Source organism: Mya arenaria, chromosome 6, assembly GCF_026914265.1.
Source record: "Mya arenaria isolate MELC-2E11 chromosome 6, ASM2691426v1".
Classification (NCBI taxonomy): Eukaryota; Metazoa; Mollusca; class Bivalvia; order Myida; family Myidae; genus Mya; species Mya arenaria.
The window spans coordinates 44,352,432-44,421,902 of NC_069127.1; the positions used below are offsets into that span (position 1 = coordinate 44,352,432).

Genomic DNA, 69,471 nt, shown 5'->3' on the forward strand with positions numbered 1-69,471 from the left:
TTGAAAAAAATGCATTAATTTATATGAACCATTTAAAACAAAGACATTTCCTAAATCCAATATAAAATAATTGAATATTGATGCAGAGTTCAGTTAGAATATAATATAACTTTTTTGCAGTTGTTGCAATGAAACTTGCACCAGTGTGTTTTCTGTGGAGATAAAGAGATAGTGTCCAGCAATGAAGACCCAACTCAAGATCTGACCTTGTAAGGCCAATATGAAATAACTGTGTGGGAAAATGGGAAAAACCTGCAGTCAGGAATGCACGGAAATCATCAAAAGAACAGTGTTAAATTAATCTTGAATAATTTGATATTTATTTTGTTTGACATATTTATTCATGGTGCAGTGAAAACATTCTTTTTTCTCATGGTTATTTAAATTTAAAATTGATAGGAGGGAACATCACTATGTAGTTTCATGTTCATAGTCAGATCAAAACCCATGTACATGCCCAAATGAGCATTCAAAAATATCAAAATGGTACTTGTTGTATGTAGTGTAAGTTAATTAACATAATAAACAAAATTATTTAATCAATTTCAATTTATTATGCCCCTTTCAAAGAAGAGGAGTATGTTGCTTTGCACATGTTGGCCGCTACGTCCGTCTGTCTGACAGTAGACCAAAGCTTTTCCGGGTGATAACTCTACAATTCCTAGACCTATTGTCAAACTTGACATGAAAGTTTGGTTTAACCAGTAGATGACCCCTTTTGATTTTAGGGGTAATATGGTCAAAGGTCACAGTGACCTTGAACAGGAAGGTGTCAAACCATACATCTGACTGATAAGTTGACAATGCCTGCACCTATGGCCCTCAAACTCAACATGGAAGCTAAGTCTGCCTATTAGAAGATCCTATTGATTTAAGGGGTCATTGGGTCAAAAGTCAAGGTCACAGTGACCTTGAATGCTAAAAGGTTGTACTAATAATGACTGGACAAAGCCTGCACCCATGGCCCTTGAACAACTTGACTTTGGGGTTGGGCCTGACCAGTAGGTGAGCCCTATTGATTTGTCACAGACCATTGAACGCAAAAAGCTTGCCTGTGTGACAACTCGACAAAGTCTGCACCCATGGCCTTCAAACTTGAAATTTAGGTTTGGGGTGACCAGCAGAAGACCCCTTTGGATTTGGAGGTCAAGGTCACATCTCCAATATTGGTCATTAAAACTATGTCATTTACTTATTCCCTGCTGCTAAGAGGATACATGTTTATCAGCAAATATCAGCCATCATCTGAATATGAGTGAAAACTGTACCAACTACCCTCATACTTTGAATAGCATAATCTTAAAACTGCCTCAAAGGCATCTTTTGTCAATGAAAAACCAGCTGTCATTTCGGTCCATGCATATTTCATTCAATTGTCTAGATATTCTTGACAACATGGCGCTAATTAATGCTGCAGGTTTGAAATTTAAGACATTAGTTTTTTTTCTTCAGCACCATGCAGATTTATTAACACTTTTATAATAAAAACAAACTAGAAAACAAATTTTAAAGATATTAGTTTTTTTCATGGTATGATGCCACAGCACCATGCAGATTTGTTTTCACTTTTATATCAAAGAAAGTAACTCGAGCACAAATTTTGTAAATATGTGGACTCTGTTGATAGAAGTTCTGGGAGGCATTTTTAGGCTTGAAAGAGCATCATTTTATAGTTATATTTTTATTATGTCCCTTGAATCTTGGGTATAGTTTGTATTGTATTTGCATTTTAAAGACATTGGCTTCAACAGATCCTAATGAAATGAAGGAATGTAATTGCTTACTGAAACTGTTATAAGCGACTTCATAAATTGAAGCAATTTTAACATAATGAATATGCATTTAACTAATTTAAAGCAGTTCAAAATTAGGAAATTTGAATTAAGAATCTTGTAGGCCATTGGATACATGATTAAGTAGGGCCAATATATTTGTGCTTATTATAATCACATTTATCCTTCTTCATCTACCTTAAAGAGTGTTCATCATTTGTATGAAATCATTTGATCACGTTTCATTTGAAAGAACTTTGCGGTAGTGTTTGCTTGCTTCAGTTACGTCACCGACAGTCTTGCAGCGCTTTCAGTGCTTTGATTCAACAGCTAATCGGAACGTTTAACATTTAAATATAAAAATTCTACAACTATAACTGAAAATCAGTCTGACTGAATATATACGCACACAAAAAAATTCAAAAAGTTGCCACGCGACCCCCGTGTACCCAATTAAACCATATGGTTATCAATAAACAATGGTATGTTCATTATTATTAATTTTCACACCAGGGGTTGAACGGATAGGGTTGATTAACGAGACACATGCCGACACACAATGGCATGTGTTTCTACAGATAATAATCTCATCACACAACAAATAACTCTGCAATAAATTTAAAGTCGTCTGTTTATTTAAATTATGTTTTTAGTAGTTCATCAAGATATTCGATTTAAGTATTCTATGTATACGGAATAAGAAACAATTTTTCAATAAAATGATTTAAGTTTAAATAATATATATGTTCCTTTACGTGTCTACAAATGAATTTACGTTTAAAATCAACTTTAATGAGTTCAGTTTTATAAAAATCACTTAAATTGGGTATTGCACCATAGCATCTCTATTTCATTTTTTGTAAAATACTTTCATTTGTTTGTTTTTTTGTTTTGTTTTTTAACAACGAAAGTTTCAGCATAAAGTTTTAATGTTAACATTTTTATTATGTCACGTATATTGTTTGTTATCTCGAACATTCCTTTTGAATTCAGTATAACAAAAAAAAACGGATTTAAATGCTTTTAAAATATTTGTAGCGGTATTTAAAATTAAGAATACGGTACGGTATATCAATAAAAATGAATACATGAATAAGAATTGAAAGCAAAATAATAAAGTAGCTCTATAAATATTTCCGTGAATAATTATTTTTCTTGAAAAACATTTAAACCCTTAATGCTTAAATGGATGAGCAAAAAATAAATTAAAACAGTGCCGAATTATCTTGGTATCCAGTCGGATGGTGCCGAATTAACTTAGTGCTGAAAATGTATGTATGCCGAATTCGTTTGGTGCCGAATTGTCCGGAAACCATTTTAGAGTATAAGAAACTGATTTTCCTTTGTAAAAGAAAAAAATATTACCCCAACAACAGTACTTTTTAAAAATAGCTTAAGTCTGGGATGGAAAATTTATGCCACCACAAACTTTTCAGATAAAGATATAAATAATTGGACATTTGTAAGACTCTTCATTTGAAATACATTTACTATAAACCTAAAAAGTACTAAAAACAAACTCTGCATACAGTTTTATGTTTATTTATGACTATTATTTATTTTTGTTTCATCACGCTTTTCAAATGTTTTTATTTGGTTGATCCTTTTTTCTTTCATTCTTTGATATTTCACAATTGTATTTTTTTGTTATACTAAAAATGTGTTACTTAGTTATCTATAATTGATTACCAACTTTTTGCCAGAAAATTGAAAGAAATGTTGTTATCAAATTTTTCCTTTTCTATTCATTTTTTTAAAAAAAATAAAATATTTTAATAATGATCTATGAAATTCAAGAATCCATACATAATGGAAATTTCTATAACGGCTTCAAATGTGTCGGCTTTTCAAATCTATAGTGAAGTTTAGAAGTATTTTGTACTTAAGGGTATTAATTATTAATGTTTATATGTATGGTTATCCAACTCACTTCTACGTATGTTTATTATTTGTATGTAATGTCATACGGGTTAAATAAAAGTAACACAGAAAAAAAAGTGCAGCAAAAGGAGTCAGTTAAAAAAACAGAAAGTGTTGTTACGTTCTCCACAGACAGAAACAATTCACATGATTAGGAAAAGAAATGAACAGAGCAAAAGGACGTTTATACCAAAACAGACGGAAAAGCCAAAAATGTGCAACCGATGTGGGGGCAGCAAGACTGCATAGCCAACAACAATTTCCTGCAGTCGGAACGATGTGTCGTGGTTGCGGTAAACCGGACCATTGGGTAAAATGTTGCAGGTCAGGCAAAAAAGAAACGAGTACACGAAGTCCTACATTCGTATCGTTCTGGGGCCAAGGCGCTGAACGATGGCGACGGATCGTGCTATGGTCATCCCGGGGAGGCTTCCTACAAGGACAATGACGAAGAGGAGGAGCGGTAGTTTCTTGGGGTCGTGGCTGGCCAAGACGATGAACAATGGACAATTACTTTGAAGGTACATGTAAGACAAGAGCGTATCACTTTTAAAATAGATACAGGTGCTGATGTCACTGTAATTTCAGATTACGTTCACAAACTAATAGGCAGTCCTCCTCTGACTAAAAGTCACACAAAAACTATTTAAAGAAATTGAATGTCCTGGTGTCATTTGAGTCTGAATCAGTAGAATAGAGTAACAAAATATCTGTTGAGACCATCTTTGTAGTAAAGGGTTTAGAAAGATGTTTACTCGGTCGACCTGCAATTTGAAACTTGTGTTTGGTAAAAATAAACACAGACCAAGTCATTTGCTTTGTCTCGGTTAAATACAAATATCCAACTCCATTCAATGGTTTAGGTATGTTAAACGGAAACTATAAAAGTTCCTTAAAAGAAGGATCTAGGCCGTTTGTATTGTCAGTGCCGCGCAGAATACCAATTCTGTTACTACCGAAAGTTAAAAAAGAACTTGGAAAAATGGGAAAAGATCATATTTAAGGTTGATCAGCCGACTGATGTGTGCACGGGAATGGTCGTCGTGCCAAAGCCAAACGACAAAATAAGGATTTGCGTAGATTACTCAAAACTAAATAGCATTAAGAGAGGGAATTTTTCTCTGCCAGTTATAGATCAAAGTTTGGGTAGTCTTACCGGTGCTAAATATTTCAGTTAGGTCGATGCAAATTTAGGATTTTTCTAAGTAAAATTGCTGAAGAAAGCAAATTGTTGACTACATTAATTACTCAAATAGGAAGATTTGCCTAAAACAGGCTACCGATGGGCTTATCAAGTTCTTATGAGTATTTCCAAAAAAGAATGTCTGAAATAATATGGGGCCTAACTGATGATGTTTTAGTCTTTGGGCGTTCAGAAAAAGAGCATGGTGCTAAGCTAGATGATGTTCTTAGCGGCGGTTGCACAATGCAAATGAAAGTTTTATCGTGCAACATGGAACATATCGAAAACATTGAACAACATTCTGCAATTTATGAACTGGTCCCTTAGATGGAGCAATATCTTGAGTTGTATCAAATATAGACTAATGATAACAGTTCTCATTATGTTACAAGATCCGGCAGGATATCTAAACGACCTGACATACTGGATTTGTCACTGATAGCCATAAGAGAGACGGTGGTGTCGATAGCTTTATTTAGTGCTTAATCTGCTGAAATGTGTAATTTGATATCTTAATATCTTGTTTACAGCAGTGCTGTATGAAGGAATGTTTGTCCTTCTGCAGGAAGAGTGTTCTAACCGAAATAAGTGGTATATAACAGTAAAAAGATGATGTCTTATTTAAAAAAAAGAAAGAAATTAAATATTTGGCTTTAGAAGAGGGGTGTTGTATACATTGTTAAACATAGCCGTTGTAACTTGATATCACATGATAAGCTATGATACATTGCCCGTGCATGCTGCGGGGCTTTTGCCCAGATATTCCTGTAGCTGCCTGAATGTAGTTCACTATATACTATGTAAATAAACTGTACAGTACATGAATTTACATAGACTGTTTCTTATTGAACCCACAAACTAATACACTTTAGGATTTCCGTACCGGTACGGATATTTCCGTTGGCCCGGAAATGGTCCGGGCCGGTTGGTCTTTTATACCCAACCGTTTAGTTAGCCTAAGGTACAGTACGGATTGTAGTATTGCCAGATAAACGACAGTGCGGATTTCAGCAGGTGCTTGGATGGTCTATTTACGTCATAGATAATTGTGTAAATAGAAAATTTGCCTTTGCAGCAAAGTACAGTATTAGGTTGACAATGTTTTAAGGTTGACAATGTTTATCATAAATTTCTCTTGTCAAAATGAACTCAATTTTGATTGTGTTTATATAAAATAATAATGTAAGTAGTTGCCACATTTTCCCATGATTATTTTATGAAATAATTAGGGTAAATCAAACAATTAAGAAATAAAGGAAGATCTACACTGTACTCTATCTTTGATTTAGATTTAGCTAATACACTATAATTTAGTATTTTAGTACTCCATATAAACAGCCGCTTCTGAGTCTTTAAAATAACGGTTTTTGAATAGGCGAAAGTTCCCTATACTCGCATAGTATTTTAGAAGGTGTAAACAAAGGTCCATTGTTTTGATTTTAATACAATCTATCAATCCTTTATTTATGTTCATCATGAAAAGCATCCAACTTTGACACTGAAATTTAAGACATACATTACATTTTGAAGTATTTTGACTGTAAATCATATGACTGTAGCGATCATTGCTTTGGAACACGTTCAAAAGCATTGTAGTTTATCAAATGACCATATATCTCTATGCTGGTGGTCATAGCTGGGGGACACGTTTTAAAGCACTAGTTTATCAAATGACCATATATCTTTATACTGGTGATCAATGCTCGGGGACACGTTCTAAAGCACTGTAGTTAATCAAATGACCATATATCTTTATACTGGTGATCATAGCTGGGGGACACGTTCTAAAGCACTGTAGTTTATCAAATGATCATATATCCTTATACTGGTAGTCATAGCTGGGGGACACGTTCTAAAGCACTGTAGTTTATCAAATGATCATATATCCGTATACTGGTAGTCATAGCTGGGGGACACGTTCTAAAGCACTGTAGTTTATCAAATGACCATATATCTCTATACTGGTAGTAATAGCTTGGGGACACGTAATTTGTTAAGTGTTAAATCATAAGGAGTGTTAAAACAAAAATAGCAAAAGCTGGAACCCTTTAGCAAAATAATGTTGAAGACCACAATTTCAATTGTGTATTCAAAATTAATTACAGCTGATGTGTTGTTTGATTGGTTGATTGACAATGTATCATGTGATATAATGAATGTTTCCTTAAGGGGCCAACATATCCACCATTTTTGTTTAAGTCCCGGTGGCTGTGTTGACTAGCGGGCTGTTTTTTTACTGTTAACTTGGTTTTTCCTGGCGTGGGTTTGAACCCCACAAAAACCAAAATAAATTTTTATGCACTGGATTTTTTTCTGCATTATTCATAACATAAAAAAATGATAAAAATAGTTTTTTTCAGATGCATTAGGCCACAACAAATTGATCATTTGTTCTACGGATTTTGCCAAAAAAAAGTAGAAGCGAGCGAATGAAAAAAAAAAAAAATACTTTTTTTTAAATTTAAGGCAAATCAGAGGCGAGCGAAGAGCGAAAAATAAAAAAATAAATAAAAAAGTTTATTTCTTACCAAATTTATCATACAATTATGTCAAGAAATGCTTTTCAATTACAAACAAAGGTTCTCAGTTATAAATGAAAAGGTTTTGATTGTATCACATGAAAATCTGTCTCAATATTTAACAAATGGCAATGAGATCCAGTGCTTTACTATTAACTTAAATTTAAATGTGGATATATTGTAAAGACAACATTCCTCATAGTAACGTGCAATTATTCGAGGACCAAAAAGAAAACTATTGTATTCATTTCGTAACTTACTATCACAAAAAAATATTTTAGACTAGTAAGAGTAATTCATCATTTGAGCATTTCCAAATATTGGGTCAGGTCTAAAATTGAACCTCTTGAAGCACATGATAAATCCACCGCATTCACCCGGCACTGCGGGGCCACAAAGGTTAAAACACGGTTCATTTACACGGCTATCCTCGGACCTGAGGGGAGGGGGTGGGGGGGGGGGCGTGGTTTCAATTGACTGGTGCATAAATACAGAATGTTTCTAAAACATTTACAAGTCCTACTATTTTTATCTGTTTTAAACAATTATGATTATATGAAAACTGAGACATTTAAGAATTTAAAAAAATAACTCACGAAAACATGTTCAATGGTTGTACCGTAAGTCGTGTGTTCGTGTTTTTTAATATAAGGTTTGCACTCAAAATCCGATTTAGTTATTATTTAACACTAAATTTTGAGTACAAAACAATAAATTACTTAAAACACACATAAATAATTATTGCCTTCGACGCTGTGAATCTCTTGTTGTTTACTGAAGACTATAATCCATTGACTATGACACTGATTTTCACTTAAAACGTGTATTTTACATTACAAATACTGAAACATTCGGAACTCCTCGGCCATTTTTTCAAAAACAACCTCGGATGTATGCCGGTACATCTGTTGAAGTAGTCCGTATTTTTTTGAATAAAAGCATTAATTAAATGTAGTGTTTAAGAGTTGTATTCATTGCTCTCAGTTTAAATTGATTGCCAGTGAAGTGTATTATTGCAAACATAATTACGATTCCCAAGAGTTAAGTCATAAATTTTAACTACTAAATAAGATTACTACGCGATCTATTTGCAGCGGACTTAAACGTACCACTTTTTAAGTATGTAAACCGTCCATATACATCCGAGGTTGTTTTTGAAAAAATGGCCGAGGAGCTCCGAATGATACTGAAAGTAACCTGAAACTTAATACCGGAAATGAATTACAACGGTGCGTCCTGCAAAATATTCCCGACAAAAAAAGACTGTCAACAAATATCGGCTATTTTGCGGTTACCCGGACCTTATTTTGTCCTGACACGAGGAAAGTTTGCTCGCGAAGAATGTAAAGCATGGAATTACCTTCAAAAAGGCGAGGTCGACGTTGCAGGTTTAAATTCTAAGTAAAAGAATTTCAGAAAATAGAGGAAATTTAGAAGTCAACAAAAAATATAAATATGCGCGGCCAAATAGTATGTGCGGGCGCAAAAAAAAAGTTTTTTTTTTATTATTATTTTTTCGTTTTTCGAATTTTAGGTGCGGCAAATCCGACGAACAAATGATCAATTTGTTGTGGCCTTACCGGGAAAACTAATATTTGGTCCAAAAACAAAAGCGAGTCACTTTTAAGTACTGCATTCAGTTTACTTGGTATATGCCTTCCAGATGCGTAGTCAGGCTTTACTGAATGTTACGCACGAAAGGGGAGGGTGTTGAAGGAGGAATATCCCTGTAGCCGTAGGGGGGCTCCCCAAGGAAAATAAATGAAATATAGAACTAACATGTTGGGCACTGATGTGTATTTGGAGGGATTTATAGGTTCGGGGCCGCCGACCTTGCAGTAACCAAGTGATTGATTTAGGCTCAGTAAGCTATCCAACACAGAGAAAAAATGCTTACTATAGCTGATCTTCCCTTTATTCTGATATCAATATTTAGCTTAGCCCTTGAATTTGATGCCATTTATTGCCATATTTATTTTTTCATTTTTCAAATTGATGTTACACACATGCGTAAGTGCATAACGCTGGCTACGCCCCAGCCTTCAATGCTTCATATGAGTAGTTATGGCGGTGACAGCTGATGTGAAGTTCTAAATCTTAAGCAATGCAGTTTATCAGCTGATCACCTGGAATCATGACTTGAAATTGGATGTTCACCTGGATACACTTGAGGAGCAAAGAGATGTTAAGTTTGGAAAATTATGAAAAAAAAAGTTGTTTGATTTGAAGTCTACAGATAAAACTCAGGATCTATACAAGTGTAAGAAATGTGGTTAGAATCAGTAAAGACTTAAAAGAAAGTCTTCACTGGATGTGTTAAGAAATAGGTAACTTTTGGTTTAGTGAAAACATACAAATGGAATTAGAGAAAAAAGGTCACATTGGATTAAGAAAGTGATCTACAAGAATCTATAGGTTTATGTGAAGAAAACTACTAGATCAACAATTGGATTCACCTGAGGAGTTACAAGAACATTGGATTAAGAAGATATACAAACATAGGTTGGATTATGTGAACCAACTACTAGTTAAACGGAATTGGATTCACCTGAGGAATTACAAGAAACTATATGATAAAGGTCTTTTTTACTGTGCTTTGAAAAAAGTTCATCTGAAATGGGCCAAAGTTGAAGAGAAGATTGAAATAATATGAAAGAATTGTGTGGATTTTAGATGACATGATTGAGTCTGTGACAAAAACACTTCCATTGTTGGTAGTTTTCTATGCTTGGTGAAATTGAGAAATAATTTTTCATACAAGTACTTATCTGCATGGAAAAATCAACATAAGCGGACTTATGTGAACTGTGCCACAAATTAATTCTCCTGAAAGTACACAGTAACTATTATACACTTTTGTTTGCAAATCACGCTAGAATATATAGATCAAGGGTCTGAAGCATTGATTGATCTTGGCTTTTGTTCACGCTTAAACCACCAAGTGAATTTCCTTTCAAGTCTGACAGCTATGGCCTGTCATTTAACTTCATGCATCATTTTGCTAACATCATCTGCAATTTGACCTGTTGTTTAACTAATCACATAGAACTTTCTACCAAAAAAGTGGGCTCATTTCCACACAAACCATCCATGTTCAGTTTGCATTGATCTCCCCTTCACCAGGGCTTTAAAGTATGCTTGCACCAACTGCATGGTTACAAAGCGAAATCTTAAAGAGTTGATCATGACTACCTGGGTTATCTTTTAAGAGTTGATAATTACTACCTGGGATATCTGTGAAGAGGTGATCATGACTACCTGGGATAACTTTTAAAGGTCATCATGAATATCTGGGATATCTTTTAATAGTTGGTGATCATGAATATCTGGGATATTTTTAAAGAATTGATCATGACTACCTAGGATATCTTTGAAGAGGTGATCATGAATACCTGAGATATTTTTGAAGAGGTGATCATGAATATCTGGGATATTTTTAAAGAGTTGATCATGACTACCTAGGATATCTTTGAAGAGGTGATCATGAATACCTGAGATATCTTTGAAGAGTTGATCATGACTGCCTGGGATATCTTTGAAGAGGTGATCATGACTACCTGGGATAGATATCTTTGAAGAGGTGATCATGAATAACTGGGATATCTTTGAAGAGGTGATCATGAATACCTGGGATATCTTTTAAGAGGTGACCATGCATACCTGGGATAACTTGAAAGAGTTTATCGTGACTACCTTTACCTGGGATATCTTTGAAGAGTTCATCATGACTACCTGAAGGTGGTATAAACTAACCATCTGCTTTTTGCAAAATGGAACTAGATATTTCACCAACAAGCACTTTCATGAAGTTTGGTGGAAATTGGATGAGAAATGTTCAAGTTAGAGAGCGGACAACATTGTGGAGCCGCCCGCCCGCCCGCCCAATTTTGACAAATTCAGGGGGCCATAACTCTGGAGTGCCTAGAGCGATTTGGCTGGTTATCGAACTTGACCTAGATATTTCACCAACAAACACTTTCATGAAGTTTGGTGGAAATTGGATGAGAAATGTTCAAGTTAGAGAGCGGACAACATTGTGGAGCCGCCCGCCCGCCCGCCGGCCATGGGTGTTCCCATAATACGGCCATCGTAAGATGGGCGTATAAAAATGATTTTAATCATGCCTTAATACATGTAACAGATACTTTTGCAAGCTTTCTGTTGACCTTATAAGGATTGTAGTAATCACTTCATACAAGAAATCAACATTTTTAAATACTTTATTTGAAATCATAATATGAAAATAAAATAAATCCATTCAAACAAGTGCTGACACAGCAATTTGACAAATATTCTGGACAGGGTTTACTTTACACGTAAAGCCAATTGTTCAATGTTCTGTTTGCATATATAAAAGCCCATATTAGGGAGAAACATTTACAGATGTGCATCATGATGAACCCACTGGTTCAATGAACTTTTAAAAGTTTGAAGGCAAAAGCTATTACATTTGAGATGAACAGTTACCTTAAATGGAGCTTTAAGCAAAAATCTTAGCAATACACAATCGAATATAAAAGTAAGGTAAAAAAAGTTCTTAGTTTCAGCTAACTTCTCTAAAATAAATAGGGTTGGTCAGTATGCTTTTTTTCTAAAAAAAACAAGAGGCCCATGAGTGCCTATGCTCTAGTGGCATGGCTCATGTGGTTATTTTTGATCCAGAGCATGTATGTATGAGTAATAGCCAACAAACATATTGTTCACGTTTTGTGTTTGGGCTAGCTTAAAACGTTGCACATTTAACATCTGAGAACAGAAAGTGTTGTAAGCAGATTAGTTGCATGAACTACTAGTATTCTAATATGTGCCAAGTAAAGGTCATCTGAGGAGAATAAAATTTGCTACAAAACTGTACTATTGGTCAAAATTTCATTTTTGTAGCTTTAAAAGGACAAAATGGATGGTGGCCCCGGCCCAGGGCATATAATTTCAACTGTTTTGCTAGACGGTCTACATATAATTGCTCCACAACAAATATCAAAGATATGAGCCTTGTGGTTTGAAACAAGAAGATTTTGAAAATATTTCTTAAAAACTTGTGACCCCTGGGGGCAGTGCCAGTTTTGACCCTAGGGGCATAATTTGAACAACCATGGTAGCAGACCACTAAAATAATCCTTATTCAAAATAACAAGGGTCTGCATAGTTGTTTCAGACCAAGATTTTCAAACATTTCCCAGTTTAGTATACCAAACCGGTGAACCCAGTGGCGTCACCAATAATGACCCCAGGGGCCTAATTTGAACAATTTTTCACATGAATTTGTGACTTTACATGTAAACTTGTCTAAAAATAGACTTCGCTCATGTAGACTTGGCTAAAAATAGCATTTTTTTTTACTTTTGAGGCCCATAATCTAGGCATGCATGGGCAGATCTGGTTTTCGAAAGGAACCAAGCTCTAATTGATATCTTAATACTGTACAAGTTTCATCTATATACAATTAAAACTGAAGACTGTACCATGTTCACAAGCAATTGTTTATAGTCGCACAGACATTCAAGGCCCATAATCTAGGCATGCATGGGCAGATCTGACTGGTTTTCGTAAGGAACCGAGCTCTATTGGATATCTAAATACTGTTTTATTGAGATACAATCATAACTAAAGACTGTATGGTGTTCACAAGCAATTGTTTACAGGCGCTAGGAAGCACATACTACGTACACATCACCATCACATCAGATATTCTGATCTTTGGCCAGTAAAGCTAAAATTAAAACCGTGATTATGTACCAAAACTACCTATATCAGGGTATATCACTATTGTATTCTTTTTAGGATATACAAGAGCTGTCATGGGGCAGTGCCCTCAACTATATGCTGCTTTGTCTTAGAAATGAATACAATAATGATAAAGGTTATATGCAATAAAGAGACAAAATAAAAATTAAGCATGAAATGCTGCAATGCAAAAAAACAACAAGTTTTCAATGATTGACAGACAAACCTAATTAATTAAGCCTTTGTTGTGCGATTAAGTTTCAATAGTTTTTTTGTTTTAGTGACCTTGATCCTATGGGCCCCGAAAGCAATTCTATGATACTTTGTATACTAAGTTTGTGGATGTATTTGATGCTGCCCTCCTCCTGGCCTGCCAACACAATGACACAGTCATGTCATTTTTATAACCAGGTTTCACTTTACAGGTTAACAAGAGCTGTCGTAAAACAGTGCGCTCTACTACGCCTCATGGAATTGGACGTAAATACAATAATAGTATGATATGTGCCTGTAAAAAGCAATAAAACAATCAAATAAAAAAAGTGAATAAGAATCACAATGTGACAAAACAAGGTTTGATTTGGTTAAGATTATAAAAATGTGCCGGTCAAAATAAAAAAATAACAAGACGCCAACGCGGCAACGCCGCATAAAGCTTGATTTTTTATTTGACAATGCAATTTTGCAAACCTAGGATTTGAGCTAATGACCTAGTATTTTTAACCAAAAAGACCCATATTTATATTTATCGGAGATATCATTCATACAAATAACCTGATCAACAGAAACTATTCCATTTGTGTGAGGAAAAACGAACATTTTATAAATACATCAGCTTTTCCAATAAGATCTGTCCCAGAGACCTAGTTTTTGACCCTAGATGACACACTTTATCATCTAAGATTTCATGTACACAAATATTTTTAAAGTTAATTAAAATTTAAATTTTTGAAAAATATGGTTAGATCTGAAATTCATGATTGGGATGTGTGTTAATAAAGTAACAATTGAATTTAGTTATTAACTGATATGGATAGCTTTGGTAAGCATAGATTTTTTTTATGACATCAGGAAAGTATTTCCTAAGATTTGACCTAGTGACCTAGTTTTTGATCTGAGGTGACCTATATTCACAAATGATTAAGACAACATGTAGACAAATATTCAAACCAAGTTTAAAAAAGATTTGACTAAAATTAATGATTTTTTTATGACTGTGGAATTCTTTCTTCTAAGATTTGACCTTGTGACCTAGGTTTTGACCGGGGATGACCCATATTATAGAACTTTTAAGATATTATGCAGACAAATATTCTGACCAAGTTTCATAAAGATTTGACAAAAATTGTTCAATTTATGATGTGGAATGATTTTCCTAAGATTTGACCTAGTGACCTAGAATTTGACCCGGGATGACCCATATTAAAAAACTTTCAAGATAGTATGCAGACAAATATTCTGACCAAGTTTCATAAAGATATGAAAAAAATGTTAAATTTATGACATGGAAATATTTTCTCTAAGATGTGACCTAGTGACCTAGAATTTGACCAAGGATGACCCATATTCATACATCTTCAAGATAACATGCCGACAAATAGTCTGACCAAGTTTGATTACCATTGGATAAAAACTCTTGATTTTATTACATAAAATGAAAACTTTAACGCAGAATTGTTAACGATAGTATAGCCCACCTATTCTTCGAATAGTCGAGCTAAAAATGCACAAATAATAATTTGCAATGCTAATAAGCTCTTGCTCAATTTCATCATGTCCCTTTCACATATGAGTTGGACTGATATATCAATCACTAAATATTAATGGTCCTAGGTCAAAGAATTCAAGGGTCATTGTGCAGAATAACCACTGTTTGCCATTACCTTCACCTTCGACCAAAAAACTCCGAAAACAATACTTGTCATGTTCTGGTCAAATATAACCTACCATTAATGTTTCATGGTGTGAAGTCAACCTACAAAATGTATTTTCAAGTTATTCAAAAATATAAATGTGTCTGTTTGAAATATAAATGTGTCTGTTTGAAAACATATGCTAAAACATATGCCCATTTGTTTTTACAATAGTGGCATAATACATATAAAACATCTTTAAGGTCAATAAATCAATGACACAATGCAGCACAAAAGAGGTCTTTTATATCACAGATTCTCTGCAAGCCAAGGTAGGGTAATTCCATCCAAAGAGCATGCAAACTGACAACAGCCTGTTGAAGAGATTTTCCTGAGGAACAATGCTGGGTATTCATTTCCTTCCTTCTGTCAGAGTAGAGACGTTTCAAACTGACAGCCTGCAATTTGAATGTACATATTTGAAAACTGTTTATATTCACAGTGACTTTTTATAATTTTTTTTACATAAAGTGATGTTACATAAAATGTTGCCCATATACAATAAAATGATTAAACAGACTATCTATCATAAACAATAAGTCTACAAGTACGGTATAAGGCCTTAAAGGGACTGTACACCAGATTGGCACTAAAAAAAGTTTTTTTTCTGTAACATATCTCAGGACAATTATTTAATAGAATGTGTTACCCTTTTATGTCATAATTGTAAAAAAAGTACAAACATGTAAAAAAAAACGTGTCACCAAAATTGAAGTCCAGTGTTGTATCAACTGTGCTACGAAGGCTTACTTCAATCAAGTGGTATATTAAAGCTATATACCTTACTTGGTAATATCATGTGATAACATCGACTAGCCAATCACGCATAAGAAATTAATTCTACTAGGTAGACATACCCAGTAATCTTTTTGAATGGAAAAATATGAAATAACTGCTAAACTTAATAAACTTGCAATTTGATCATCTGGTGCACACTGTTGCTTTAACAGCAATTAAAAAAAACACATTCATGAAACAAATTATATCATTTACTTTGCCTGTATATAATTATTTAAAACTATATTTAATTTGTTTTTAATTATGTTTCGTTTTAAATACAGAAATGCTTATGCTGAGGACTTGGAAAGTTTTATTCTTACACATGGAAGTGGTGCAGAATGTATCCATTAATAGGCAGATGTAATTCTGTAGATGTTTTCATGGCTGCTACTGATATCATGGACTCAACGGCATGGTCAACTGTTGGTCCAGGCAGCGATATATCTGCCATCTCTGTGGAAGGCTCTGGATGAAGGGCTGCAAAGGTCCATGACCAACTCCTAATAGCAAAATGAATTATTATTCAGAGTATGAAATGCTCTATTTATTGAACATGTAAATGTACATGGGTATATCATTTTTGTTCTCACTCATCAACTCAATACTCTTTAAATCATTGTTTATATTTCAATCCTGTAATTGTGTATAGACCTGTACTTGTTCATAGACATTTCCTTTAGGCCTGGCGGAAACAATAAATGTCTAATCATACAAAATTACAAACACAAAGCACAGTTTTACCAGTTGGCGTTTCAACACAGTTTGTTCTTCAACATTCCAGAAGCAAGCACGTGTAGACAGACACCAAGCACACACTTTAGGGTGATAGTGGTGGTGGTCATTTTGTGCTATTGTTCATCTAATAGCTTGTTAACTGCTACAGGTCTTTTTAGGCCAAATCTAAAAAAAATGAACATCTGTCAATTGACCTACAGTGCATGAGAAAGTCACCTTTATAGAGATATATGGTAAGAGAATTTAATTAAAAAACAGAGCTTTTAAGGTAAAGTCCAGTCAAAATCTCTAATATAAATGTGTATGGTCAGTGGAATAAGAACACAGCTGAAGACAATATACTTCCTGTCATATCAACCAGTGTTAAGTATAGATATGTACCGGGGTATATACAGTAATCTGTTAAACTACAGTGCTTTAGAACGTGTCCCAAAGCTACGATAACCAGTATAGAGATATATGGTCATTTGATAAACTACAGTGCTTTAAAACGTGTCACCCAGCTATGACTACCTGTATAAATATATATGGTGATTTGATAAACTACAATGCTTTAGAACGTGTCACCCAGCTATGATCACCAGAATAAAGATATATGGTCATTTGATAAACTACAGTGCTTTAGAACGTGTCCCCCAGCTACGACTACCTGTATAAAGATATATGGTCATTTGATAAACTACAGTGCTTTAGAACGTGTCCCCCAGCTATGACTACCAGTATAAAGATATATGGTCATTTGATAAACTACAGTGCTTTAGAACGTGTCCCCCAGCTATTACTACCTGTATAACGATATATGGTCATTTGATAAACTACAGTGCTTTAGAACGTGTCCCCCAGCTATGACTACCTGTATAAAGATATATGGTCATTTGATAAACTACAGTGCTTTAGAACGTGTCCCAAAGCTATTACTACCAGTATAAAGATATATGGTCATTTGATAAACTACAGTGCTTTAGAACGTACCCGAGCTATGACTACCAGTATAAAGATATATGGTCATTTGATAAACTACAGTGCTTTAGAACGTGTCCCCCAGCTATGACTACCAGTATAAAGATATATGGTCATTTGATAAACTACAGTGCTTTAGAACGTGTCCCCCAGCTATGACTACCTGTATAAAGATATATGGTGATTTGATAAACTACAGTGCTTTAGAACGTGTCACCCAGCTATGACTACCTGTATAAAGATATATGGTGATTTGATAAACTACAGTGCTTTAGAACGTGTCCCCCAGCTATTACTACCAGTATAACGATATATGGTGATTTGATAAACTACAGTGCTTTAGAACGTGTCCTCGAGCTATGACTACCTGTATAAAGATATATGGTGATTTAATAAACTACAGTGCTTTAGAACGTGTCCCAAACCTATGACTACCTGTATAAAGATATATGGTCATTTGATAAACTACAGTGCTTTAGAACGTGTCCCAAAGCTATGACTACCTGTATAAAGATATATGGTCATTTGATAAACTACAGTGCTTTAGAACGTGTCCCAAAGCTATGACTACCAGTATAAAGATATATGGTCTTTTGATAAACTACAGTGCTTTAGAACGTGTCCCCCAGCTATGACTACCTGTATAAAGATATATGGTCATTTGATAAAATACAGTGCTTTAGAACATATCCCCGAGCTATGACTACCTGTTAACAGATATATGGTCATTTGATAAACTACAGTGCTTTAGAACGTGTCCCAAAGCTATGACTACCAGTATGGAGATATATGGTCATTTTATAAACTACAGTGCTTTAGAACGTGTCCCACAGCCATGACTACCAGTATAAAGATATATGGTCATTTGATAAACTACAGTGCTTTAGAACGTGTCCCAAAGCTATTACTACCAGTATAAAGATATATGGTCATTTGATAAACTACAGTGCTTTAGAACGTGTCCCCAAGCTATGACTACCTGTATAAAGATATATGGTCATTTGATAATCTACAGTGCTTTAGAATGTGTCCCCCACCTATGATCACCAGTATAAAGATATATGGTCATTTGATAAACTACAGTGCTTTAGAACGTGTCCTCGAGCTATGACTACCTGTATAAAGATATTTGGTCATTTGATAAACTACAGTGCTTTAGCACGTGCCCCAAAGCTATTACTACCTGTATAAAGATATATGGTCATTTGATAAACTACAGTGCTTTAGAACATGTCCTCGAGCTATGACTACCTGTTAAAAGATATATGGTCATTTGATAAACTACAGTGCTTTAGAACGTGTCCCAAAGCTATTACTACCTGTATAAAGATATATGGTCATTTGATAAACTACAGTGCTTTAGAACGTGTCCCCCAGCTATGACTACCAGTATAAAGATATATGGTCATTTGATAAACTACAGTGCTTTAGAACGTGTCCCACAGCTATGAATACCTGTATAAAGATATATGGTCATTTGATAAACTACAGTGCTTTAGAAAGTGTCCCAAAGCTATGACTACCAGTATGGAGATATATGGTCATTTGATAAACTACAGTGCTTTAGAACGTGTCCCAAAGCTATGACTACCAGTATGGAGATATATGGTCATTTGATAAACTACAGTGCTTTAGAACGTGTCCCCAAGCTATGACTACCTGTATAAAGATATATGGTCATTTGATAAACTACAGTGCTTTAGAACGTGTCCCCCAGCTATGACTACCTGTATAAAGATATATGGTCATTTGATAAACTACAGTGCTTTAGAACCTGTCCCAAAGCTATTACTACCAGTATAAAAATATATGGCCATTTGATAAACTACAGTGCTTTAGAACATGTCCCCAAAATATGACTACCTGTATAAAGATATATGGTCATTTGATAATCTACAGTGCTTTAGAACGTGTCCCCCACCTATGATCACCAGTATAAAGATATATTGTCATTTGATAAACTACAGTGCTTTAGAACGTGTCCCAAAGCTATTACTACCAGTATAACGATATATGGTCATTTGATAAACTACAGTGCTTTAGAACGTGTCCCCCAGCTATGACTACCTGTATTAAGATATATGGTCATTTGATAAACTACAGTGCTTTAGAATGTGTCCCAATGCTATTACTACCAGTATAAAGATATATGGTCATTTGATAAACTACAATGCTTTAGAACGTGTCCCCGAGCTATGACAACCTGTATAAAGATATATGGTCCTTTGATAAACTACAGTGCTTTAGAACGTGTCCCCGAGCTATGACTACCTGTATAAAGATATATGGTCATTTGATAAACTACAGTGCTTTAAAATGTGTCCCAAAGGTATTATTTCCTGTATAAAGATATATGGTCATTTGATAAACTACAGTGCTTTAGAACGTGTCCCAAAGCTTTTACTACCAGTATAAAGATATATGGTCATTTGATAAACTACAGTGCTTTAGAACGTGTCCCCAAGCTATGACTACCTGTATAAAGATATATGGTCATTTGATAAACTACAGTGCTTTAGAACGTGTCCCCAAGCTATGACTACCTGTATAAAGATATATGGTCATTTGATAAACTACAGTGCTTTAGAATGTGTCCCCCAGCTATGACTACCTGTATAAAGATATATGGTCATTTGATAAACTACAGTGCTTTAGAACCTGTCCCAAAGCTTTTACTACCAGTATAAAGATATATGGTCATTTGATAAACTACAGTGCTTTAGAACGTGTCCCCAAAATATGACTACCTGTATAAAGATATATGGTCATTTGATAATCTACAGTGCTTTAGAACGTGTCCCCCACCTATGATCACCAGTATAAAGATATATTGTCATTTGATAAACTACAGTGCTTTAGAACGTGTCCCAAAGCTATTACTACCAGTATAACGATATATGGTCATTTGATAAACTACAGTGCTTTAGAACGTGTCCTCAAGCTATGACTACCTGTATTAAGATATATGGTCATTTGATAAACTACAGTGCTTTAGAACGTGTCCCAATGCTATTACTACCAGTATAAAGATATATGGTCATTTGATAAACTACAGTGTTTAAGAACGTGTCCCCGAGCTATGACTACCTGTATAAAGATATATGGTCATTTGATAAACTACAGTGCTTTAGAACGTGTCCCCGAGCTATGACTACCAGTATAAAGATATATGGTCATTTGATAAACTACAATGCTTTAGAACGTGTCCCCCAGCTATGACTACCAGTATAAAGATATATGGTCATTTGATAAACTACAGTGCTTTAGAACGTGTCCCAAAGCTATTACTACCTGTATAAAGATATATGGTCATTTGATAAACTACAGTGCTTTAGAACGTGTCCCCGAGCTATGACTACCTGTTAAAAGATATATGGTCATTTGATAAACTACAGTGCTTTAGAACGTGTCCCAAAGCTATGACTACCTGTTAAAAGATATATGGTCATTAGATAAACTACAGTGCTTTAGAACGTGTCCCAAAGCTATGACTACCTGTTAAAAGATATATGGTCATTAGATAAACTACAGTGCTTTAGAACGTGTCCCCCAGCTATGACTACCAGTATAAAGATATATGGTCATTTGATAAACTACAGTGCTTTAGAACGTGTCCCAAAGCTATGAATACCTGTATAAAGATATATGGTCATTTGATAAACTACAGTGCTTTAGAAAGTGTCCCAAAGCTATGACTACCAGTATGGAGATATATGGTCATTTGATAAACTACAGTGCTTTAGAATGTGTCCCAAAGCTATTACTACCTGTATAAAGATAAATGGTCATTTGATAAACTACAGTGCTTTAGAACGTGTCCCAAAGCTATTACTACCAGTATAAAGATATATGGTCATTTGATAAACTACAGTGCTTTAGAACGTGTCCCCAAGCTATGACTACCTGTATAAAGATATATGGTCATTTGATAATCTACAGTGCTTTAGAATGTGTCCCCCACCTATGATCACCAGTATAAAGATATATTGTCATTTGATAAACTACAGTGCTTTAGAACGTGTCCCAAAGCTATTACTACCAGTATAACAATATATGGTCATTTGATAAACTACAGTGCTTTAGAACGTGTCCTCGAGCTATGACTACCTGTTTAAAGATATATGGTCATTTGATAAACTACAGTGCTTTAGAACGTGTCCCAATGCGATTACTACCAGTATAAAGATATATGGTCATTTGATAAACTACAGTGCTTTAGAACGTGTCCCCGAGCTATGACTACCTGTATAAAGATATATGGTCATTTGATAAACTACAGTGCTTTAGAACGTGTCCCCGAGCTATGACTACCTGTATAAAGATATATGGTCATTTGATAAACTACAGTGCTTTAGAACGTGTCCCAATGCTATTACTACCAGTATAAAGATATACATGTATGGTCATTTGATAAACTTCAGTGCTTTAGAACCTGTCCCCGAGCTATGACTACCTGTATAAAGATATATGGTCATTTGATAAACTACAGTGCTTTAGAACGTGTCCCAATGCTATTACTACCAGTATAAAGATATACATGTATGGTCATTTGATAAACTACAGTGCTTTAGAACGTGTCCCAATGCTATTACTACCAGTATAAAGATATACATGTATGGTCATTTGATAAACTACAGTGCTTTAGAACGTGTCCCAAAGCTATTACTACCTGTATAAAGATATATGGTCATTTGATAAACTACAATGCTTTAGAACGTGTCCCCGAGCTATGACTACCCGTAAAAGATATATGGTCATTTGATAAACTACAGTGCTTTAGAATGTGTCCCCCAGCTATGACTATCTGTATAAAAGATATATGGTTATTTCATAAACTACAGTGCTCTATAACGTGTCCCCGACCTTTGATCACCAGTATAAAGATATATGGTCATTTGATAAACTACAGTGCTGTAGAACATGAGGCCCAGCTAGGACTACCATTATAAAGCCAATTGTCATTTGTTTAACTTGTTTAGGTTAGTTTAGGTTAAATGTCACTACATTTTGTTAAGGTCAAAATTCAGCTCATTCCCACCAAATCACTGTGAAATGGATGTGCTTTGCTGAAAAAAATGATTTGCAAGCATCAATAGTTAAATAATGCATAAAATTTGGAAATATTTAATACCGTCTTCCCAAAATTCTTCGTACTAGAGTCAGGCACAAATTATCTTGCATTTCCAGCTCCTGGATTTTCCTTAAAGCCTCTTCCAAGGTTTTACAAACCAGCATTTTTGTTCGCTGTGGTGTACAGTACTCGAATGTGTTTTACACAGATATCAATGACCATTGTGTAAACACGCACATGCCTAAATCCGCACTGTCGTTTATCAAAATCCATACTGTATTTAATTTTTACGATTATGGTTATAGATAATGGGTTTCTTTACTTTCGTTTTAATAAGTTTCCAGAATGAATAAAAAATGTAGTAAGGAAGGTATTGCACAATGTTTTGTAAACATATCAATACTTCCAGAACTGTTTTCAGGTCTAGGTCTACAGTAGTAGGGTCTTTGACATTAATGAAATATAGATATATGAGGTGGTCAATACTAAACTGCTGACCGATTAGCTGACCATATAGAAATAGAAGAGAGTTGCTGACCAATTGCTGACCATATAGACAAAGAAGGAAAACACATGACAATTTTATTTTTGATATTTAAGATTTTTCAAGACATATTATGTTAAATTTATTTTATATACTCCTTATAGTGTAAGAATAATTTAATCAATCCTTGGCAACGCTTTCACATATTGTAACACCATAGGATGTATATCCTGGTTTGCCTGGTTACACAGCGATACTAGTCCAAAAAAAAAAGAAAAAAAGAGAACAATAACAACAACAGTTGGACACATATATACATGTATAACACACTTTTCTTTATCTTATTTTATTTCTTATTTTTTATTATTGAATATCGCTGTTGTATTATAAACAAGAAAAAAAAAAAATTCACTCAAAGGAGAAAGAAAAAAAGAAAAAGAAAACAGAAAAAAAATCCAGGCAAACGCACTGAGGCATAGTCCTCAGTGCAAACCAGCATATACCGCCCCCATCTCTGGTGGGGGTGGTTTAGGAAACTAACTAGTGAGAAATCTGTCATTTAAAAAAAAAATCTCACTAGCTAGTTGTTATAATGCCAAGGATACGTTGTATATATAAACACTTACTATTGTAAAGAATTTTAAAATTTAGACATCTTTTTTAAAATGTAGGCTGAGCCTAAAATGTTTGTATATGATGTATTTGAAGTGTTTGATTTTAATGCGTATGTGATAGATTCTTAAGATATTATTTAAATATTGGATTATTAACCAGAGATTTATACATACTGTGTAGGAATATTTATATATACAGTCCAAAGCACCCACGCTACGATTAAAGACGAGATGTTTTAAATGTTATTAAATCTGTAGAAACACTGTAAAACGTAGCGTGCTCGCCAAATGGGTATAACCCGATGGCGAGGGTAAATAAGCTCCCCCCCCCCCGCCGTATTTTTCATTATTTTTCTGTAATTAGTGTGATTCCATTTGTAAATTTAAAGGATTTTGTCTAGTGCAGTTTTGCGTCAGTCAACTTCACGGTTTACTGCATAGTGCTGACCAATGTAACGTATAGGAAAACTTGGTATTGAAAAGTTACTGACCAATTTCTTAGCTGACCAATGTAACATACATGTATATGGAAACCCGATATTAAAAAGTTACTGACCAAATTCTTAGCTGACCAATGTAACATATAAGGGAAATGGGCTATGATACATTGTTAATTTTTGACTAAATACTTAATAAGCTTGTTATGTAAGCAATATGTCATTGACAAGTACTTTTACCTTTAACCCGATTTATGTCCTGATATTTGTTGATAAATGAAAAAGTAATACGAGTTACGGACTTGTATCAGATCGATTTTGTTATTATAACATTGAAACTTATAGTTGTCTTTTTAACTTATTTTATATGCCGCTAACTATGACTCAATGATAGTGAGGAATTCTTAAATCTTAGCTGACCAATGTAACGTATAGGAAAACTCGATATTGAAAAGTTACTGACCAATTTCTTAGCTGACCAATGTAACATATAAGGAAACCCGATATTGGAAAGTTACTGACCAATTTCTTAGCTGACCAATGTAACGTATAGGAAAACTCAATATTAAAAAGTTACTGACCAATTTCACACAAAGACCATTGGGTAACATCCATGGAACATAACAACAAGATATATCTCATCGATAGCTTAGGAAACAACCGGCCGAATGAAAGAATTGTCCCAGATGGGCTTAAAAAACAATTATCACAAATTTATGGAGCAACGGAAGATTGTATTAATGTCGTCGTACCTACTGTTCAAAAACAAGACAATGCAGTAGACTGTTGATTATATGCCATTGCACACGCTTCATCTTTCTGTTTCCAAAAAAAAGCCTTGTTTTGATTTAATATTTAATTCGCTAAAGCTCAGAGAACATTTACTGTTCTGTTTAGAAAATCAAGAGATGTCCGAATTCCCAATAACAACAAAAACGATCAGTGGAAGGCGGAAAAAACAAAAAAAAATCATTTTAATAGAAAATTATTGTGTGTGTAATTTACCTGCATGCTTAGGTCAAGTACAATGTAACAAGTGTTCCCAATGGTTTCATAAACATTGCGTAAAAGCACCAGTCGATATATCACATATAGATGTTGAATTCATATGCCCAAATTGTTCAATCAATCAATCAATCAATCAATCAATCAATCAATCAATCAATCAATCAGTCCTTGTTTAACTGAAGCTTTCATTATTCATTCATCAAGCACACTGTAACATATGCTTCGTTCACTTATTCGCTAGCACACTCATTCAATCAATCACTCACTATCAATAACTCTTTCACTCACACAATCACTCAAGCAATCAATCAATCAATCAATCAATCAATCAATCAATCACTACTCACTAGCTCATTCACTCAAAAAAAATGGGCCATGGTAAGAGCGCCTCCACGTGGTGTGGCCTGGATGTAGACAGTTTTCTTTCTATCTTTTACTGATAAAAAGACATATATCTGCAACGAAACGCTCTTGGAATAACAAAAAAGAATATTCGTCAATTCAATTAATTATTTCATATAACATTAAAACATTTAAAACACTGAAAACAAACATAACAAACAGAAACACTTAAAAAATAAAAATCCTTCTTTGTTTATATGGTCAGCAATTCGTCAGCAAATCTCTTCTATTCCTATATGGTCAGCTAATCGGTCAGCAGTTTAGCACGACCCATATGAGGTTGATATTAAACGACACGTAGATTTAACTGGGACTAGTGGGAGGATACTTTAAATTGTAATACACATTCGAAATGGCCGAAGCACCTGATTGGCACCAGGATGTGCCGCCCGTAACTCTGGCCGTTCTCGGGCGAGTCTCCGTCGGAAAAACGACTCTTGTACGGTTGTTGTCGGGGGGAGAGTTCGACCCAGCTATAGCACCTACAAGAGAGTTGACGGTCGAGCAATATTCCCGAAATTCCAAAATCGTTATATGTGATTTACCCGGCTATGGGTCAGTGTCCCAACCTGTGGAAATGTTTATTGAACAGGATTTTACAATTTATGATGGATTCATTTTTGTTTGCCGAGATAAACTTGACGATGACGATCATCAAGTTCTGAAGAATTTGCCAAGATCAAAAAGACTGAATGTTGTTAGATGTGTATCTGACAGTGACAGTGACAAGGATCTGGACTCATTGTTGGGAGCCACGTTTGAAGACTTCGCTTTATATCGCAAGGACCAGATTTTTCTTGTTGACAGCCGACATCAGGACCTCTATGGATTTCCACAATTAGTCTCCCATCTTGACAATGGAGCAAACTTCAAACGGGCGTCACCGAGGTATGAGTACTTTTTCGCAAGCCGAAAATGTATGACGTCTTGTCTGAGTAGAAATTAAGTTCATATACAATGTAAACAACCAGATTCTTTTGACGATTTTTGTTTAGGGGAACATAATGAATGTCCTCTAATAGTGTGAAATTTATTTCGTTATTTATTAAAAAAAAATCCAATTTTTTTAGTGAACATGTTAATAAAAGGTCAGTTTGTTACAGAATCCTGGTTTTCAAAAAAGAAAAAAATAGAAATTATGCTACCTACCTACCCTAGTTTTTTGAGATGTTAGCCAGACGTGTGAACCTTTGGCAATGACAGAGAGGCAGATTTAGGTCTCAAAAGCCGTAGAATTTCTTATTCCTTTATTTTTTCAGTCAAAAACAATGATGGAAACAATGTTAACAAAAACTTGATATTCTTTATTATTTTTAGATTTTCGGAAAATATGCATAAAATATGTCATGATTAAGAGTCTTGTCAAATGTCAGTGTTATTTATTGAGAAACAGAAGGAATATTACCTCTGACTTGTAAAAACTAGTTTATATTAAGAAGAGCTGCTGATAAATCAAATCAGACTGCCAATACAGGGCAGAGTGAGCAGACCACTGCAGAATTGTGTATGTTAATTTTCCAGCCAAAATGTCGTAAAAATGTATACACTGTAGATAATTAATAATATCTTGGAAATGTTGTTTTCGTTAATATTTTATAATGCCTTTGAGATTTACAAAGATGCTGATTGGTAGGATGCCAATTCACAAAGAATGCTGAAAAGTAGGATGCCAATTAACAAAGAATGCTAATTAGTAGGATGCCAATTAACACAGTGGTCTATTGTACTGGTAACTAAGCAACGATCTCGGCCGAAGTGCTAAGTGATTGGCAAGTTGTTTACTGCACCATCGATGTTCTTTAAAGTGACAGATTAATGGGATATTTTAGGATGGTTGATAGAATTTTGAGGTTTTTAAAAGAAACTTAAAGGCCAATTTGATATGATTTCAAGTTTTTTTAAGAGCTTTCAAAAGCGGTAGATTTTGACGGGAAAGCTGTATGGCGATAGAGGGGTCTCAAAAGTGGTATATTTTACCTACCACCATGATGTATGTGTTAGCTGAAAGAACATTTTGCCGGCCTTATATCATCCAGTGAGGGATTATTGATTTTTACCACTCAACAAAAGAGAACATATTTCATTTTCATAGAGCAACATGTTAATTTTACACAGAAAATAGAAATGACTTTTGAAATAATTACATTTTTCTAAAATGGGAGAATCGTTGGTACGGTACACTGTCATTTCAGTTGATTTTACAGAGAATGTTTCGCATACATGTGAGTTTATTCTAAAAATAACCATACATTAATATAAATATGATTAAACTGATCGGGGGCCTAACTTTCGCTCTGTGATTAAGTTTCATTCAACAATATTCAGTTTTTCTCAAGTTATTTAAGAAAACCTCCATATCCAGGCAAAAAGGTGTCCCTAACCAGTATAGACAGCGAGCGACGTTAACGGAACAGGCCATGCCGCTGACACGCAGCAATTCAGATAGGTGTGTATTATCTAGTAGTGAAATAACTTGAGGCCAAAAAAATAAATATCTGTGTTTCCGGTTACATGGTGAAAGAAAATTGGGTCGGTCTGCGATATTCTATTGCATCGGATCAACTATCTTGTATCGAAGTTTTTTTAATTCACAAAGTCAGGAAAAAATAGCATTGTTAAATTTCCTTCGACTACCGTATTTCCCCGCCTACATTGCCAATGAAATCTGGTGTTTTTTGTATAGACTTGTTTATAAGACGGGTCGATTTTTAAAGTAAGTCCAGCACTTCAATTTCTCCAAAACTCATTTTAAACTGTGATATTGTTAAAGCCAAACAGTCAATTATCAACTAAATTTGTTAATTTGATTGAAGAAAATCGCCGATTTTCTTGTCAACTGTGAGCTCACTAATGTGGAGGTAGGTTAATAATAGAACAAGGTAACGCGCTTACGGATCTATTTTACGTAACTTATTTTGCGTACAATCAAAGGTTCATTCGTATTTGTAGTGAAATCAGACATTTTGGTCATGATTTGAAGGTTCTCAGATGACAACTATTGATTATTATCTTTTCGATCGTATGGTATTTTCTAACCAGCCTAGACGAAAGTGAGGGAGTAAAATAGGATTGTACGGTATCCGACTGACCGATTTAAATACAAACCATTGCCACACGCCTTTGATCTAATCACCCTGGTACTCTGACCTTACGAATTGTACCGTTTGATCTGCAGTCTATGCATTCCAAAACATGTGTTAATAAGTTAACTTTCACAGGTGTTTGTCTGGATTTCAGTTGATGGGACTTAAATTAGGCAAAATAAATAACCATTGATAATTGCGGATAAATAAATGTAACGATTAATGAAATATGTATTGAAACCTCGCATGCGCAGTTAGCCTGCATGATATACGCTAAGCCTAATTGTAAGAAGCCTGCATGGTATATGCCAAGCCTAATTGTAAGAAAAAAGTGAGTTAAATTTCTGACATGGATAATAACACCGCGAACTATATGGGACCGCGCACCCCGGTTAATCTTGCAGCGTCGGGAAACAGGCCAGTATATACACCCCAGTATAGTAGGGGTGACCGAGCCCGAGCCACTTGGTCTAAGGAGCACCTGCAGTTGACCATTTATTTGGGGAATTAGCTGGCACAAATGCGAGTCGCTGTTATAAGTTCAGATCACGTTTTAATCTTTGGATTTGATTAACAACTCAAGTCCAATTAAGATGTTAAAAGTTGGTTCTTTATTAATTCCACATTTAATTTTAATAGTTAACAAAATAAATCCTAAGACTAAATTAACAAGAAACATCCAATAGTCCATGTGATAAATCAAGTTATGAAAGTAAGTGAAATAATTATTATATATATTACAATAAAAGTAGTTCAAAGATATTTCCTTAGTAAAAGAAGAAGTACAAAGTTCCTAGTTAATCTTCTCTCTATATTAAAATGATAAAAGTACAGACTATATATACTAACTAAAAATTAGAAGTTACCAATGAGAATTAAGTGATCAAAAGATAATGAAGATGTGAGGAGGTGGCACTCAAAAATAATTACTGTCAAAAAGTAAAATTTACAATTAGATTAAGTCTGAGATAATTGAGAAGTGTCAAAGTCTCAAAGAGAAAGATTTTGGATTAGTCAAGGGCGCCGACTACATTGGATATTACTCAAGTAAGTGCTCGATCTAAGGGACCAGTTCATAAATTGCAGAACAATGCTTTCGATATTGCACGATAAAATGTGAAGTTCAATGTATTCTATAAAAAATTACACTTTAATTGATAATGAAACCTTAAGGGCTATTCCATTTAAACATATACCCCACGGGGGGAAGGCACTTTTGAACTAGACCTCCCCCCTACAGAAGCAAATTAACGGTTTGGGGGTCCTACCTCTATTTGTTGTTATAGATCCGGAATAACCCCCTTCAGAAGCGATTTAAAATTTACAAGTATAAAAGTAAAAAAAAATAATTCACTGATCTTACATTAGGCTTTTATGGATGCTGTTAATGATGATTCAGATATTGAACCATTTCTGTTTTAATTTACAACATTTTCCCAAGGTTTGAAGAGTTACTATCATTTTAATTTTACACTCTATAGTCACCGTGTTTTATGTTTTAAACTATCTTGTTGCTGAAGATACATTGAAATCATTGATTTACCATTATAGGAAGAATCACATGGCACATAGATCTCCAGTCCATTTGTCAAACAGAACTTGATTTTAACTTTTTTGAACATACCCTTTAACCTTTTCTCAGAAAATGGCAAAAGCTCTTTCTTCAATTGACTTTGACCTTGACTTCAAAGTGGCAAAGAGATCTCATCAAACCTAATGACCCATTAGAAATTGATGTGAAATGCAATTTAATGATTCAGCTCTAACACTTCTTATATCATTAATTTTGATAAGAATAAGATTATAATTTATGCCATGAACTCTTTGTTTGCTGTGCAAAATTAAATGGCATATTTATCATGTTTGAAGCAAGTTGATGTGTCTATCTTAAAAATTAATTGGAAAACAAACACAACAGTTGAACATGGTTGTACGGATTTGTAATTTATTGAAAGATCTTGTAAAATTATTGTTTATAGTATAAAACAATATGCTGCGCATTATGAATATTATTATTGAATAATTATACCTTTAATAATATTAATAATAAGCACTTAGTAATAAGTACTTATAATTCTTTACAGATTATATGACTTTTAATGATCATGGCTCAGATAAAACAAACAGTCTGAGAAACACAACCAATGAATGGGAATCCAACCAATTATTGCTATCCAATTTACAGTAGCTGTGCAACAAAAGAGGTCCATTTATTAATCGCTGTCCAATCAACACTTATGGTCAAACCAACACTTTCAATCACTTAATAGTTGTTGAAACAACACTTGTGGTCCAATCTATAGATATAGCCATCTAGAAACAATAGTTGTCCAACCAACAGTTGCAGTTCAAACATCACTAGCTGTCCATTACACTTGCTGTCCATCCAACAGTCCAGCCAACAACAGTTGTCAAACCAACACTTACAGTCCAACTATCTATAGGTGTTTTACCAACACTCATGGTCCAACCAAAATAGCAGTCAAATAAACGAAAGCTGTCCAACCAACAGTAGCCTGTCGACCACCACTGGTTATCCATCACTATCCGCTTGCAGTCCTGGGTGTACTAGCAGCCAAACCAATTCTAATGCCAGTAATGGTGATCTTGATGGAAGTAATGTTCTCAAAACATAATATCAGCACATTTGAATCATATCTGTAAATAAAAGGAAGGGAAATTGAAGCAGAAGTGTTTCGTCTATTTCATTTAAAAACAACAACAATAATCAAATAAAATTAGGAACAGCATATATTTTTCAGTACAGTTTACCCCACCCACCACAACCTCCTGTCTAGGTAGTTTGTCAAGCGCTTAATATCTTATGCATTTCATATCTCTATGATGTATTATAAAAACATTGAAATGCCATATATAATGAGAAAATATAATTCATAACTAACATGGGGTGGTAATTTATCGGATTTTAGCGCTGTTATTAGACTTCATTTCAACCCGAAAAGAAACCGGAAGTTCCTATGCCGCAAAGGATTATGGTATATTGAAAGGTTGTTATCTAGGAATAAAACAGAAGTATTCCGCAAAGTATAAACAATTCAAGGGAGGTAACACGAATTAACTGTTCGATCGGTCTGAAGGGATTTTCACCCTTACGTCATATGCGATTTAATTTTTAAATTTCGATACCCCCCATCAGAAGCAAATTTCACAATTTGGCAACCACCTACAGATGCAAATTAGTGAAAACGACACCCTACCATATATGATGAAAAAAATTGCCGCCCCCCCCCCCCCCCCCCCTGGGTTATATGTTTAAATGGAATAGCCCTAAATTATAATAGCCCTGATTATCATTTTTTTGAAAATTTTGATTTTAAATACCGACTTTCCCCCAAATAGATGAAGGTTACACGGTACTATTACAATATCCTTTATGTTTCTAAAACTCATACGCAGTAATCTCCCTTGGCGAGCAGCAAAAAAGCGAGTTTTGAAAAATTAACATCGAGCTTAATTGTTTGTTTCAAAAATGTCATTCGAAAGATATTCCAGATAATTCCCTCTTAATGTATAGTATTTCTTATCCCCGATCTATGTACTCATAAGAGTAAAATGTGTTCACAACAACAAATGCAATATATAAAGCCCGGAATTCACATAACATGCCTGTACAAATAAAAGGTGAATTTTATGCTTTATGAAGTAACGTGTGTATATTTTTGGTATAATTTTGTTTGTACCAGAGGATTAGCTTGGGAAAACCAGAATATTTCTAATTCCAGGCTTAAACTACATTGTATTGTAACAATATTATCAACCATAATGTCCTTCGGACATATGTATACCCAACATGTTATCATTGAAATTAAATTAAATGTGTTTTTTTTTGTTATCTACATGCAAGTTTTTTTTCTGATTTTATTGTGCCAACTGGATGCTATGTATCAATTTTTTCTTGTTATGATCTGAGATAATTAACTGATACTAATTAAGAAGAGGAAGCAGTAAAAATCTTATCAGAAATTTCCAAACACTCAATTGCAATTAGAATGACTGACAAAAGTCTATGCAGAAAACTATGAAAGTTAATATTATAGAAAAATAAGATGTTACCAAAAAAAAAGAAGAAAAAATACATTTTCTAACAAAATTTGAAAGAGAAAGTCACACGGTGACATATATCCAAAATATTTTCATTATAGAGGCAGCAAAATGTGTCTTCTGTGATCAAAATGTGTTTGGACCAATAACAAGCATTTGCTAATTAGAAGATATTTGACAGGGTGAAATGTTTGCCGAACTCGGCTTTAAAGTTCAATGCTCTGAGAAAAGAACTAAGGCATTTATGCGCTCAAAATGCTTACATTTTATGATGTCCACAGACAGTATTGACACTGCCATTTTGTTTTCCTGTTGACAAAGCGTCTCCGTAATACATATCAGGAATGAAAGTTTATTCTCTCGAATGCATGGAATCTGGGACCAGAGACAGAGAAACAACGAAAATAACGATGATGTATTTAATTTTTGAATTTTTACCTGTATGCCTAAAAACAGATTAGGGTCGGCAAGGAAAAATGGGTCGGTTGGGTTACTGAAAAAACAGAGTTTTTTTTAAAGCCTGAGCAAACAGTTTTATTGGTACTGACTGACCAAAGCGTTTGCATGTAAAGCTGAACATTTACATTAATTGAAGCGCGAACTACTTGTCGTATTATATTCTTTAGTATTAAGGCCAAACAAAAAAATGCTGTGGTTCTGGTTACCAAACTGAACCTAGTTTTAAGTCAAGACCCTATTTTTTTTATTTCTTAACCTAAAGGTCTAACCAGGAGTTCAAAGACGCATGTGGCTGGATATTGAATAAAAAGCCGACAAAAACAAACATTCATGCATTTTATAAGTCAAATAAAAACAAAAATACGTATAGATAAGATAAATAAATACATGTTCCAAACGACCATTGTGTGTAATTATGAAAAACAATAAAACCTATCGATATGTTTGAGTATATTGTAATAACTACCTTTCTACCAAGTCGTTGTATATGGGATGACTAGAAAATTAATGAGTTTATATACTGAAAATCAAATAAAGGAGTATAATTTATAAAACATGATGAAAAACAATAATTTACAGCACACATCGCAAAATTAAGAAAAAGTGTCGGTTATTCAGATTGACATCCTCCGATATTTTGATGGTCGGAATGAAAATTTTCTGGTCTGACAATTTTCTTTTCAAAACCTTGTTTTTTCAAAGCCTTTGTTGCAAATTTCACACTTACAAGGAATAAAAAGATGTTCAGATATTAACTAGTTTTTTTGCCAGGTTTTGCGCCGAAATAAGATTTAACAATGCCATTTTTTGACACTTGCACTTAATCTTACTAAAATTTTGATTGGTGGATTTGTTGGCAGTGTGTATTTTTAGGACCGTACCAGTTCTGTATTTGGAATCGAATAACAGTTGCCAAAGGATAATATTTTTGTAAGTAACATGTGAAATTATCCTTTAAAACATTCCAATGTTCATGACAAAAGTTCCTCATTTTAGCGCTTCAAAGCATCGCACGATGTATACACAGTAATTTACATTATTTGGTAATGTATTGCAAAGGGAGACAATGTTGCATGTTGTTTGACTTAGTGCGGTACACTCTCAGACATCAGGTTTTTTACTCAGGAAATTCACATGAAATTCTCAGGAATGTCTTGATAATTTCTGCATGGGCTTTAACGAATACTACATCGGATTCCTAAACAAATGGTTATTATGCCCCCTTTTGAAAAAAGTGGGGTATATTGTTTTGCACATGTCGGTCGGTCGGTCGGTCGGTCGGTCGGTCGGTCTGTCTGTCTGTCGGTCGGTCGGTAGGAATACCAAATGGTTTCCGATCAATAACTTGAGAACGCTTTGACCGAGGGACCTCATACTTGGTATGTGTATTGGTCATCACCAGCAGATGAACCCTATTGATTTTGAGGTCAGTGGGTCAAAGGTCAAGGTCAGTGTGACCTTTACATGAAAAACGGTTTCCGATCAATAACTTGAGAACGCTTTGACCCAGGAACCTCATACTTGGTAGGTGTATTGGTCATGACCAGCAGATGAACCCTATTGATTTTGAGGTCAGTGGGTCAAAGGTCAAGGTCAGTGTGACCTTAACATGAAAAACGGTTTCCGATCAATAACTTGAGAACGCTTTGACCCAGGGACCTCATACTAGGTAGGCTTATTGGTCATGACCAGCAGATGAACCCTATTGATTTTGAGGTCAGTGGGTCAAAGGTCAAGGTCAGTGTGACTGTAAGCTGAAAAAAGGTTTCCGATCAATAACTTGAGAACGCTTTGACCCAGGGACCTCATACTAGGTAGGCTTATTGGTCATGACCAGCAGATGAACCCTATTGATTTTGAGGTCAGTGGGTCAAAGGTCAAGGTCAGTGTGACTGTAAGCTGAAAAAAGGTTTTCTGATTGTCCATATTTATGCCCCCTTTTGAAAAAAGTGGGGTATATTGTTTTGCACATGTCGGTCGGTCTGTCTGTCTGTCTGTCTGTCTGTCGGTCGGTCGGAATACCAAATGGTTTCCGATCAATAACTTGAGAACGCTTTGACCGAGGGACCTCATACTTGGTATGTGTATTGGTCATCACCAGCAGATGAACCCTATTGATTTTGAGGTCAGTGGGTCAAAGGTCAAGGTCAGTGTGACCTTTACATGAAAAACGGTTTCCGATCAATAACTTGAGAACGCTTTGACCCAGGAACCTCATACTTGGTAGGTGTATTGGTCATGACCAGCAGATGAACCCTATTGATTTTGAGGTCAGTGGGTCAAAGGTCAAGGTCAGTGTGACCTTAACATGAAAAACGGTTTCCGATCAATAACTTGAGAACGCTTTGACCCAGGGACCTCATACTAGGTAGGCTTATTGGTCATGACCAGCAGATGAACCCTATTGATTTTGAGGTCAGTGGGTCAAAGGTCAAGGTCAGTGTGACTGTAAGCTGAAAAAAGGTTTTCTGATTGTCCATATTTTTTTAATGCATGCACAGATGATTGGGATTGATGTATAAATGTTTGTATAGAAATGATTTTCTTTTATGTTACTATTTTAGTTGGGCATTTATTTGCCTTCTTAAGTTATCATAAGTAAAGTGCATCTTATGCAATTTTGGAGAAAATTTGCCTCAAGCTCCTCTATCCACTAAGTGCCATGTTTGTTTCAAACTAAGATAGATGATCATCAAGGATATATTTTCTTCAGTAAAGTTTTAAAGTAAGAGTATTGTTCTGATATTTGTCTTATATAGTAGACAGTAGAAATTTATATGTCACTAAATGCATGAGTTGAAGTATCAGTTTTCAGTGAACATCTAGTTTAATTATGCCCCCCTTCGAAGCAGAGGGGTTATATAATTGCTTTGCACATGTCGGTCGGTCTGTTGGAAGACCAAAGCTTGTCCGAGTGATAACTCAACAATTCCCGGACCTATGGTCATCAAACTTGACATGAAGATTAGGTATGACCAGTAGATGACCTGCCTCATATGCATCCAATGACAAATCAGCTGTCATTTCAGTCCATGCATATTTCATTCAATTGTCCAAATATTTCTGGCAACTTGTTTAACAATATCATTGATAATACGCAATTTTCTATTAAACAATTTTTTTTTCTTTTAAGCAGTATTTGATAATTGATAAAGATAAAATCTCATTATTTTTTACATCTGGACGTGAAAGCTGTCCGTCACATGGACCGACACCATGTCAAAATTTACCAGTCAGGACTGTTGAACCGACGGTTTCGCGATGTCTGATTTACAGCAGTGTTAATACTAGTTAAAATACAATATGATTATTTTTATAAACTATATAGTATACATTATATAATTATTTATATAAATGAGAAATCTCATTCACTTATTATGTTGGAAATATACACATAATAGCAGAAGTTTACTCTATTTCAGCTTAATAAAAAATTTGCACCCGCACCTAAAATTTTGCCTAGACTGATGATTTTTTGCCTAATATTTCTTGAATTTTTTTCAAAATAAATGTTCTGTATATACACTTTTTAATATACTTGGTGTACTTTTATTATCATATCTATTTCTATACAGAAAACTAGTATTCTCTTTTGCTTAAGTAAGAAGATTGATGAAATGCACTAGTTATTCATCACACATATGGATCGATACATAGTTGAATAACAGCTTAAGTAAAAGTATAACATCTAATTAAATGGAATATAATGTACTATTTCTAAATATAAAAAGCTATATAAACATATTTAGATTTTCAGTCAGTTTTTAGGCTGTTGGCCACTAGACCTGCAGACTTTTACAACCGTATCTTCCGGCATAACATTTTTCAGTATTGGCGAATTAATGCACGCACGGGCGTATCAACCCCAGGGCGGTTAGAACTGTGGTGGTCACCGACCTAATTTACATATACATTCACATCGAACATACCTTGTAGGCAATAGCTACGGACTGCGTTCTGCATATTAATTAGCTTGCTATAAATAACGCTGTAATGAGTTCTCAATCTATGTTATGTGGTCAATATAGTTCGAATAAAATGCGTTTTCATAATATAACGCAATTTAATTGTACATACATGCCATATTTTCTGGAGACCATTCAGGGGGATTTGTTCAAAAGGCTGAAAATTCAGGGGGATTTTGGTTGTATTCAGGGGGATTTTTTAGCAGGTCTAAGTTGGCGAAATTTTAAAGTATTTTTAGACGCAAGTACGAAAAAATGTATTCACATATAGTTTGCTTTGAAAACCTCTTAACTTTTTCATTATACAGAATTATTTTATGTCATGATTTATCACATTCTTATGATACACTGTCATGTCATACTGTAATGTTCTTGCAGAACAAAATATGTCATTGGAAAAATATGTTTTCGAGACAATTAAATTAAATTTACCTTCCTCCAAAGTCTTTTAAAAAAATGTGCTTAATTCTATCAGCTTGATGACTTTCAGACAATAAGAGAATAGAATAAATAATTAATTTCTTCCTTCCAAAATAGTAATATTTCTTTGCCTTTGATAATTACTACTAATTAATTGATCACTTGTTGTAAGTTTCCTTTAGGCATTTCACCCTCGTGGAGTTGTTTCTTTGCATTCAGTTTCACTCACATACTGTGGTTTAACTTACTTTGTCATTATTGCTTGATGTAAAATTTCTAAAAAAAATCTTATAAATTCCGGGGGATTTTTTATCTCCCGCCGGGAGACCGGGGGATGGATCGAAATTCCGGGGGATTTTTTCCCCCGCCGGGGGATATGGCATGTATGATTGTACATTAGGCAATTATTTTAATATTGGCGATTTACAGAACGCAATATAAAAAGCAGAATTTTATAAACCTGTGTTTTTATTTTGCTTCGGCCGCAGACCGATAATATCTACATGTAAATTGTAGTGTAGTCTTCTAAGAATAGAATGTGGGTCATCGTATTCGGACAGGTGTATTCCCCGGAAATAAACTCTGCGAAGACGTCAAAACTAGGAAAAATATGGATCATATTATGATGCAATTAAATGCTATTTAAGCGTTTAATATAAATTCATAATGTTTTAAATGAATGCTTCATTTTATCCTACAATCATTTTCTTGGGGGATTTAGTTATTTCATGAGTATATTTTCTATGTTTTAAATTTCGTGACATTTTTTATTGAGGTTGTTAGTTTATACTTGTGTTTGTAAATTGTATGTCGTATAAAACCATTCTCTTGTGTAAGTACATACTAACAACCTTTTAACCATTAATGAATGAATATTATACACTTTTCACCACTCAAATTAAATGGCGTAAAACGTTGACAGGCTATTTACCTGCTACAATTTGTGTCATAGTCATGTAATGCCGAACGGAAAGTATGTGAATATTTCTCTGTTTGTCTCAGTATTTCAGTTCAATATTTTGAGCACGTAGCATGATGCATATGCATATTTAAAAAAACAACACAAAAAACCCTGATATAATCTGTTCATGTTAATCTGTTAATTTTGTCCATGAGTGATATACGTTGATGGCATTAACATGTATGTACATCAAACATACAGGAAATAAATAGTAGAGTCTTAAGACCGCAAACTCCAAAGAACTACTTCTTTTCATGTCGTTTAACCCATTTTTTGGTCTCAATGCACTCTATGTTTAGCAGAATGACGTCGAAACCATAACAATAGATAAGTTGTATTGCGGTCCGCTTATGAGTTCATGCTATTTCCGCGCTGTATTTCGCTGTTTTCCGGCGTTTTATTTTTAGCAGAATATAACTATTTTTAGATCGCTATATTTATAAGATTAATGTGGGTCTAAATAATGGAGGCTCTGGTAGGAAGGTAGCATAATGATATTAACACTGAGTTTAGCCCAAGATGTTCCAGAAATTATTACCGACCGCAAGTGTCTCATAGCCTGCAGGGTTTGTTATTATAACCTGACGTGACCTTGAAGCACGTTTATTGTAGTGGTGTATTTTTGATATTACTTATATGAGATAAGAAACAAAAATTAATGTCTGAATGTCAAAATAGTTGTATCTCAGGTTTCGCGTTGCTAATGCTTCAAATACTATGATTTGCCTGCTAATACTATTCATTCTATGATTTTTAAGTGTTTATATTTCTAATAAGAGGTTTTCATTTTTTTACATTAAAGCTTCGTTATGGTGTATTCTTGGCATAGTTTTAGACATTAGGCTTTCAATTTATATTAGCACACATGCCGGCCCTGATACGACAGTGAGTTATGCATACGTTTGGTGAAGCAAAGTAGTTCAGATTAAACCTGTAAAACATCTGAAGAGTGCGAAGTATCCATAACAGCACTAGTACTATTTATACACAGATAATTACATAAAACATAAATAACATTTATTTATCAATAAACCATGAAAAGGCACAATCATATAATTATTATTCTTAGAACAGACAATTTCCGATAATCTAAAAATAGTTTCAACTTCATTAACTGAGCGATATTCTAAAAATAGTTTCTACACACATGAACTGACCACATGTTTGTCCTCACCGCGGGAAAACGACCATCTGAGAAGTTCTGCATTTTGAAAGGAATTATTGCTAAAGTTGTTCGTAAAATCAAATCATTTTCCTTAAAATATTAAAAAGTGTATGTTCATAAAACTTGGCTAACGTATGATATCTTATCAAAGCACCGAAAAACGGATGGGGATACGTCGACGGAGGTGATAAGCTGTGCATTTTGAATGGAATTATTGTTTGTTGTTTGTAAAAAAAAGTATTTTCCTTAAACAAAACATGTATGTTCAGTAAAGGAAATGATATATATGATGTATTATACTTTCCTATCGTATGATATCTAATCAAAGCAACGAAAAACCCTTAGAAGCGATTGAAAGGGGCATGCATTGTAACATTACATGCATGGAGATGGGGGATTACGACGATTGAAGTGATGCTAACATAAACAAAATGACACCAGACGCCATAAAATAGATATAGATATGTTTGTATCCTCGCCCAATGTGGGCACAAGCGCTCTTGACCCTCTTGACCATTCACTTTTATTTATTTGCTCTCACATATTTGCCCGCAGATAGTCTTTCAGTGCATTCAAGCTATCATTTACCTACTTGGGCATTGTCTATAATACAGGGTTCCCACGCTACTGGGAAAAGGGGAAAAAGTCGGGAATATCGAAAAGTCTGTTCCCGGTCGTGAAAATGCCTTGAATTTTGCGATTATAGGTTAAAATCGGGAAAAAGGCGGGAAAAGTAATATTTAAAGTTCGAACTGTTTTGGGTACGAAACTAGTAAAAGTAAGTACTCTCGATCATCTAGACGCTTGCATCTGACTCTGTTCTGTTGAATTGACTCTGATCAGAGCGGCTGAATGATCGAGGCTAAGAAGGTTTCCGTTATCACATGCAAGCGTTTATTTGTCACTGCCGTCTGCATTTAAAAGTTATTTTAAACAAGAAATTGGCCCCAGTTTGTCGGGATTCGCTTTATATACACTGTCAGTAAGAATCGTGGGTGCTATATACAACGATATTTTTAATCTACAGTATGCTAATTAATGACACGGACCTATAAAGCATGGATTGGCAACTGCCCCATATCGGTGAAACGATAAGAAATAATAATTTACCCACAATCCTTGGCCTTTTCGGCAAATATCGAAAAATTCCGCCGAATCTCCGATCGGTGATTAACGGCGATCTTCGGTTATTTCCGCCAACTCTGCTAATTATGCCTTGTTCGTTATATATTTAATTATATTTAATAACTGTGATTTTAATCAGATTCCATTGGACTATTATCAACTCAAATAAAAGTACCACGCATTTAAGTCAATTTTAATTAATGTTTTCCTACATGTATATATTCGGCCGATGTCGGACGTCTCGAAAATGACCACACGGTAAGATCTCGGAATGAAATCCCGCTGCACGCGTGAGTTTGAGATTATCGCATTAACACAGATGAGAGTTGCCAATCCATGGTTTATAGGTCCATGTTAATGATCATGGATAATTAGCGATCCATGCATTCATCGAAATATATTTTAATACGTGAAATTGGCCCTAGTTCATTAAAATAAACTTGAGATACGCTGTCAATAACATACTTGAATGTTAATTGCAATGGTCTTACTAGTCTGCGAAGTGCTACACAGCCTGGCAAATATTTGCTATTCATGTGTGAATCTATGAATGATCATGCCTTTAGACTGACCTTGCTCGTATTTGTAGACATTGAGAAGACCACAGTTCTTTGGCCAGTAGACATCATAATAGTTTTAAACTTGTGCAAAAAAGTCACTTATTTTGCATTTTCACCCATGGATTGATGAAGATTGATGGACCGATATAGCTGAATTGCATGCTCATTGATGCAAGTAGATTTTTTTTAAAGAGAGTTCAACTCTTTTAAAATGACATTGGATGTTATGAGTTCAAGTTGTTCAATATTTGTTTAGTCCCTCTTATGGATTGAACAATTTGACAACTTTCTTACTTTTGTCTTGGAACGAGCCAATTTTGGCAAAAATCCATGAAAACCAATTATTTAAGACTGCTGGCAAAAAGATAGATCACAGATATTTATATTTAAGATCAAAAATTGGTGTTTTATGCATATTTATTTAACCGTTAATAAACCATAAAACATAAATTTTCCAATATAAATATGAAAATTAGCGATCTGATCTTTTGTTGGCAATCTTTTATTGTTGGTTTGCAAATATTTACGTCAAAAATTGATCTATCTCAGACAAAAAATGAAATAAGTTGTTAAAAAAGTATCTATGAGAGTGCAGCTTTAAAAAATGTTCAGAAAGTAAGTTTTTGTTCAGAGAGTAAAACTTTTTTTAATGTGATATTTGATTATATTTACCTTAAGAATGCATTTATCCACCAATTACGAAAAATGGTATTGTTAGGAGATCAACCGGCACCAAACCATGCTGGCTGATCAGAGTCCAAACTGTTCTATGCACATATAGTAGGTAAGCCTTTAAGTTTCCAAGTAGCTGGCTGATCAGGGTCCACACTGTTCTATGCACTATAATAGGTAAGCCTTTAAGTTTCCAAGTAGCAAATACAAATAGCCTAGACCCTGATCATGCCAGCTGATCTGTGTCTACACTGTTCACAGAGGCCAACAGTATTCAGCATGCTATAAAAGGTTAACAAGAAAGACCATTGATGCAAAGCATCAAAGGGCGCCGTTTAATAGTTTATGCACTTGTTATATGTTGAAAAACAAGGAATGTCAAGACCAACAAGCATATTATGGTGCATTGAACCGCATCTATGAAATTCTCAAAATATTTGTAGTATTCTGCATGACAACATAGGCAAAAGCATTGAAATTGAAGATTTTCAAGTTGGGGTGGGGTACATTAATGAACACGACAGAATTAGGGTGCTTGTGCACTATACTTTTTGTCATTGCCACATACCCATATACCAAGTTTTATTTCAATACCATAAGTAGTTTTAAAGTAATGCTCTGGTCAAGAAAAAGCGGCAAAGGGCAATAATTATGTAATTAGCTTAAAAACAGCTATAGTCATTGTGCACTGCACTTCCTCTCGTTGTGCTAAATACCATTGAATGATGTTTAATGAAATTCCAAAAAAGTAGTTTTCTAGTTATGCTGCGGACAGGAAAAGATACAAAGGGAATAACTCTTGCAATACCCTGAAATAGAGTTATTGTTCATGTACACTCTTCCGATATAATGTTTTAAAGATAAATTGAAGACAATCTATTCAACCATAAATAGCATTTTTAACACCCATGCAATCGCCATCCATCTGCATTTTTTAATCATAATAAAATAACAGTAAAACCCAACTGTCAATCAACTTGAAAACCGCTCCTACCACTAACTAAAATAAATTCCCATTCCATAATAGGCGCGCACTCCAGTGCGGCGCCAATCATGTTGTTCAATAAATGTCTAAGAAGTTCAGAAAGTGAAAGGTTTTGTTTTTGAGAATAAAACCCTTTGAAAATGATATTTGATGTTATTTAACAAGTTGTTTAATAAAAGTCAAAAATGGCAAATAAGTTATTTCACTGAAATGTTTCGTTGTAATAACTGTGAAAAAGGTTGAGAGAAAGTCTGGAATTTGCAAAAAAAAACCTTGAAAAAGTCTGGAAAAAATCTGGAATTTTACTTAAAGAAAAATGTGGGAACCCTGTATAATAGCTAGGTTTATAATTATCTAATTCTAAGTTCATTATACAATGTGCATTTTAAATGAAAGTGATACTCATCTTATATATTAAAAGGTGCAAATAGTGGATATATGCCGATGTTATGGCATTGATCGCGCAATTCCATCTACTGGTTTCAATGAAGATAGCTGCAGTTTAGACACAGACATTCAGATTTTCGTAATATTTAATTCTTTAATACAAGAATAGGTATAGCTGCAGTCTAAAACTTGATGCATGATTGTAAAATCCAACCCTTCTTCACATATCTGATACTATACCAATTTTGTATGACATTACTTTTCTACCCTTGTTTTCATGCATCATATAAAACTTGACTACAAAGCAAATCTTTTGTAAGTGAACACCAATTTGGCGTTAGCCTCGGTCCATATACACCTTTGGTGGCTGACTGGCCGGTCCTTATAATGTCAGATGACCCTCAGTGGTGTGTAATATTTCTTAAGTAGTTAGACTGCCTGTCCCCAATCGACAAGTTGCGTACACTTAGTTGGTCATGACAAGCAGATGAACCTTATTGGTTTTGAGGTCACTGGGTCATAGGTCAAGGTCAGGGTGACCTTGAGCTGAAAATCTGTTTCCTTAGTTAACTGAAGAACGCTGGGGCTCAGGGTCCGACAAGTTGGTCATTACCATTTAATGAAATTTATTGATATTGTGGTCCAAGATCAAGGTCGCGCTGACCTTAATCTAAAAAATCTGTTTCCAATCAATAGCTGAAGAACATTTGGGCCCAGTTGGTAGGCTGTTAGACATGACCATCGGTTGATCCATATTGATTTTGATGTCAGTGGGTGAAAGGTAAGGCCACACCAAATTAATGTTTAGTTCCTCGGATTTTTGCCAAAAAAAATTGGAGCGAAAAAAATAAATAAAAAATTTGTCAGTTTTCATTAAAACCGAAGCGAGCGAAGAGCGAAAAATATATTTTTCCTTATATTCAATATAAATAAGAAGGATTGTTCAAAATAATTGCCCTTTAACCCATTTTAATTCCATCTTGAACTGAACCTCTAATGGACATTGGGAAAATGTCGGAATACACACTATTTATTCATCCGTGTTTAGTACAAACATTATATGGATAAATCTAATTTCTTATATAATTAAAACATACTTTAATATGACAAACATTCATAATAATAAATAACCCTGCTTTTAGTAAAAAGTTTGAAACGACTTATATAAATCTACCTGAATCAGTTTAACATCATATGCAACTGTATTTAGACATAACTTAGGAATTGATTTTGTGTTTGTAAAAAATGATCACTTACACAGGCATCATCAAACATCAGACTCCATTTAACATAGACTAAATTTTGTTTTTATTATCACAGGAAATGCAATGACATGTGCTTATTAAAACAAAAAGAAGGATATTTTTTAGAGTACTTTTTTTGGTTATTTAGATGTTTTTATGCACCAGCCAATTGTATATGCCCCTCCCCCCCCCCCTAAGTCCGGAATAGCGGGGACATTGACTTCCGGTCTCTCAAAACCCGGGTAAAATACCCGACCTGCAAGGACACAGTGCTGGTAAAAATCCCTGCCAAATGGCCCCGCATCCCCGAATACATGTGTAATTCTATATTTTAAGGGATTTTCTCAAATTTTATTTACAAATTTCAAGAAATAAAATTTCACACTAAAAGAAAGTTTGCTTCCATTAACAATTCTGAATATTGAAGTATTTGTTGCAGAGCACACTTTTGACCGTTAGTGCTAAAATGGAGGTGGAAAATATATGACGACCGGACAAAATGTCATTACCGCAACATATTTCAAAGTATGAAATAAAATGTCCATTTTTTCTTATTGTTATGAAGCTAATGAGCGTAATTTGTTGTACACAATTACGAATATGTCCAAAAGTGTCATAAACATGCTTTGATAATTAACTCAATTGCGATTATTCAGAAACAAACAAATTTGATGTATGAAAGTAGTCGATATTAATGATTTGCTGAACATATGTCATTTGATCGTTCAGTTATAATCGTCTTTTCATATGAATAACGTGTTTGCTAATATAATAAGTTTAAAACAGTTTTCATTTCTGAAGGTCTATGTGAGGCCCATTCCCGACTATTTTCATTATGAAGACAAAACCACATTCACTAGGCACTGCGGGGCCACCTGTAAGGTAAAAACACAGCCCATTGCCTCTGCTGTCTCCGGTATAGCCCTGGAACAAGGGCGAGGGGTAGTCTAAAATAATAGACGTGTTATACGGAATTCTTCCAATCCCTAGCATCTAAACGGGAATGTGGAAAAAATGGGGGTGTTTTAAAAATATTGAAATTGTTTTAAGTGAAGTATTTAATGGTTGAAAATTATCATAAAGAGTTATATTCATATTTTACCATGTAAGTGAAATGTTATTTTGCACTAAACAAGCATTTAATGCATTAAAACAAGTTGTTTACCTTTCCAATAAAACGAAAGTTGACTGACACAGACAACAATTATGCGAAGGGGAACAACTTGATACAATCGTAATAGCTCAGCCTCCTCCGACAAAGCTTCGAGATAGACCTCGTTATACAATCGTAACAACTCGGCCATGACCGAAATGTTCCGAGCGATTTAAAACTGTGCCCTAAAGCCTTGCAGGTGCCCTTCATGTGTATATCGTTATGTTTTGACAGAATGAAATGAAGAAAAACCTTCAAACTCATAATTATAAGTTGGATATTTATTTTTGTTGTGTACGGAACTAATATAAAATAACATTATCTGGTAATATTTCTTGTTTTTATGATATTTTATAGACGCTATATGCTTTAACCCGGAATCCTGATCGGAACAACTACCCACTTTTGATACTAAACAATTTGTACGTGAAGGATTTGCCATATCAAAAATCTAAAAAAAATCCGTCAACGTACAATTATTTGGACTAGGGCGAGGGGTGGGCGGGGCAGTGGTTACAATTGACAAGTGCATTACAATCCCGGATTATGCTGCAAATAAAAACAAAATATAAACTTACGCATACGTATGTTGAGGTTTATCCAGACCAGTGTTTATATCACTATTTGTGAAAAGATAGTTGTTCAAAACTGTTGTTTTGTCAGAATTTGATCAAAAATGAGCTTGATACATCAATTTGGACCAAACAATGACTCATGTTCCATATCATCTTCAGCATCGTCGTAACGAGGTAAAATTTTGGTCCCTTGTATTATAACTTGAATAAAACAGTACAGAACCAAGTTGATCATTCCGATTTCCATTCAAAACGAGTCACTAATTACGCAATATAATCGCTACCAGTCTCAGATAAACATGCTTTATTGCATAATGATTGCTTTAAATAATGATCCTTTAGTGCATGAGACAATCAACAATGACTTCAAGCATGCTCAAAACATATTTATTGTCAAAAATAAGATTTAATTTCCAAACTTCAAGCCACATTGTTTATACCGGAAGCCGCCATTTTGATTGAATTTATTGAAACCCATGCTAAACCGATCGAGATACAGTATAAAAACACTACGCATCGGTAACTTCCCTTTACAAAAACACGAAAACTAGCGTAGAAAAATTATACTTGATTATTTTTAGCCTTTTAATAAATTATTACCTGAAAAAAATCTGCTTGGCGATCAAAATGGAGGTGCGGGCGCACAAATTTTTTTTTTATTTTTTTATACATTTTCAAAAAAATAGGAGCGGTAAATCCGAGGAACGAAATATCAATTTGGTGTGGCCTTAAGGTCATTAACTGATGAACACTTTGGCCATGGAACCTTGGTAGGTAGTTTGAATACTACGAGCTGATGAACACTCATATGTATATATATCTAATTGTTAAAAACTAAGCCTCTATAAATCTCCAAAATATAAAAAAAATGTTGAATTTTTGTCATCAAGAGACGTTTGAAAAACAGAAGATGAACTCATTCACCAGTATTACCGGTACCCAGAGCTAATCCCAAAATTTCTCCTGCATAACCAGGACTTAGTCAAACAGACCAGGTATATAGTTAACTGATATGCTAGTGAAGTTACACAGATATTTACTAGTATTTGAATTTGGTTTTAGTGCCTGACCAGCTAATTTAGTTTGAGCACAATACAAAGGCTTGAAAACTAAGTCATCATTTCCATAAAACTTAAAATTTCTCCTCAAGCTTCCGGCCTTATTAAATATCCTATTTTTTGTTGATATTGTATTTTGAGTTTCCATCTTTTTAAAAATTCAAGCAAAGAATCTAAATTTAATTGTATTTCATTTTTTGGAGTTTGCAAATATAATTCTATTGTCAGCATATAAAATAATTTTGTTTGGTCTAATGCACCAGTGAATTGTAACCACGGCCCCTAGGTCTGGGGAATAGCGGGGACTTTGACTTTCGGTACAGCCAAGCCCGGGCAAAGTCCCCACCCTACGGGGATGAACTGCCTGGGAAACCTCCGCCAAATGCCCTCGCACCCAAGGGACTCTAGGTAAGGCACATTCCCCGCCATATTTAGCAGAAATACCAAACAACCGCATTCACCCGGCACTGCGGGGCCACCTGGAAGGTAAAAACACGGTATACCCCCGGACCTGAGGGGGCCGTGGTTACAATTGACTGGTGCATAATTATCAGTTGAGGTTTCAGGTGAAATATAGGACAGATATTGAACTTGTAAAAGGTGGAATAGAGCAAATAATCAATAAGGATTCATCTTTTGTTGGTATATCAAGTTTTAAATATGAATTTAACACAAACAATTGACTACGAAACGCCAAATATGGTATGGTAATAGAAAAAGTCCTGAGTACATTCAGTTTGACTTTCCAAGTACACCTACCTTGGTGATCAAGTTACTTCAAGTATCTTGGGAAAGTTTCTTACATCTGAACTGCTTTAGCCAAATGGGTAAATAACTATGGTTGAAGATATAAATCGCACAATAACACTAAGTGTTATGCAGTCTAATACTTGATGTGAAAGGGATCACAACACAGTATCCTTTTTTCGTCTCCAGAAGACCAAAACATTGTGAAGAGTTATATTTTTTATTTAACCTTTTTTCTTACCATATCATTTTTTAGTTTTAGGGTTGTTGGCACAAAAAATGGAGAAGAGCCCCCTGCCAATCAATCTGCATTGACGCTTTGCGAGGGGTCCAACAATGATGTCACAGCAGACGATGATGACTTTACAGATATCAAGTCATCTTTCGAGAGTGGTGGAGCTAAATATGCAGTTGAGCAATCACAATTGCGACTGGGGCGCTGGAAAAGTGCCATGGTCAACATAGGCATCACAGGGAACAGTGGGGTTGGAAAATCCAGCTTTATAAATGCAGTCCGCGGTCTGGTATCACCGGATGAACAGGGCTGGGCAAAAGTGAATGTAGTTGAAGAAACAAAGATCCCCACGCCATATGAGTATCCCATGAGCCCAAATGTTAAGTTGTGGGATATGCCTGGCATAGGCACCAAGAATTTTACCCGAGAGAACTATCTGGAGAAAGTTAATTTTGACAAATATGATATTTTCATCATTGTATGCGCTGTTCGATTTACGGGGAATGATCTGTGGTTGGCACGAGATATTTGTTCAAGAGGAAAAAAGTTCATTTTTGTACGCGCAAAGGTTGGTCAAGATATTGAAAATGAAAGAAAGGTCTATACCCAAATTTCAAGACTTAACTTTCGGGAAGATATCGTTTTGAAGAAAATACGCGCTGACTGCCAAAAAAATCTGGCTGAGTTTGGTAAATGTCGGGTATTTTTGATTGACAATTTTGAGCCACATAGTTTCGATTTTGGTGAATTGGCAATGGAAATAATAAACATTACTCCCAGTGAAAAGCAAGAAGCGGTGACTATGTCCATGCCAACAATGACAGAAGGTGTTATTCAACAAAAAGTTCGGGAACTTCAGAAGCGGATCTGGCTGACCGCTATTCCAGCTGCCCTTGCTGACGCAGTATCCATTCCTAATATTTCCGCATCCTTGAATGAAAAATGTTTACTGAAAGAAGCAGAGTTTTATCGGGAACAGTTTGGACTAACTGATGAAGCACTTGCCAAAAACGCAGTGAAGATCGGCGTCACAAAAGAAAATTTTGTGCAAATGGCAAAGTTGCGCACAACAGCGTTTAAATACACTGGGAACATTGTGCCTCTGTTAAAAACCTTGGGCATTTTCAAGAAAGTGTCGATGAGTAAGGCATCAATAGTCCTCTGGCTAACCACAACTTTAGTTAATTGCGGAGTGTCATACACTCTTGCAGTAAGCTTCCTTAGGAAAGTTCTAGAAATGACTGCTGAAGATGCAAGAAGAGTGAACAACGAAATGACAAAACCCAGGCGCTAAAATGACTTCAAAGACCATGACACTCCCACATTTGCCTGAAATTATATGCTTTTGTGAGATTGGAGGGGGAAAAGGTTTATTTGTTGAGTACACTAACACACTAAAGTTAAACCATTTGCAGATGTGAGTAGGGACATTGACAAACACTAAAGTTTGTACAGAAATGTATGTAAGCTCAAATATATTTACAAGCATTGAGCAGTGTATTTTTCTTTGTAATAATGATACAGTGACTACTTATAATCAGGATTGGCTGAACTATTTAGAAGTTACTCATGTTTGTGTATTGGAATCTGACAGTCCTGGTGCAATGCTAACTTGCTTAAGGTGAAGACTTACATTGAGTTTGTTATTTTGTCGAATTGTTGTTTTGTAACACTATTTGTAAATTTTGTGTTCAAAGCTTTAAGGGTATATTTTCAATGAAATCTGAAGATTTCTCTACCTTGATCTATATAGTAAAATCCTTGATACTTGTTTAAACCTTAAAACTTGTTTTTAAGCTCGCCTGAGCACAAAATGCTCAGGGTGAGCTATTGTGATAGGGTGATCGTCCGTCTTAGTCCTTCGTCCATCCATCCGTCTGTCGTCAACATTTTCCTTCAAACAACTTCCCCTCCTAAACCAATGGGACGATTTCAACAAAACTTTACAGGAATGCTCCTTGGGCAGTTCTCTTCCAGACCCCTTCAATAAAAGAGGTTCTGTGCAAATCTCTGGTTGTTTAAGGCAATCGAAGGGAAAAATCTTATTCTCAGAAATTGCTGGCCCTATTGCATATAATTTCACAAAGAAATGTTCCTAATGTGACATTGTATCAAAATCCTTCACCCCATGTTGAATTGTAAAAAAACATGTAATCCAAGGGAAGGGCTACTTTTCACTTTAATTTATACATGTTTGTCTATATGGAAAACTTTGAAAATATTCTCCTCAGAATCGGCTGTCCTGATTTTAATATAAGTTCACAGAAATGATCTTTGGATGACCCCCTATCAAAATTCTTCACCCATATGGATTCATAAGAAAACATGGCTGCCAAGGGCTGGGGCTTTTTTCAGTTTATGTCTGTATGGTAAACTTTGAAAATATTTACCTCAAAAATGATCCTTAGGACTCTCTATCAAAAGTCTTTATCCCATGTTGACTCATAAAAAAACCCATGGCTGCCAGGGAGTGGGGCTACTTTTCACTATAGTCTACAGCAGGGCCAGGGTTCGAATTTAACTTTGAGGAGCACTCGCAAAATTTTGCGAGTGCTTTTTGAGGCAACTCGCAAAATGAAAAATCAACTTGCAATTTTATCATTTGCTTTATTCCCTTATAATATTGTCTAATTAAAGTAGATGTATATTTACACCTAAGACATATTATGAATATTAAAAATATCAATCTTGAGTGACTCGACTACTAGAACTTGTTGATGGCTTATTCTTTTTTGGGGGTACAAATGACTCATCGGATGCTGGCCGCTTTTTTTGATAACAAATTGTTCACTTTGAAGGGTGGGTGGGTATAGTTACCCTCGCCATCGGGTAATACTCATACGGCAAGCACGCTGCAGATTTCATTAAGTCTATAGATAAGTATTAAAAACAATAACAGTATAAATTTAAAATGAATAAAAGCAACAGTAAATGTAGCGTGGATGCTTTGGACTATAAAATTTATCGATGTCTATTCACTTTGACAGTTGGGCGGATATTCAAAGGTTGATGGGTTTTACTTATAGTGCGCGAAAAAAAAAACCAATGGCTGTCATGGCGCAGGGTTATATGTACTTTCTACATATATATATATATATATATATATATATATATATATATATATATATGTCAGTATGGAACATTTGAAATTTTCTCCTCAGAATCTGCTAGCCTGATTTTAAAATAAATTTACAGAAATGTTCCTAAGGTGACTCTTTCAAATTCCTTCACCCCATGTTGATTCATGAAAAAACATGGCTGCCAGGGATGAAATACTTTTAACTACCATATACCAAATTCTTTCACCCCATTATTATTCATAAAAAACATGGCCCCCAGGGGCGGGGCTAGCCTTCCAAAGTTTACATGTCTATATGGAAATCTTTGAAAATCTTCTCTAAAGAAACCATTGGTCAGATTCAAAATATTTTTACAGAAATGTTCCATAGATGCCCTTTTTATCAAAAAAATATTTTTTTGTTTTATTTTTAGCTCACCTGAGCATGAAGTGCTCAAGGTGAGCTATTGTGATCACCCTGTGTCCGTCGTCCGTCGTCAACAATTTGACCGTTAACACTCTAGAGGTCACAATTTGGGCACTATCTTAATGAAACTTGGCCAGAATGTTACCCTCAATAAAATCTTTGATGAGTTTGATATTGGGTCATCTGAGGTTAAAAACTAGGTCACCAGGTCAAATTGAAGGAAAATCTTGTTAACACTCTAGAGGTCTCATTTATGACTGTATCTTCATGTAAGTTGGTCAGAATGTTTATATTAATAATCTTTAAGTCAAGTATAAATCTGGGTCATGTGCAGTCAAAAACTAGGTCACCAGGTCAAATCATAGGAAAAGCTTGTTAGCACTCTAGAGGTGACATTTATGACTGTATGTTCATGAAACTTAGTCAGAATGTTTATATTAATAAGCTCTAGGCCAAGTTAGAATCTGGGTCATGTGCGGTCCAAAACTAGGTCACCAGGTCAAATTAAAGGAAAAGCTTGTAAACACTCTAGAGGTCACATTTATAAAGGTTTCTTCATGAAAGTTGGTCAGAATGTTAAAATTAATTATCTCTAAGTTAAGTTTAAAACTAAGTCATAAGGTCATATCATAGGAAAAGCTTGTAAGCACTCTAGAGGTCACATTTATGACTGTATCATGGGGAATCTTGGTCAGAATGTTTATATTAGAATGCAGAATGCAGTCAAAAACTAGGTCACCAGGTCAAATTTAAGGAAAAGCTTGTTAACACTCTAGAGGTTACATTTATAAATGTTTCTTTATGAAAGTGGTCAGAATGTTTATATTAATAATCTCTAAGTCAAGTTTAAATCTGGGTCATGTGCGGTCAAAATCTAGGTCATAAGGTCAAAAAAAAGAAAAAAAAGCTTGTTTGCACTCTAGAGGTAACATTTATGACTGTGTGTCCATGAAACTTAGTCAGAATGTTTTTATTGATTAGCTCTAGGCCAAGTTTGAATCTGGGTCATGTACGGTCAAAAACTAGGCCACCAGGTCAAATAATAGGAAAAGTATTTTAACACTCTAGAGGCCACATTTATGACTATATGTTCATGTAACTTGATCAGAATGTTATTGTTGATGATCTTTATTGGATCAGGTGAGCGATTCAGGGCCTTCAGGGCCCTCTTGTTTATTAATTATTTCTATAATTATATTATTGTTTTACAATCATTGAAGATATCAACTCCAAACTTCATGAACTTATTCACAGTAACAATATGGTTTTTTGTGACAAGTTATATAGCTCCAACTAAATATTGAGTTGTGGCCCTTTGTAACTTTTTAAACAAATACATATGTTTTATGGTTTTATACGCCCGTTTATATAGTTCAATTACAGGGGCAGGCATTGGTGCAGGCTGAGTGCAGTATTTTGTCAAATCAATAACTTTAGAACCCTTTGCCCAATCATGACAAAATTTGGTCAGAATGTGTTTGAGCATAATACCTTGGGCAGGTTCGATAACAAGCCATATTGCTTTAGTCACTAGAGAGTTATCACTCTTGAATTATAAAAAATGATCTTAAACAGGTTCTTGTATGATCAATAACTTAAGAAGCATCTCCAAATTTAGTCAGAATGTGTATGGGCATAATATCTTTGACAAGTTTGATAACTAGTCAAATTGCTGGAGTCACCCAAGAGTTATTGTCCTTTAATCACAAAAATTATCTAAAATTGATCTTGTATGATCAATTACTTTAAAAGCCTTTTTCCAATCATCACCAAATTTGATCAGAATGGATATGAACATAATACCTTGAACAAGATAGATAACCAGCCATATCACTGTATTCACTCAAGTTTTATAGCCCTTTAATTACAGAAATTACCTAGGTCTGGTCCGATCATTCAATTTTGAAGCCTTTTTCAAAACAACACCAAATTTGGTCAGAATGGATATGGGCATAATATCTTGAACAAATAGATAACCAGCCATATCACTCTAGTCACTCAAGTTTTATCGCCCTTTAATTATAGAAATTACCTAAAATTGGTCTTGTTCGATCAATAACTTTAAAAGCCTTTTTCCACAATTTCTCAGACAAGTTCAATAAAGCATTTTGGCTTGAGTCATTTGAGAGGAATTGCCCTCTAATAATAGAAAATGTCTGATCATCACCAAATTTGGTCAGAATGAGCAAGGTACATTAAAATACATATATTATATACCGGACAAGTTCATTAACTAGCTGTATTACTTCAGTCACTCGAGAATTATTGCCCTTGAATTGTAGAAATTACCTTGAATAGGTCTTATATGATAATTAACTTTACAAGCATTTGTCCAATCATTACCAAATTTGGTCAGAATGCTTATTGGCATAATACCTCGGATGAGTTTAATAACTACCCAAATTGCTTTAGTCAACCAAGTTATTGGCCTATAATTATAGGAATGTCTAGAGCAGCATACATTCTTTACTAAGTTGAGCGATATAGGGCCATCTTGGCCCTCTTGTTTTAAACTGTTGTGAAATATTTTGAAACAGATGTATATTTACTAAATGTATAATTTGATTTTATACCATATCATTTACTTTAAATACTTGCTTCTCTTTACCATCATCATTAGAAATTGAAAATCCTGGAAATTTGTCATTGACTTTTTATATAATACAGAGCAATTTTTATATATTTATTTAAGATTTTAATATACAAATATTAATGTGATGGATAATATTTCTTTTTATGTGTAGATAATTTCCATAATGGTCACAAGCTAGGTTACTCTTCTGAACCTTTACTGTACCTCTGTCTGTGGAAACACTGCAGTTTTGGGATAACATTTAGATAATATTTGTTTTATAAATGTAATCAAACTTTACACTTTTATCAATGATACATAGATATATGCAACAGGGTTCTCCACCAACCATAACTATTTGATACAAAGGTACATGCTAGGTGGTTCTTCACCAACCATACCTATAAGATACATAGGTACATGTACATGCTAGAGGGTTCTCCATCAACCATACCTATATGATACAATAATACATGCTAGGGGGTTCTCCATCAACCATACCTATATGATACAATACTACATGCTAGGGGGTTCTCCATCAACCATAACTATTTGATACAAAGGTACATGCTAGGTGTTCTTCACCAACCGTACCTATAAGATACATAGGTACATGTACATGCTAGAGGGTTCTCCATCAACCATACCTATATGATACAATAATACATGCTAGGGGGTTCTCCATCAACCATACCTATTTGATGCATAGGTACATGCTAGGGGGTTCTCCAACAACCATACCTATATGATACATAGGTACATGCTAGAGGGTTCTCCATCAACCATACCTATATGATACAATGATACATGCTAGAGGGTTCTCCATCAACCATACCTATATGATACAATGATACATGCTAGAGGGTTCTCCATCAACCATACCTATATGATACAATGATACATGCTAGAGGGTTCTCCATCAACCATACCTACATCAAACATAGGTACATGCTAGGTTTTTTTCCACCAATCATACCTATATGATACAATGATACATGCCAGAGGGTTCTCCATCAACCATACCTATGTGATACAATGATACATGCTAGAGGGTTCTCCATCAACCATACCTATATGATACAATGATACATGCTAGAGGGTTCTCCATCAACCATACCTATATGATACAATGATACATGCTAGGGGGTTCTCCAACAACCATACCTATATGATACATAGGTACATGCTAGAGGGTTCTCCATCAACCATACCTACATCAAACATAGGTACATGCTAGGGGGTTCTCCATCAACCATACCTACATGAAACATAGGTACAGTTAGAGGGTTCTCCATCAACCACACCTATATGATACAATGATACATGCTAGAGGGTTCTCCATCAACCATACCTATATGATACAATGATACATGCTCGAGAGTTGTCCATCAACCATACCTATATGATACAATGATACATGCTAGGGGGTTCTCTATCAACCATACCTATTTGATACATGCTAGGGGGTTCTCCATCAACCATACATATATCATACATTGATACATGCTAGGGGGTCTCCACCAACCAAACCTATATGATACAATGATACATGCTAGTGTTTTTTTCCACCAACCATACCTATTTGATACATAGCTACATGCTAGGGGGTTCTCAACCAACCATTCCTATAAGATTCATTGATACATGCTAAGGTTTTTTTCACCAACCATACCTATTTGATATATAGGTACATGCCAGGGGGTTCTCCACAGACCATACCTATATGATACAATGATACATGCTAGGGTTTTTCCACCAATCATTCCTATATGATACATTGATACATGCTAGGGGGTTCTCCCTCAACCATACCTATATGATACATTGATACATGCTAGGGGGTTCTCCATCAACCATACATAAATGATACATAGGTACATGCTAGGGGGTTCTCCATCAACCATACCTATATGATACATAGGTACATGCTAGGGGGTTCTCCACCAACCATACCTATATGATACATAGGTACATGCTAGGGTTTTTTTCACCAATCATACCTATATGATACAATGATACACGCTAGGGGTTCTCCATCAACCATACCTATATTACGATACAATGATACATGCTAGGGGGTTCTCCATCAACCATACCTATTTGATACTTAGGTACATGCTAGGGGGTTCTCCACCAACCATACCTATATGATACAATCATACATGCTAGGGTTTTTTCCACCAACCTACCTATTCGATACATAGGTACATGCTAGGGGGTTCTCCACCAACCATACCTATATGATACAATGATACATGCTAGAGGGTTCTCCATCAACCATACCTATATGATACAATGATACATGCTAGAGGGTTCTCCATCAACCGTACCTATTTGATACATAGGTACATGCTAGGGGGTTCTCCACCAACCATACCTATATGATACAATGATACATGCTAGGGGGTTCTCCACCAACCATACCTATATGATACAATGATACATGCTAGAGGGTTCTCCATCAACCATACCTATATGATACAATGATACATGCTAGAGGGTTCTCCATCAACCATACCTATATGATACAATGATACATGCTAGAGGGTTCTCCATCAACCATACCTATATGATACAATGATACATGCTAGAGGGTTCTCCACCAACCATACCTATATGATACAATGATACATGCTAGAGGGTTCTCCATCAACCATACCTATATGATACAATGATACATGCTAGAGGGTTCTCCACCAACCGTAGCTATTTGATACATAGGTACATGCTAGGGGTTTTTCCACCAACCTTACCTATATGATACAATGATACATGCTAGAGGGTTCTCCATCAACCATACCTATATGATACAATGATACATGCTAGAGGGTTCTCCATCAACCATACCTATATGATACAATGATACATTCTAGGGGGTTCTCCATCAACCGTACCTATTTGATACATAGGTACATGCTAGGGGGTTCTCCATCAACCATACCTATTTGATACATAGGTACATGCTAGGGGGTTCTCCCCAACCATACCTATATGATACAATGATACATTCTAGGGGGTTCTCCATCAACCGTACCTATTTGATACATAGGTACATGCTAGGGGGTTCTCCACCAACCTTACCTATATGATACAATGATACATGCTAGGGGGTTCTCCATCAAGCATACAAAAATGATACATAGGTACATGAAAAGGTCGTTTCGATGATTTCTAGCTGAAGTTCGAATATTGGTCATCTGGGGTCAAAAACTAGGTCACAGAGCCTAAATATGGAAAAACCTAGGTCACTGAGCCCAAATATGGAATATAAGTATCTATCTTGTGTTTCCGGTACGGATCAAAAATCCGACCCGAGGGCACGCTCGTAAGCCGGTAACAAGGCGTGCCGAGTTACCAGTCACGCAGTGTGTCGGAGGGTTGGATTTTTCAATCCAGACAGGAAAAACATGATTTATATTTTTTTTTCATACCTGAATTTATGAATTTGTGGAAAAAATTGACGTAGAAAACGCACATTTCACCAAAAAGCGCGTGTGACGTGTACTGTGGTCATAAAGCGCAGTAATTTTAAATCACTATTGACGTCAAATCGTTCCTCTAAAAATCGCGCTTTTACGATTATTTATTATCAATTTTAATTAAAAGTATTGCATACTTATATTTTTGATTACGCTTTATTGAAATTGCATAATATACTTTTCATAAACCATACAATACAAGAAATAAGAAGTGGCGCGGTGTTGCGCGTGACTCATCTTACATGGGGGTCACATGACCGGAAACACACACATCAGGTATGCAAGAAAAACCTTGTTAACACTCTAGAGGTAACACTTTCAGTCCAAATATCCTGGAAATTTGTCAGAAATGTTGTTTCGTTGATTTCTATCTCAAGTTAGAATATGGGTCATCTGGGGTTAAAAAAAATAGGTCACAGAGCCCAAACATGGAAAAACCTTGTTAACACTCTAAAGGTAAAATTTTCAGTCCAAAGTAGTTGTTTTTATTTCTCTTTTTTCAAACATTTAATTAGTTGCTTTATTGCTTTTTGTTGTTTACATTTTCAACTGTTCATTTTCTTAAAAATGTTCACTATGATACATGTATTGCTTTATTCATTTATCCCTTTAAATAATTTAAAGTCTACTGACAGATGTCATAAACTACTAATAAGTCGCTGCCAGGCTACTGACAAGTCTTAGAAGGATCTGCTTATAGTAGACTTCTATAAAAGTTTTCTTCAAATCCTGACCCTTGTGTCAAATTTATCCCTGCCCAACTGTTTAGACCGTTTTACAGGTGAGCGATCTAGGGCAATCATGGCCCTCTTGTTTAAATAAAGCACCTACCAATGAAGATGGAAAATTAAAACATGTTAACAAAGAAATGCTAAGAAAAACAATTGAACAAACAAAAACTTCACCGAAGATTTTTATATAAATTGTAGTGTGCAAGCCGATGGCGAGGGTATATAAGCTTCTGTAAGATTGTAACCAAAAAGCCCATCCAAATTAATGCTGTTGTTGTTACTATACTTGTGTTATGTGTTATATTATTTGAAGATAGAAATCTATTTAAGGCCTTAAATCATTCAATTTTGTGTTCGTTGTGTTTTCATATTTCCCTGGCGATTTCTTAGGTCGTTATTGGTGTAGCTCCAATAGGCACAGTGTAGCTGGCCCTACACTTCCTTTTCAAAAATCAACAAATATAACGTCCAAGTCTGAAATAAAAACTGGTGGTCAGTGAGGGTGTGAAGGCTATTTTAACAGTTAATAACAGTCTAGGGTAACTGATCATATTCTTCTCACATAAGTGAAGTGCCCTATTAAGGAAGATGATCAAACATATTTAGTTGCATTATAAAGATACTATTGAGGACTGGAAAGACTCCAGATATAGATCAATACACATAATTTACATCTAGAATAAAATAGATCAATACACATAATTTACATCTAGAATAAAAGCAAATCATTGGGGAGCATGCCCCCCGGACCCCCAAACCAATTTGGCCTTTACAATCAAATAGTTCAAGCTACATCCCTGGTGTTTATCAATTGCTTGACTGTAGTTTAGTTTAAACATACCTTATTCAACATATAAGTCAAACATTGCAACACTGTATGTCATACTATCATATACATGATATATAAAAACAGTTTAAAACAAAAGTGGAGCTTATAATGTTTTGCTTTGCTTACATGCACTTACAAGATTGCACACTTTTTAAAAGAACATTATACGAATGTATGAATAAGTATTAAAAAAACTTTGATTAATTCATTGAGACATCGACCCTCCTGTAGGCTAAGTCAATGATTGTTAACACTCTAGTGGTCACATTTTTGCCTCAATTGTCACAAATTTTGGTCAGGATGTTTGACGTAGTAATTACTCGGATGAGTTCGAATATGGATCATCTGGGGTCAAAAACTAGGTCACAGAGCCCAAATATGTAAAAACCTTGTTAACACTCTAAAGGTAAAATTTTCAGTCCAAAGTAGTTGTTTTTATTTCTCTTTTTTCAAACATTTAATTAGTTGCTTTATTGCTTTTTGTTGTTTACATTTTCAACTGTTCATTTTCTTAAAAATGTTCACTATGATACATGTATTGCTTTATTCATTTATCCCTTTAAATAATTTAAAGTCTACTGACAGATGTCATAAACTACTAATAAGTCGCTGCCAGGCTACTGACAAGTCTTAGAAGGATCTGCTTATAGTAGACTTCTATAAAAGTTTTCTTCAAATCCTGACCCTTGTGTCAAATTTATCCCTGCCCAACTGTTTAGACCGTTTTACAGGTGAGCGATCTAGGGCAATCATGGCCCTCTTGTTTAAATAAAGCACCTACCAATGAAGATGGAAAATTAAAACATGTTAACAAAGAAATGCTAAGAAAAACAATTGAACAAACAAAAACTTCACCGAAGATTTTTATATAAATTGTAGTGTGCAAGCCGATGGCGAGGGTATATAAGCTTCTGTAAGATTGTAACCAAAAAGCCCATCCAAATTAATGCTGTTGTTGTTACTATACTTGTGTTATGTGTTATATTATTTGAAGATAGAAATCTATTTAAGGCCTTAAATCATTCAATTTTGTGTTCGTTGTGTTTTCATATTTCCCTGGCGATTTCTTAGGTCGTTATTGGTGTAGCTCCAATAGGCACAGTGTAGCTGGCCCTACACTTCCTTTTCAAAAATCAACAAATATAACGTCCAAGTCTGAAATAAAAACTGGTGGTCAGTGAGGGTGTGAAGGCTATTTTAACAGTTAATAACAGTCTAGGGTAACTGATCATATTCTTCTCACATAAGTGAAGTGCCCTATTAAGGAAGATGATCAAACATATTTAGTTGCATTATAAAGATACTATTGAGGACTGGAAAGACTCCAGATATAGATCAATACACATAATTTACATCTAGAATAAAATAGATCAATACACATAATTTACATCTAGAATAAAAGCAAATCATTGGGGAGCATGCCCCCCGGACCCCCAAACCAATTTGGCCTTTACAATCAAATAGTTCAAGCTACATCCCTGGTGTTTATCAATTGCTTGACTGTAGTTTAGTTTAAACATACCTTATTCAACATATAAGTCAAACATTGCAACACTGTATGTCATACTATCATATACATGATATATAAAAACAGTTTAAAACAAAAGTGGAGCTTATAATGTTTTGCTTTGCTTACATGCACTTACAAGATTGCACACTTTTTAAAAGAACATTATACGAATGTATGAATAAGTATTAAAAAAACTTTGATTAATTCATTGAGACATCGACCCTCCTGTAGGCTAAGTCAATGATTGTTAACACTCTAGTGGTCACATTTTTGCCTCAATTGTCACAAATTTTGGTCAGGATGTTTGACGTAGTAATTACTCGGATGAGTTCGAATATGGATCATCTGGGGTCAAAAACTAGGTCACAGAGCCCAAATATGTAAAAACGTTGTTAACACTCTAGAGGTAAAATTTTCAGCCCAAATATCCTGGAAATTTGTAGGTTATGTCTGAAAACAAGAGTTCAAGATGACCCTAAACCTCTCACCTGATTAAAATAACCAACAAGTCAGTGGGTGTTACTGCTTTCTAAGGAAGTAAGAGGTTACCAAGTAATTTGAGGGTTAAAAAGGAAAAGGAGGCTGGTCCTTTTAAATGGAAATCATAATGGTATTTCTAATACAAGAGGCCCAAAAGGGCCTATGCTCTACTGGCATGGCTCTTGTGGTCATTTTTAATCCAGAGCATGTATGTTTGGGTAAAAGGTAACAGACATAAAGTTCACATTTTGTGTTTGGGTTACCTGAAAACGTTGCACGTTCAACATCTGAGCCCATAAAGTATTGTTAGCAGATTAGTTGCATGAACTATTTTTACATGTGCCAAGTAAAAGTCATCTGACAAAAAAAATGCTTTCAAAAATGAACTCATAAAAATTTATGTAGTTTTAAAAAATTAAAAAAAGTTGGTCAAAAGGTCAAAGTCAAGGGCATCCGAGGACAACATTGATCAATTTGAACAAACATTCACAAGCAATTGTGCTGAGATGGATGCAAAAACACACAAAAAAGATTTTCAAACTTATCCCAATTTAATTTTACCAAACCTGTGAACCCTGGGTGCGGCGAGTAATGACCCCAGGTGTATAACTTGAACAAACATTCACAACCAATTTTGTTAAGATGAATGTGCAAACTACAGAGACTAAGTGCTAGCAAAAAATGGGCTTTCAACAAGAACAGGGCAGAGTAATTCACAAAATCAGCTGCAGTACAAAAAGCAAATTATCTCCCTTAGTCATAGACTTGAATTTACATGTACATGTAAACTTGGCTAAAAATAGAATTCGCTCATGCAGACCTGAATGTCTAAAAATAAGTTAACTAAAATAGCGTTTCTTTAATTTAAAACTTTCAAGGCCCATAATCTAGGCATGCATAGACGGATATGGCTTGTTTTCGAAAGGAACCATGGAAGCTCTAATTGACCTCTAAATACTGTACAAGTTTCATCGAGATACAATCAAAACTGAAGACTGTATCGCGTTAACAAGAAATTGTTTACAAGAAATTGATTACAGACACACGGACGCACAGACGGTCATACTATGTACATATTATCATCGCATAAGCTCTTCTGGCCTTTGACTTGCAGACCAGGGGCTGTATTCAATAAGCAACTTAGATTGAGCTTAAATTTAAGATCAGAAACTAAGTGTTTTGATAAGCCTGTATATTTAGCTGACCAATAGGCTGAATGGAATCACTGAGACATGTCTAAGGATAAGATCAATATTGAATACTGGCCCGGTTTTTATATTGTTCTGAGAGTGAATACACGCTCAACATCTCTAAGCCTTGAGATCTTACACTCTGAGAATTTAAACAATACTTTTAGGTTCATTGATAAAATTTTATGTATGGATTATCCCTCTTACACGGAAAATATTCGATATATAATCTGATCAAGATGTTTCATTTTTAGATCTTTTACTAACACTGATGGCAAAATGAACATCAAATTTGATGAGGGATGATTTTATTTGCTTTTTAAATTGTTAATTCTCTTTCTTTGGAAGGTACTGTTCCAATGTCTCAGTCCTATGGTGTATTAATTTCACAGTTGGTTAGATTCGATGGGTTATGTTCAGACATGGATGAGTTTTGTTTCCGTAGTAAATTAATGACTGCTTAATTGCTAAAATAAATTGAGGAAAACCTTGTTTAAGTTTTTCATTAAGCATCACGATATACTCTCTTAATACTATTACAGTCTCTAATTGTTTATCGAATTATCTATCCTGATTTTAGGGTGATATTCTCAAAAGGTTATGTAATGGCAAATGCTTCCTCCAATCCACTTAATGGCCTTTTGAATACTTATTTGACATGTAACATGTCTTATGATATTTGAAAAAGAATTTCTTGAAGATATAATTCATGTCGATCTCGAGCACAGGTGACAGTAACATTGCCTGGACACAGTAATACATACTTATTTCATATTTTCTTCTTTTTTCTTATTTTTATTTTTTATTTATTTCGGTCAAGATAGTGAATACATGTCATTTAAAAAATTATTCCACAATTTTTCATGAAAGAAAATTAGTATACAATTTTTCATGAAAGAAAATTAGTATAATATATATTAAACTAATTTTCTTTCATGAAAAATTGTGGAATATTTTTTTAAATGACATATATTCACTATTTTGACCAAAATAAATGATAAAAAAAATATATTAAAAATAAAAAAATATTAAAAAAAATGTATTACTGTATCCAGGCAATGTGACGAGCACCTTTGAGCTCGAGAAACCTATAACATTAACTGATATCATAGGGTTCTCGTGCCATTTGCACACTAATTCCTTAACCTTATATTTCACTGTTGCTATAAATAGAAACAACTCGTGATATCACCGGTTTTAATCATTGGTCTTCCTTATATGACCTTAAGGAATAGAAGCATCAACAATATTTCGAAGTTTCGTTTATACAAATAAAAATGTTAATAAAGTTATTATTTATGTATAGCATAAGTAGTATAATAATTGGAGTTTCGCGGCCATTTTGTTTGGTGGTGCGGTGGTTCTGTCGGTGGTTCCATTGTTTACGCATGCGCAAGTTTGAAATTGACTTTCGCGGCCATTTTGTTTGGTGGTGCGGTGGTTCTGTCGGTGGTTCCATTGTTTACGCATGCGCAAGTTTGAAATTGACTTTCGCGGCCATATTTAGCGATTTCGCGCGTTAGCGGTCATATTTGGCGATTTCCCGCTTTTAGCGGTTATGTTTAACCATTGTTTAAAATCCAAGACAAAGGGTCATTGTTTAACTGGGTCTCCATTGATTATCAGTATTAATCTTTTTGCGATTGAAGTAGGCAGCCATTGTTTTACCGGCTAATATGAGTTATAATTTGACACCATATGACTCAAACAGGAGAATGTTTGATTCCTTTTGGGATGAGAATGGTAATATGTTACCCTGGAACGATAGTGAAGCTCGTTGTATATATTTGTGGGTTAAGGAGAGTCATCAGAAAATGGTAACTCTTTAAAGACAAACTAACAATTTTCAAACCATAGTTGATCAGTACAATAGCCATCAAGAGATTGAAGAATATCCGGATAGATGTAAATTCATTTCCTTTTTAACCGCATATACAGGACTTAAAGACGAGCCCATAGTACGAGAATAATCAACGTCCAAGACATTTTTTTTTTTTTTTGGATTGTCAATAGTGGTATATAACAAACCGAACAAATTGGATATTGTAAGTCTGTGCTTTAACAGTTGTCTAAAGTGTTTAAAAAATACAAAAAATGGCTCAAGCTCAGATATGTTTTTCTAACGAGTTGCAGACATATTTGAGAGGTTTTGGTTTTGAAAATGTCTCTTGGTCACCAATAAGAAGGGAAATTACATGCACACTTGGTAACAAATTTGTCATAGTTGTGAAAGAGAGACAGCGACGCATTAAAATAATATTTAAAAAGGGTCACCAAAGTTTTCAATTACCATTTGATATTTTTGAAACTCTCTGTGATATGAAGGAAAGTGTTCAGTTATTGGCTTCATTCTTACACGGACAGTCGAAATGACAACTTCAAAACTATTAGAGTTTGAATATAGTTCTCCAAGCATGCTATTCTTTCAAGACAGACTTAAAACGTTCGACATGTGGCCACCTCAAATAGAACCAAACAAGTTCCAATTATCTTCAGCAGGATTTTATTATACTGGCAGAAATGACACAGTAGAGTGTTTTTCTTGCGGTTTGCGATTACATCAGTGGCAGAAAGGAGACGAGTCGTTGTTAGAACATAAAACACATTCTCCAAGTTGTTTATTTTTGAACATAATTGGACATCATAAAAACGACATTTCATGGCAGCATAAGGACACCCGATCTTCGTCCTCCAATGACTCATCCCGAGCACCATGGACGTGGACCGAACCTCTGGCGGGTTTTCAATATGGCGATATCCCCGGATGATCTGAAAATTCAAATTTGAATTTTTCCGTTACCATATGTAACTATAAAAGACATACAACACAGCACAAACATTCAGTGTTTCATCGACATTTGGTGTGATCATATCGCAGCAGAAAAACTTAACATGGATTGCAGTGAACTATCTCAAGATATTTATGAAAATGAACATTGTGACTCCAAAACGAATGTTATGGACACTACAGAGATTTATACTCCAGTTTCTACAAGTGTCGCGCTAATGAATTCATACTTTGACTTTGTATATGCGAAGGCACTGTGTGAGGTTATGGGTATGGTGACTAGACAACTTTGCTATGGTTGCCAGATGGATCTCCCATCTCAAAAAGATCACGATTGTATCATGGATACAGACCCTGATGATGATGAGTATAAAATAGAACGTTACTTTAGTGACATGCTAAACGCAGTTAATGAAAAAAATATACTACAAAGTTGGGAAGAAATTGTGCGCATTTCAAACATTTCCTCTGAAACGATTGATTTACACAAACATTTGCTAGAGAGCAATGACTATCTGCAGATAATGAAAACCGAGCGGTGGTGTGAAAAAATGAAAAGAATGGTGTTGACAATCAATCGCATTGAAGATCGACTGTTTCGTCCATCACGTTGAGCAAAAGAATATTTACAACACAACAAAATGGACATATTATGCAATGTTGTATGTGTTTTACTGCATTTTTCTTCAAAAAAAGAATTCATGAGAAATTAAGAACTCTGGCATTGTGTGGCGTAAAATGATTTGTTATATTTATTACTTCACGAATTTCCTTTTTTGCATGTTTCAAATAAATATTTAATTCACTTTATGTACATGCATGTCATTGTATGTATATGCTTGTATGATCATATGCTGACTTATTTTATACATGTTTAGTTTCAAATAAATGTATTTATATCTATACATGTTTTCATTTCCTTGCTTTAGTTTAATTAACAACCCATGTGTCCCATAATATAAACTACTAACAACGATGATCATGTTTAATCATGGATAAAACGCAGAAGGAACATATCCTATCACAATATTATTTCGATTCTAAAAACGCAGGCAGCTTTTTGGGTGCAAAAAAGTTACACAGGATATTAAACCAAAACTATCCAAGAGTATTTACTACTTATTTCATACAGAAATGGCTCAACAATCAAGATTCGTATGCCATTCAACGTCAGGCGAGACATACATATAAAGACCACGTGTTGAAGTGGCGGGTATGAACGATCAGGGTGATATGGATTTAATGGCAGTTGATAACATTGCTAAATACAATGATGGAGTTAAATACCTACTCATTGTTATAGATATAATCCGTTCGACCCTTAGTTAATAAAAAATCTAACACGGTATTGTTAGCAATCAAGGATATTCTTAGTGTTCATAAGTTTAAAAAGTTAAGAACGGACCGAGGTTCTGAATTTATCAATCGTGAATTAAAAGCGTTTATGCAAAAGAAGAGAGTTTACTTGTTTAATACACAAAGCACCGCTAAAGCAAACTATGCAGAGCGAGTCATTCGTACCCTTCGTGGTATGATATTTAGAATGTTAAGATATCAGCGAAATTATAGATATATAGATCACCTTCAAGATACTGTAAATAGTTACAATAATTCCCTTCATCGGAGTTTGGATGGATTAGCACCAAGTGATGTTACAAAGAAAAACGAGACACAACTTTGGAGTAAAATGTATCTAAAACCTAAAAAATTCCCCAAAACGCCTCCTCGCTTTAAATATAAAATTGGTGATTTGGTTAGATTAAGTTACACAAAACATCCCTTTAGAAGAGCTTATCAACAACAATATACTACAGAAGTTTTTAAAATAAAGAGCAAGATTTTCAAACAAGGTTTTCCATTGTATAAGATCATAGACTTGAATAAAGAACCAATATCAGGTTATGTGAATCAAAATGAAATAATTCCTGTTGATAAAGATGCAGACAGTCTTTGGTATGTTGATAAAGTTTTAAAAAAGAGAAAAGTCAAAGGGAAATTAGAGTATTTTGTTCGATGGGAAGGATTTCCAAAATCATTTGATAGCTGGATTGATGCAGATCAAGTTCAAGAACAATAATAATGGAACGTTATGTGTTTGTGAGAGACAATGAAAGTAATCACATCTTCACCGAGAACAAACCCTATAACTTCAAAGTGCAGTTAAAATTACCTCTATCTTTTAATGGTTACTGGAAGGTTGCTTTGTGTGAAATAAGTACAAAAACTGATCCTAAAGCAAGAAGAAAAACTGTAGATAATACCTTATTTATTTACTCAAACGTTTGCAAAGAAAGCGTTGTTGACGGAGGTGAACGTCCCTTATTGAGAAGAATAGAGAAAAACGAAGAAAATGGTTGGAATTATGTGTTAGAATCTCCTTTTTATTTACCCTTAAACCGATCAGAATTCCAAGAGATTGATTTCAGTATAAAAACTGTGGAAAACGAGTATGCTTCATTCGTAAGTTCACCAGTGCATCTCACACTTCATTTTAAGCGATATCCATTTTACCCCAAATATGAATCAATCTAAGTTGTATGTACCGTACCCACAAATGTGGATAGACTATTTCAAAAATAACAAACCTCAAGTTGGGAGGGGATTTGCCATTCCACAAAAGTCGAAGATGGGAAGTAATGGTATGACAATCAGCACAGTTTCCCCATCGGAACAGACAGTAAACCAGGCGAAAAGTGAGCTGAAACGAGATGGTTTAAATACTTCAGAAATGTCAACCCTTGTTCATAAATTATCCAAACCTTCAGAAGTAACACATCGTGTAAACAGCGCGAGAAAAAAACAGTTCAGAAACAGGAGTAAACAAACTAAACCGAAAAAAGGACAGAAGTCTACAAGAAAAGATAAAAAAAAAACTGAAAATAAACCTGTAAAAAACAATCAAAAATCAAGAAAAGGTGTAAAAGCATGGTTCATAAAATGTCTTATTTCACAAAAGACGGATTTTCTGAAGGTGTTCCGAATGAATTACTACTATTTGACTTACCTCCTACACAAGTTGCGGTGAATGATGTCCATTATCAAGAGATTCGTCCAATATCCCAAGTGTCGGATGATACTCCCATTGAGTTTCAAATCAGTGGTCAGAATTCGATGGACTATCTCGATCTGAAAGATACACAGTTATGTGTGAAACTAAAAGTAACTAATCCAGATGGATCTAACTTAAAATCGGGTGAGAAGGTGGGACCTGTGAATTTGTTCTTGCAGGCATTATTTTCAATTATAGAAGTGACTCTACAAAACAAGGCGGTTATATCATCTAATTACAATCCATATATAGCCATGTTTAATACTTTACTATGTAATGGAAAAGATGCTTCATTTTCTCAATTGTCTTCTCAACTATTCATAAAAGATGACAATGATCACCCAGAAGACTGTGATCCTAGTGGAGCAAACAATGGATTGTTTTTACGGGCAAAATATATAACAGAATCAAAAACTTTAGAGTTGCAAGGGCCTATATATCACAGTTTATTTACTATTAAACGGTACCTGTTAAACCAAGTGGATGTTAATGTGAAGTTGTATCGTAGTTCTCCAGCATTCTGTCTAAGTTCTGGCGAGACATCCCCAAGCTATAAAGTCAACATTACAGATAGTTATCTTTTAGTAAAAAAAGTTAGAGTCAATCCAGCTCTCATTGTTGCTCACTCTGAGATGTTAAAGATCAACACAGCAAAGTATCCATTTGATAGACTTGAATGTCGGTTACAAACCATTGCTGCAGGAAGTACGGTGTTTACGTGGGATAACTTATTTCAAGGACAAAAACCAAATACAATTGTCGTAGCCTTTGTTAGATCAGCAGCAATTTCGGGAGATTATAAATCAAATCCATTTCATTTCCTAAACTGTGACATTAGGAGTATTTGCCTTTATGCTGATGGGGTTCCAGTGTGGGGTAATCCACTAAAAACAAATTTTAATAATTTAAATGGAGAAAGTTTTATGAGAGTATACGCAAATATGTTTCTAACAAATGGAATGTGGAATAAAGATGCTGGA

The 69,471-nt window shown here is 34.8% G+C and overlaps 1 protein-coding gene and 2 long non-coding RNA genes across 5 annotated transcripts in view; 1 reads left to right on the forward strand and 2 right to left on the reverse strand.

Moving 5' to 3' along the window:
• Nucleotides 1–11,609: 11,609 nt before the first annotated feature.
• Nucleotides 11,610–22,776, reverse strand: LOC128236727 (uncharacterized). The gene is made up of 4 exons (XR_008261423.1): nucleotides 22,638–22,776; nucleotides 16,553–16,711; nucleotides 16,132–16,311; nucleotides 11,610–15,429 (listed from the first exon to the last, which is right to left on the reverse strand). It is a non-coding gene; the product is annotated as an uncharacterized LOC128236727 (long non-coding RNA).
• Nucleotides 22,777–25,786: 3,010 nt separating this feature from the next.
• Nucleotides 25,787–60,506, forward strand: LOC128237241 (T-cell-specific guanine nucleotide triphosphate-binding protein 2-like). 3 transcript variants are annotated; one of them, XM_052952589.1, is made up of 3 exons: nucleotides 25,787–26,410; nucleotides 27,885–27,968; nucleotides 48,400–60,506. In XM_052952589.1, exons 1-3 carry the CDS (start codon nucleotides 25,875–25,877, stop codon nucleotides 49,670–49,672), a joined length of 1,893 nt encoding a protein of 630 aa, XP_052808549.1. In that variant the 5' UTR covers nucleotides 25,787–25,874; the 3' UTR covers nucleotides 49,673–60,506. The 3 variants fall into 3 exon arrangements, with proteins under 3 accessions (XP_052808549.1, XP_052808550.1, XP_052808551.1); XM_052952590.1 differs by lacking the exon at nucleotides 27,885–27,968; XM_052952591.1 differs by lacking the exon at nucleotides 27,885–27,968 and having other exon boundaries at nucleotides 48,406–60,506.
• Nucleotides 60,507–65,255: 4,749 nt separating this feature from the next.
• Nucleotides 65,256–69,471, reverse strand: part of LOC128236462 (uncharacterized) — a 5,821-nt gene continuing 1,605 nt past the window's right edge. Inside the window, exons 2-5 of the long non-coding RNA XR_008261364.1 lie at nucleotides 68,959–69,041; nucleotides 68,447–68,568; nucleotides 68,028–68,140; nucleotides 65,256–65,423 (exon numbers count right to left, since the gene is read on the reverse strand). This is a non-coding gene — a long non-coding RNA (uncharacterized LOC128236462). The remainder of the gene's footprint in view (nucleotides 65,424–68,027; nucleotides 68,141–68,446; nucleotides 68,569–68,958; nucleotides 69,042–69,471) is intronic.

Excerpts from the sequence above, each read along its gene's own strand:
- LOC128237241 (XM_052952589.1), top strand. The coding sequence starts at position 25,875 with ATGGCCGAAGCACCTGATTGGCACCAGGATGTGCCGCCCGTAACTCTG. Across the intron at positions 26,411-27,884 it reads TTCAAACGGGCGTCACCGAG|GCAAAAAGGTGTCCCTAACC; the intron begins GTATGAGTACTT and ends CTCCATATCCAG. Across the intron at positions 27,969-48,399 it reads ACACGCAGCAATTCAGATAG|TTTTAGGGTTGTTGGCACAA; the intron begins GTGTGTATTATC and ends ATCATTTTTTAG.